The 70,616-nt window shown below is 49.2% G+C and overlaps 2 protein-coding genes and 2 pseudogenes across 4 annotated transcripts in view; 2 read left to right on the top strand and 2 right to left on the bottom strand.

Annotated features, from left to right (window-relative positions):
* Positions 1 to 22,993: 22,993 nt before the first annotated feature.
* On the bottom strand, positions 22,994 to 23,112 carry LOC128117243 (uncharacterized; annotated as a pseudogene).
* Positions 23,113 to 27,601: 4,489 nt separating this feature from the next.
* Positions 27,602 to 28,219, top strand: LOC128116296 (U11/U12 small nuclear ribonucleoprotein 25 kDa protein-like; annotated as a pseudogene).
* Positions 28,220 to 33,268: 5,049 nt separating this feature from the next.
* On the top strand, positions 33,269 to 48,461 carry LOC128116778 (DNA dC->dU-editing enzyme APOBEC-3-like). The gene is made up of 8 exons (XM_052748367.1): positions 33,269 to 33,461; positions 36,263 to 36,419; positions 37,566 to 37,842; positions 37,982 to 38,096; positions 45,827 to 45,992; positions 46,857 to 47,115; positions 47,369 to 47,481; positions 47,841 to 48,461. Exons 1-8 carry the CDS (start codon positions 33,376 to 33,378, stop codon positions 47,904 to 47,906), a joined length of 1,239 nt encoding a protein of 412 aa, XP_052604327.1. The 5' UTR covers positions 33,269 to 33,375; the 3' UTR covers positions 47,907 to 48,461.
* A 14,737-nt stretch (positions 48,462 to 63,198) lies between these two features.
* Positions 63,199 to 70,616, bottom strand: part of Cbx7 (chromobox 7) — a 19,252-nt gene continuing 11,834 nt past the window's right edge. The window contains exons 4-6 of one of the 3 annotated variants that reach the window (XM_052748369.1): positions 68,892 to 68,958; positions 66,202 to 66,556; positions 63,199 to 65,939 (exon numbers count right to left, since the gene is read on the bottom strand). In XM_052748369.1, coding sequence (XP_052604329.1) covers positions 65,785 to 65,939; positions 66,202 to 66,556; positions 68,892 to 68,958 — 577 coding nt within the window. In that variant the 3' untranslated portion in view covers positions 63,199 to 65,784. Of the gene's footprint in view, positions 65,943 to 66,201; positions 66,557 to 68,891; positions 68,959 to 70,616 lie in introns of all 3 variants that reach the window. The other 2 variants (XM_052748370.1, XM_052748368.1) reach the window with 2 other exon arrangements.

Consider the following 70,616-nt stretch of genomic DNA (forward strand, 5'->3'; position numbering starts at 1 on the left):
CCACCGTTGGTGTGGTTGCTCCAGGGCTTGCATGCATGAGTCCCGGGACTGAGCCCCAGTGCTTCAAAACTGGACATGGTGGGGCAGGCCTGCAATTCCAGGGCTGGGAAGATAAAGGTCAAAAGATCCAGGACTTAACATCAACAACATCTTTAGCTGCACAGAGAATTGGAGGCTAACCTGGGCTACCTGAGAGTCCAGGTCAGTGACTCAACTACATGGTTGAAAATTAGACCTGGAGAGGCTGGAGAGATGGCTCCGTGGTTTAGATCACATGTTACTTCCACAGAGGACCCAGGTTCGATTTTCAGCACCTACATGGAAGCTCACAACCATCCTTAACTCCTGTTCCAGAGAGTCTACTACCCTCTCCTTACCTCTGTGGACACCAGGCACACACATGCTACACATGTATGCAGATGAAACATTCATACATGTACAATAAAATAAGTAAATCTCTTAAAAAATGGAACAATGAAATAATATATATATATTATAATATTATATATATAACATATATTATATATATTATTTCAGTAAGTCAAGTTCTCTCTCGCCCAGTTTGTGTGTGTGTGTCTGTCTGTCTGTCTGTGTCTGTATGTGTGTGAACGTGCATGTTCTCTTGTGCATTTGTGTGCAGATGCATGTGCGTGTGTGCCTGTGGAGGCCCCATGTTGACTTTGGGTGTCTTTCCTGGTCACTCTTCACTTTATTTCAGATGCAAGGACTCTTGCTGAATCCAGAGCTTGAGCTGGACAACTTGAGCTGGACGGCTGGGCTGTCTAGGATCCAGTTTGTCTGTTGGATGCTATCTCTAACTCCTGGGTATTGGGATTACAGAGAGCCGCCATGCCCACTTGGCTTTTATGTGGGTGCTGGGAGTCCAAACTTTGGGCCTCAGGCTTGCAGCCCCAAGCATGTTATAACCACTGAGCTATCTCCCCAGTTCTCTTAAATCTTTTTTTTTTTTTTTTTGATTTTTCGAGACAGGGTTTCTCTGTGTAGCTTTGCGCCTTTCCTGGAACTCCCTTATAGAGACCAGGCTGGCCTCGAACTCAGAGAGATCCGCCTGCCTCTGCCTCCCGAGTGCTGGGATTAAAGGCGGGCGCCACCACCGCCCGGCTCTCTTAAATCTTACAAGGATGTGAAGTAGGAAATAGGCCTTAAAGTAAAAGTTGTTGTGGGCTGGAGGAATGGTTCAGTGGTTAGAGAACTCACTGCTCTTTGCAGAGGACCAACCTTTGCTTCCCACCATCCACACTGGGACACACAACTGTCCTTAACTCTAGTCCCCGGGGATCCAGTGCCCTGCTCTGGCTCCTCATACACCAGCCACACATGTAATGTACATACATACATGCAGGCAAAACACAATTACACATAAAATAAAAACAAATACATCTTTTTAAAAGTAAAAACTTGTTGCTGGGTGGTGGTGGCGGCGGCGGCGGCGGCGGCGGCGGCGGTGGCGGCGGCGCACGCCTTTAATCCCAGCATTCGGGAGGCAGAGGTAGGCAGATTTCTATGAGTTTGAGGCCAGCCAGGGCTACACAGAGAAATCTTGTCTCAAAAAAACAAAAAACAAACGAACAAACAATCAGAGGACAAGTAAAAGTTGTTGATGCTGTAGTGCTTTAGTGTCCTGTGTTTCTGCACCTAATTCAACTCTTTGGGAGGGGGAAGAGGTGTAGAACATACCCACTAAACAGGCTGGTCATTTTGCACAATGGTGGAGACCTCCTGAAGCAGCCGAGCAGCACAGGGGGGCCAGGATGGAAGGGCCTGCTTATGAACACCTACACAAACACTGTGTTCTCATGTGGAAGCCTCTGACTGCAGGCCACAGTCAGGAATCTGCATCGCTCCTCAGTCCATTCTTCCCTCCGTCCATGAAAATGTGGTGACTTTTACACAACATTGACTGGAGTTTGCACTTTAATACCTCATAAAGTAGCAACATATGGGGCTGGGCATGGGGGTGCACACTTTTAATCCTAGCACTCTTCTGGAGGCAGAGGCAGGTGGATCTCTGTGAGTTTGAGCCTGGTCTAAAGAACAAATTCCAGGACAGCCAGGACTATGTAGAGAGACCCAGTCTCAAATAAATGTACATATGTACATATATATGTTTTCTTTTCTCAATTTCTTTTTTTTTTGGTTTTTCGAGACAGGGTTTCTCTGTGTAGCTTTTCGCCTTTCCTGGAACTCGCTTTGGAGACCAGGCTGGCCTCGAACTCACAGAGATCCGCCTGGCTCTGCTTCCCGAGTGCTGGGATCAAAGGCGTGCGCCACCACCGCCCGGCTCTTTTCTCAATTTCTTTATCATCCATCTATTCATCCAACTATTCATCTTTCTATCCACTCAGCCACTGTCTGTCTGTCTGTCTATCGTTTCTCTCCTGTCAATAAATACAGCTCTCCATTGTTCTTTGGCAGCCACAGAATAGCTCCCTGGATAAGCTGCCCTAGTCCATCTCAGAATAGACGGATAGATAGACAGATAGATGGTGGAGTTATAGCTTGGCTCTTGATGAGAAACAATGGTTTGTTAGCGCTGAGGCACTTAATACACGAAGAGCGTTTGGAACTGAGCCTGGCACACTGTATCTCCATTGTATTTTCTGAGGCAGGGTCTCTCACTGATCCCAGAGCTGAGCTCAACACATGGGCTGTTAATAGTAAGGAAATTCAAAGCTCTTTAGACATATTATAAGTCTATTACTCTAGAGAACCCTGGTGGTACACCCTGTTTTCAGAACTGGATCAGAGGGACAAAGCTACTGGTCTGTGGCATGTTCCACCCTCTGGTATGACACAACAGACACACAGACACAGACACAGACACACACACACACACACACACACACACCATGAGCTCATGGATGATAAAGCAGCAACCCATGAATGAGTTCAGGTATGACCCAGCAGTGCCCTGTGAGTTCAGCCAATTCCTTTGTCTTCCCTAAAGAAATGGAGAAGCAGCCCCAGGCGTGAGGCTTGAGAAAAACACAGAAGTATGAGTCTCCCTTCCCTGCAACTTCTAGAACATTCACCCAACTAACTGCAGATGTCATGTTCTTTTCAATTACAGCAGGAATGTTAGAAAAGCTGAGCATTTTTCTCACCAAAGCCATCTCCTGTCTTGTCAAAAGGTTGGACTGAATCTACAGGAGGATTACTGCAAGTTCAAATTTGAGGCAACATGGGGTATACAGTGAGAACTTGACTCTAGAAACCAAAGCAGAATAAAACAAAAGGTTGGACTGAGCAACAACAATAAAACAAGAACAAAGGAAAACGCCACAGTATTTCTTACAACTTCAGGAGAAATTAGCAACAAAAAGAATATAGCCCGGTGATGGTGGCGCATGCCTTTAATCCCAGCACTCGGGAGGCAGAGGCAGGTGGATCTCTGGGAGTTCGAGGCCAGCCTGGTCTACAGAGCGAGATCCAGGACAGGCACCAAAACTATACAGAGAAACCCTGTCTCGAAAAACAACAACAACAACAACAAAAGAATATATATAAACCAGGTGATGGTGATGCATGCCTTTAATCCCAGCACTTGGAAGGTAGAGGCAGGCAGATCTCTGTGAGTTCAAGGCCAGCCTCGTCTACAAAGTGAGTTGCAGGACAGCCAGGGCTACACAGAGAAACCCTGTCTCCAAAAAACAAAAAACAAAAATAAAAACAAAAGAATATATATATAATATTATAGATATACACATACTATATACTCTTTAAATACTTCATGAATTGAAAAAAGAAAGAGCCAGGTGGTGATTGCTCACGTCCTTAATCCCAACACTTGGGAGACAGAGGCAGGCAGATCTCTGTGAGTTCAGGCCAGCCTGGTCTACAGAGTGAGTTCCAGGACAGCCAGGACTACACTAAGAAACCCTGTCTCAATAATAGTAATAATAATAATAATAATAAATTTAAAACAGGGTCTCTCGTTTGCTCTGGAGCTTCACAGGCAGGCTGTCCTGGCTGTCCAGGATCTATCTGTCTCATCACCAGGTCCAGGATTACAAACATGGCCGTCACACCCAGCCCTTCCAGAGGCGTCTAAGGATGAACTCGGGCCTCTTTCGTGCACAGCAAGCCCTTTGCCAACCTTGCTATCTCCCCTGCCCAGGAAGCCACACATTTAACAGGAGAGGTGGGACAGAGAGCAGCTGGGCAAACGCAAGGAACACAGGAAAGAAGAAACGAAGACAAAAGCAGAAATAAGTGGCAAACAGGCGTAGAACCGACGACCAAACTAAGCCAAACGCCAATGTTTGTAAAACACGAATCAGAACTGGCAGGGCCAGTTAGTGAACAAGGCCACTTCCTGGGAATTAAATGTCATCGTCGGGGGAAGGGAATGAAAAGAGCCCCATATAGGAGAATGTGAGCAGCCTTAGGCCAGTGACGTGAACGGTTAAGTCAAATGCACACATCTACACGTAAGGAAATCGGGCTCTGCAGGAAAAATCTAAAAGTAAACGAAATTTAAAGGTGTGGTGGCGCACGCCTTCAGTCCCAGCACCCGGGAGGCAGAGTTAGGTGGATCTCTGTGTTCGAGGCCAGTCTGGTCTACAGAGCGAGATCCAGGACAGACATCAAAACTACACAGAGAAACCCTATCTCGAAAAACCAAAAACCAACCAAACAAACAAACAAAATCTTCATACCAAAAAACATTAGAATCAAAACTTATTTTTTTCCAACTTCAGGGAAGTTTGACATTGGTCCCGTCTGATTTTATGGGATATGTTTAACAGGAGCCTGGTGTTCTAGCTTAGAATTTTTATATCTTCCTAGTGAAACTCTTTGAAAAGACACTGTAACTTACCTTTATTTATTCTTATTTTACATATACGAGTGTTTGCCTGCACATAGGTCTGTACGTCTTATGCAGGCCTGCTGTCCACAAAGGCCAGAAGAGGACATCCGGTCCCGTGGAGCTGGAGTTGCCGAAGGCTGTGAGCCACTATGTTGGCTGCTGAGAACCTAGCCAGAGTACTCTGAAAGAGCAACCAGTCCCCTTAACTGCTGAGTCACCTCTCTAGCACCTGGTCCCCCAGCTCACTTTAATATTTTATCTTTATCGTGTGTGTGTGTGTGTGTGTGTGTGTGTGTGTGTGTGTGTGTGTGTGTGTGTGTCCCTGCAGGCACTCTCTGTCCGTTCTCACCTTCCACCTCACTGATGCAGTCTCTCATTTTTGGGAGCTGTGCCCCTGCTCCAGGTGAGTCTCCCGTCCCATCTCATCACAGGAGTGCTGGGATTCCAGATGCACACAAACCACATCGACTTTTTTACATGGAACGGAAATCAAGTTCTCATGTAGTCCAAGCTGGCCTGGAACTCACTAGGTAGCCAAGAATGGCCTTCAGTTTCTGATCCTCCTGGGTAACACCAAGATCATAGGTGTTATGCCACCACACCTGGATTTTTGCTGCTGGGGTTTGAACCCAGGGCCTTCTGCATGCTAGGCAAGCACTCTACCAACTGAGCTGCATCCCCAGCCTTATTAATTTATTTACTGGGACGGGGTCTTGCTATCTCACCTCACGCTGGCCTCAAACTCCCACCTCTGCTTCCTAAGTAGCTGAGCCTCCAGACCTATGCCGCAGAGACTGGCTGGGCATTGGTCAAATACTGAATTTTGTCAGACATTTTCCACAGGGAATGCCGCGGCCTGTGGTTTCCCCTGTCTGCTCACGTGATGAATTGTACCCACCTGCTCTTATGCCAACACCACACTGCTTAACCAGGGTGCTCGTGGCAGCTTTGCCGTACATTTTGAGATTGGAAACGGTGCAGCCTTCACATTTGTTCTTTGGCTCTCATGTATGTAGCCCAGGCTAGCCTCAACCTTTATATGGAGCCCAAAAATGACCTTAAATTCCTGATTCTCTGGCCTCAACTTCTAAGTGCTGGGGTTACAAGTGTGCACCATTGTACCCAGTTTGGGTGATGCTGGAGATAGAACCTGGGGTCTGGTGTGTGCTAGACAGATGCCCTGCCTACTGAGCCACATTCCCAGCCCTTCAGTATGTTGCAGCTAGTTGGAGCTTCTTGGTGTTTCACAATGATGTGGTGACAGACTTTTCTATGGCCCATTAATTTTCATGAAGTTTGTTCTGATAGAGACTACATTGAATTTGTAGCTCGCTCCGAGGTATGTTGCCATGTCAACAATATTAAATATTCCAACCCATGAGCACAGGGGTTTTTTTTCAACCCTTTAATTTATTTCAGTAATGCCTCATAATTTCCAGTATGCAAATATTTCATCTCCTTCCTCAAATTTATTCCAGGTTTTTAAAACATATGCTGTTGTAGATGGACTTGTTTTTCTTTTTCTTTTTTTTTTTCCCCCGAGACAGGATTTCTCTGTGTAGCCTTGGCTGTCCTGAAACTAGCTCTATAGACAGGCTGGCCTCGAACTCACAGATTGTCTGCCTCTGCCTCTGCCTCCAGAGTGCTGGGATTAAAGGCATGCACCACCATGCTAGGCTTCTTTTTGAGTATTTATTTATTTGATCTAACGTGTGTGTGTGTGTGTGTGTGTGCCCGAGTGTCCGTGGAGTGTACGTGTGCAGGAGCCCGTGGAGGTGAGAAGAGACATCGGGTCACCTGGAACTGAGCGAACACACGGTTCTGAGCCACCACAAGTCCCCTCTGCAACGACAGTTAGTGCTCGTAACCACTGAATTATCTCTCCAGCCCCCGGGATCATTCCTTAATTTCGTTTTCAGATTGTTCCTTGCTGATAAGTCAAAACATAGCTAATTTTTGTATATCACTATTTTCCCCCCTGAGACAGTGTAGTTTTGGTGCCTGTCCTGGATCTCGCTCTGTAAACCAGGCTGGCCTCGAACTCACAGAGATCTGCCTGACTCTGCCTCCCGAGTGCTGGGATTAAAGGCCTGCACCACCATCACCCAGCTCTCTTAAGAAAGAATTTGTCTCTGCTTTTTTTTTTAATGGTATCAGGGTGTTGAACCCAGGGCTCATACCTGCTGGACAAACACTCTACCAGTGAGCTACATTCATCCTCAGTTCCTCCTGTTTCTTCTTAAACCAGTTTTAGCGATCAGTGTTTCTAGAGCTTAGTCCAGTTCCCCTACAACACCTAACTGTCTGGTCTGTTGTGCAATGATTCCCATTATTCCCACCCTTCCTGCTCTGTCAGGGCGGCGGTGCCCACTTCATTACTGATTTACTTATTTGCCTTTTCCCTTTCCTTCATCAGCCTAGAGGAAGGTTTGCCAGATTTCTTGATTTTTTTCAAAGAACTAACTTAACTCTGTAGCCGCCCTCTCTGTGTTTCCACCCTGCAATCACTGCACATTTATTCTTTGCTGGTATAATTGTCGTCCAGCCAACTATAGATGCGGCGTGCTCTTCTCCTTGTTATTCCTCAGGAGACGAAGTCAGCTTAGTAACTTGACATCTTTCTTTCTCTTTTTCTTTTTTCTTTCTTTCTTTTTTATAAATTTTATTTATTTATTTATTTATTCATTTATTTTTGGTTTTTCAAGTCGGAGTTTCCTGGATCTTATTCTGTAGACCAGGCTGGCCTCGAACTCACAGCGATCTACCTGCCTCTGCCTCCTGAGTGCTGGGATTAAAGGCATGTGCCACCACACCGAGTTGAGGTCTTTCTCTTTAGATACAGGCATTTACAAGGCTGGAGAGATGGCCCAGCAGTTAAGAGTGCTGACTGTTTTTACAGAGGATCAGAATTTGGCTCTCAGCCCCCACGTGGCAGCTCACAACCTTCTGTAACTCCAGTTCCAAGAGATCTGAGTCCTTCTTCTGGCCTATGTGAGCCCTGCACACACATGGTGCACACGCATACACGCAGGTAAGCACACATATGAAATAAAAACAAATCTTTAATACAGGCACATAATTACTTTTCTATTGCTGTGATCAAGTATCATGACAAAGCCACTTACAGAGGAAGAATGTATTTGAGCTGTGGCTTCAGAGGGAGAAGAGTCTGTTATGGCAAGGAAGCCTGGTGGCAGGCAGCAGACATGGTGACGAGGGCAGGAAGCCAAGAACTCACATCTTCCAACGCAGAGACAGTAAACCAAACTGGGGATGAGGCTTTTTCCCCTCAGAGTCACCCCCAGTGACACACGTCCTCCTGCAAGGCCACACCTCCTATGCCTCCCCAAACAGTACCACCAACTGGAGCCCCATTTTCAAATATCTGAGCCTATGGGAGACATTCTGGGTCAAAATAGAACAGGCATCTGTGACTACACAGTTTCGTCCAAGAATTCCTTTTTCTGCTAGATCCTTTTCGTTTTAAGGATCAGTTCGGAAGTTTAATCATTTCTTATTTACTTTGATTGTCTTCTCTGTGTATGGACTCACAACTACATCTCGGCTTTTCTTTTCTTTTTTCATAAAGGTGCTCTCTGGGGGACTGCTTTGACTAGGCAATGTGTTCATATAATTGTTTTCCTTTATAAAAATTGTTTAGATAGGGGCTGGAGCGATGGCCCTGTGGTTAAGAGCACTGGCTGTGTTGTGTCTGCGTCTCGAGACCCCCAAGCAAGACCACCACAGAGCCAATATCTGATGCAAAACACACAGGGGGTTATTGATAACAAGCAAGCCCAGGCTTGGTCCGCGTCCAACACACTGGCTAGCCAGGTGAAGGAGGACGGTCCTGAGCTCTCAGCCAGAGGGGTTTTTAAAGGGAAAAACAGCAAGCAGGGTGGTACAAGCCCTGGCATCATATGCTTGGTGAGGGTGTGTAACCTTTTAATTTACTGGTTGGGGGTTACAGTTATCATTTTGGGGCAGTCCTGGACAAGTCCCAGACTTTGTCCTTAAGCTGCCATGGGGGCTGGCTGGCCTTGCACATACTGACTGTGGGGGATGACTCAGTGGCCCAGGCTCTGTACTTGAGCTGCCATGGGGGCTGGCTGGCCTAGTACATTCACATTGACCCATGCATGTAGCTCTAAGTTGGTGAGAGGTCCCAGACAGTAAACAACTGGCTGAACCTTGAGCAGTCAGGGTATGTGCAGAAAGGGAGCTACTGCAAGGACTATGTCTTTTGTTCATGGCCGTGCCAGAAACTGCTTGCTCAAGTCTCAGGAAACTGAAATTGAGGCCTGATCTCTGAGACAAGACTGAGCAGCCTGTTATGGCATCTGAGAAGTCCTGAGTTCAAGTCTCAGCAATCACATGGTGACTCACAACCATCTATAATAGGATTCAATTGCCCTCTTTCTGGTGTGCAGGTGTATGTGCAAACAAAGTGCTCATACATAAAATACATAAACAAATAAACCTTTAAATTGTTTAGATATTGAAGTTATTTTATGTGTATGAATATTTTACCTGCATGTATGTCTGCATACCACATGCATGCTTGGTGTCTGCAGAGGCCAGAAGAGGTCATCAGATCCCTAGAACTGGGATTACAGACAGCTGTGAGCTGCCATGTGGTGCTGGGAACCAAGCTCTGGTCTTCTGCAAAAACAGTGAGTAGCCACTGAGCTAGCGCTTCAGGCTCTACCTTATTTTTTTTTTAAGACAGATTCTCATCATATAGCCCAGGTTGGCCTAGAACACTCCATCTTTCTGCCTCAGCTTTCTGAGTACTGAGATTACAGGTGTGTGTCACCAAGCTCAGACACAATCGAGATCCACAGACCGCAAACTATATCCCCCCTCCCCCTCCTCCCCCCTCCTCCCTCCTCTTCCCTTGCTGCAAGCCACAAAAACATACAAAGTAGGATTTCAGCTGATTATGACAAAGCTAATACCTGGAAGAGGCCAAGGTCCTTCCAGAGGTCAAGCTGAGGTTCAAGGAGCCTTGGTGATATTTGGCTTTTGATTATCAGCTGTTTTCTACTATGAGTTTCTTGTGTGCTGTTGCAGCTTTTCCATCATTTATTGGGCACCATTTCCCCTCCACTAATGGAATATTTAGATTATCTTCTGTGCTAACAGCTGTGCACAGCCAGAACCCCACCAGTTCAAGCCTCCCTGTAATTATTGTCATTGGCAGCATCTGGCCAGGTCCATCCCCAGATGGAGGAAAGTACCTTATCAGAGATACCTCTGTACTCTCTAAGAACAGACTAAAGTGTCCAGACTACCTGTTTGAGAAAGCCTGGCGGATGTGCTAATTAAGCTTAACTTCCCTCTTTCCCAGATCTTACCTCTAGTTCCAGATCTCCCTTTAACTATCACCAAAGGCATCTAGCTGTACACAGGTTGCCTAGCAACCGAGCACACTTTCCCCCACCCTGCAGAAAAAAGGCAGATAGCTTGGACAGATAGGAGCCACAGGAAAAAAGACAGTTTTATTTTCTCCCATTGACCTAGCAACTTATAGATTCTTATTATTTTCTACCAATCACGTTTAAGACTTTAGTGGATCACATAAGATCCCTCTTCTTAGATATTACCCGAATTTAGCCTTTAGCTAATTCATTAGTCGCTTCCCTTTTGAGCTGCAAATGATAATTAACAATTACTGGGCCTCTATGTGATTCTTATCACCCCTCCGTTTGACCCTGGAAGCCTAGTGGTCACTGCCTGAGGAAAATTCCTACCTACCTTTATGGCCCTGTAGAATTCAAGACCTTGCTCAACCAGGGGATTGCTATTGCTTGAGTTTATAACTGGACTCCTGAGAGACGTGGAGAACTTAGAGATGGAGAACAGAGAGAGATAAGGAGGATTTTGACCCGAGAGTACGTGTGGACGAGATGGAAGATGAGGAAGAGTCACATGTGGAAGTCCTAGCTGGGTAAGAACAAGATGAAAAGGACCTAGATGAGGCAGAATTAAGACGAGAGAATTAAGATAGAACTTAGAGGGAGCAGTAGATAAATATAGAGAGAAATCAGGCAAGAAAGGAGCTAGGCACGAGAACAGAACTGAAGCTGTATAAAGGATGTTATGCCAGAAGAATTAAAGCAAGTGGACTATAGAGCTCGGTGTGCTGAGATCCTATTTCCCGACAATAGTCCTCGCCCATTAGTAGTTCTCTCTCCTGAGCCCCTGGGATGTATAATATTAAGGCTGGTCCCTCTAATATTATCCAAGCCTCCCCTCCTCTTCTTTGATTCTGCGTAAGTCTCCTCTTATTAAACCTACACTTCATAGGCTCACCGTCCTCTGATGGTCGTTAGTTAGATCATGGTTTCATGGGGTCTGCAAAACACTGGCTCTCTATCTTTTTTGGCATTTATTAACTAATGCATCTTAGTCCAAAAGGGGCATCCTTGCCTGACTTTGTGTTCTCTGTCCTGATCCCAGCAGTCTGTGATAACCTCTCTTTTCTGTCTAGCTCGGAACAGCCTTAGTGAATCTTTAATACTATTGGTGAGATGGAGTCTCTCTATGTGGCCCAGACTAGCCTTGAACCCCTGGACTCAAAAGATCCTCTTGCCTCAGCCTCCCGAGTCAGAACTACAAACGTGCACACTATGGCCAGCAGTGTGAATCCTTCATAATTTTTTCCCATTCATTCTAGACCCACAGATTGTCCCTTGCGCACACATTGTCAGCGGCCACTCAGTTTCTTCTTCGACATTTGTTTTTGTTGTTGTTTTGAGACTGGGTCGTACAGAGCCCAGGCTGGGGTCAGACTTTCTATGTAGCAGAGGGTGGCCTTGAACTCTGACCCCTCACCTCCCACTCTGACCCCTTGCCTCCTACTCTGGAACCCAGAGCACAGGGTCTGCCTTTGTTCACCACCAAGCTCGGCCTCCCTGTGACTCTAAAGGTCTAGATTTAGTCTCAAATCTTCTGCCTTCTTGTCATTCTTCCCAATTCATTGTTTCCATTTGTTTGTTTGGGTGAAACAATGAGTCTATTGGAATTCTTACAGGTGAGGGGTTATGGACAGGAGCGGGAGGACTCAGGTTCACCTGCATCATTGAAAGTCCCTCCAGCATGAGTGATGGATGACTCACACAACGCGGCAGCCTAGGAGCTCTCTGCAAGGTGCAAGGCCTAAAGCAAGGCTACTTGACTGGTTTTAAAAGTCATACATTCAGCCGGGCGGTGGTGGCGCATGCCTTTAATCCCAGCACTCGGGAGGCAGAGCCAGGCGGATCTCTGTGAGTTCGAGGCCAGCCTGGACTACCAAGTGAGTTCCAGGAAAGGCGCAAAGCTACACAGAGAAACCCTGTTCTCGAAAAAACCAAAAAAAAAAAAAAAAAAAAAAAAAAAAAAAAAAAAAAAAGTCATACATTCATAAGCTATTTAAGTCCCAGAATTGCCTCTGGGACATAATAACATAATAGCCAAATATTCTTCCTCCCCTTTTTTTGGTTTTTTAACTTTAAGAATTCAAATATTTAATCAAATACTTTATTTTATTGAGACAAGGATCTCTCTGTTGCCTGGCTGTCCTAGAAATCAATATAGTGACCAGGCTGGTCTCAAACTCATAAAGATCTGCCTGCCTCTGCCTCCTGAGTGCTGGGATTAAAGGTGTATGTCATTATGCCCAGCCTAACCAAATAGTTTAAATTGTAAAATTGAATTTGTGGGGTCTGAAGAGACAGCTCAGTGGTTAAGAGCACTTACTACTTTGGCAGAAAACCACCAGGTTTGGCTCCCAATACTCATATCTAGTGGCTCATGCCTGCCTTTAACTCTAGTTCCAGGGGATCTGATGCCCTCTTCTGTGCTGGTAGCCATGTCAGGAACAGCAGGTAGCAATTGACTTCAGGAGATCAGCCCACCAGAATCTAAGGCACTAACTGATGAGTGAATCTCAGATAGGCCAGGCCCCAAGGGCTTCAGCTCCAGAATGTCACCAGGTTTCGGTGTGCATCATAGCTAAAACAAAGCTTTAAACAATTTGACTTCATGTAAGGAGAAAACAAAGAATTGGATGGCTAGTTAAGATAATTGGACAGGACTCTAAAATCTGAAAAGTGAAAACTAGTAACCTATTTTTCTGGTAATTATAAAAACTACTACCTCCGTAAATGGTTATGGCTCAAATGCCCCTGACTATGAGAAGTCTAAAAGATAAATGTTTAACTGTATGTGGGTTCTTGGAGATAATTTGTTTTTCTCCCGCAATACGTAAAATGTTTAATCATGTAAGGGGTATGAAAAACATGTTGGTGGTTTTTTTTTTTATCTGTATTCATTGTAGTCATTCACTTAAAAAACAAAATGTAACCACCTTGTAACTTCTATATTGCTTGAAAAATTCTGCTGGGGTACATAAGCTGTAAGGGAAAATATAAAAGAAGACAGATGGAAAACACCAGGAGAGATGGAGAAGGAAAGATGCAAAAGGAAGACATCAGGAAGTAGGGTAGCAGTCATCAGGAAAGCAGGGGAAGAAGGGAAACACCAGGGTGGAGAACAGACCCAGAAAGAACAGAGTGGAACAAGGACAGAAAGAATAATAAAATAAAGACACTTCTGTCCCTCAGAAAAGAGGTCTGTGTGTTTTTCTCTCCAACTCTGCGTCTCATTCTCAGTCTCTCTGGCCTGTAGAAGGGGCACCTGCACACACATGGTGCTGTTGCAGAATATTTAACTATCCAAAGATGTGTTGCATTTGTTTATGTAAAGATGTGTTGCTCTTTTACCTAAGGCACCTGATTGGTCTAATAAAAAGCTGAATGGGGGCTGGAGAGATGGCTCAGAGTTTAAGAGCACCAGCTGCTCTTCCAGAGGTCCTGAGTTCAATTCCCAACAATCACATGGTGGCTCACAACCATCTGTAATGTGATCTGGTGCCCTCTTCTGGTATGCAGACAGAACACTGTGTACATAATAAAGAAATAAATATTTTAAAAAAAAAGCTGAATGACCAGCAGAAAGGGAGGAGGCATAGGTGGGACTTTCAGGCAGAGAAAGTAAGAGGAGGAATTTAGGCTTGGGGAAGAAAGAAAAACAGACGCCAAGGGCCAACCAGACAGACATTGGATAAAGCAGGAAATAGGACACACAGAATGAAAGAAAGGTAAAAAAAAAAAAAAAAAAAAAAAAGCCCCAAGACAAAATGTAGACAAATAGAAACAGGTTAAATTAAGTTAAAAGCTATTAGAACAAGTCGAAGCTAAGGCTGAGCATTCATAATTAATAATAAGTCTCTGTGTCTTTATTTGGGAGCTGGTTGATGGCCCAAAGAAAATGCCAGCTACATGGTGCATATAAACTTCTGCAGCCACACACCTGAACACTAAGAAATAAACAATTTTTTTTTAAAGAGCTAGCCAGACGCCGGGCGGTGGTGGCGCACGCCTTTAATCCCAGCACTCGGGAGGCAGAGGCAGGCGGATCTCTGTGGGTTCGAGGCCAGCCTGGTCTACAGAGCAAGATTCAGGAAAGGCGCAAAGCTACACAGAGAAACCCTGTCTTGAAAAAACCAAAAAAATAAATAAATAAATAAAAATAAAGAGCTAGCCAGAGCTGGGCAATGGTGGAGCACACCTTTATTTATTTATTTATTTATTTATTTATACAGTGTTCTGCCTGCATGTATCCCTGCAGGCCCAAAGAGGGAGCCAGATCTCATTACAGATGGTTTTCAGCCACCATGTGGTTGCTGGGAATTGAACTCAGGACCTTTGGAAGAACAGCCAGTGCTCTTAACCTCTGAGCCATCTCTCCAGCCCCGAATCTTCTTATTAAAGAAATGAGTTCACCAGGAGGTGGTGGTGCATGCCTTTAATCCCAGCACTCGGGAGGCAGAGCCAGGTGGATCTCTGTGAGTTCCAGGCCAGCCTGGCCTACAGAGGGAGATCCAGGACAGGCACCAAAACTATACAGAGAAACCATGTCTCGGAAAAAAAAAAAAAAAAAGAAATGAGTTCATGGACTGGAGCGATGGATCAGTGATTCTGAGCATGTACGGCTCTTTACAAAGGATCTGAATTTGGTTGCCAGCGGGCAGGTTGGGTAGTTTATAACCACCTATAACTCCAACTTCAGGGAGGTCCAACACTGTTGGCCCCATGGATACCTGGTTTTTCAAGACAGGGTTTCTCTGTGTAGTTTTGTTGCCTGTTCTAGATCTCACTCTGTAGACCAGCTTGGCCTCGAACTCACAGAGATCCTCCTGACTCTGCCTCCTGAGTGCTGGCAGCCCGGCTCCTCCTGGGAACTCTTGCATTGGATTGTCATTGACTGGTTTTAGGAGACTTGTTGTAGGGAAACTGTGTGACTTGGCTAAAATTGCTTGTAGGTAAATCTCTCCAATCCCTTTATATCCTTAGAACTCCGACCTCTACTTGGGGTTAGAATGGAGTGTGTTTCTGGATATTTCAGGTTCTTAGCCCCCCTTCCTGCCCAGAGCAGAGGGTGAGGGAGGGTTGAACAGTGTAACAAGTCAAGCTCTGGTGAACATCAACTTGGGTCTCCAGGAGTCAAGCCTGTGGAGGCAGGGCCTCTGCCTAAGACTGGCTTGTCGATAGAGGCAGAAAGCCCCCTGGGCTGTTAGAACACGCCACCTGCTGAGAGGCAGCATCTGTTCATGGTCCTGAGAGGAGCTGGGGGTCTCTGGACCCATCATTCCCCCTTCCACTAGGGCAGGGGACTCATCCAGAATTAAGAAGTCAGGCATGCAGGGAGTGAGGTAGAGGGTGAACAAAAAAGCAGACTATATCCTTGAGAAAACTGCTCGGGCCTTTCTTGGAAGAAGAAGATGGGGCTTGGGCTGGAGAGATGGCTCAGCAGTTAAGAGCACTGGCTGCTCTCCCAGAAGTCCTGAGTTCAATTCCCAGCAACCACGTGCTCACAACCATCTGTAATGGGATCTGGTGCCCTCTTCTGGTGTCCTGGAGACGGGTCCCTCATATACATTAAATAAGTAAATAAATATTTAGAGATAGGAGGAGGAGGAGGAGGAGGAGGAGGAGGAGGAGGAGGAGGATGGGGCTTTTCTTTTGGCCTCCATTTACAAAATTTTACAGTTGCCAAGGCCTCGGAGGATTTGGAAAGTTCTTGGTTCCACCACACAATTCCCCTTTTTTGTAGGTTAATAGAAGCCATGGAGAGGGATGGAGACCCAGGACCTCAATACATGGGTGTCAGGGCCCTGTGAGATTTCTTTAGTGCCCTACCAGTGTATACACATGGGTTCAGTGAGTGCTAGCTGCCAGTGTATACACAGGGGTTTCAATGAATGTTAGCTGTGTGGACAAGATATTGTTGTAAGGACAAAGACCCTAAGTCCTCAGAAAAAGGTTTAGCTTTGCTCCTGCCTGTGGAGAGGGTGGGAAAACTGGCCAGCATGGTCCACTATGTCTCAAGAATTTGCTTTATTTAATCCTTATGGAAGATTTATCACAGATTTCTCAATCAAGAATCAGGTTCAGTGAGGTCTGGAGAGATGGCTCGAGGGTTAAGAGCACTGGCTGCTCCTGCAGAGGACCAGGGTTCAGTTCTCAGCACCCACACGGTGGCTCATAACTGTCTGTAATTCTAGTTCCAAGGGATCCAATACCCTCCTTCCAGACTCTGTGGACAAGAGAACCAGGTCCAAGCCAGGAGTAGAGTGCACGCCTGTTACCCCAGCACTTCGGGGATGGAGGCAAGAGATCAGGAGTTCACGGTGACCTGTGGTTCCACAAGTTTGAAGCTAGCCTGAGATACACGGCCCCTGTTTCAAAGAAGGAAGGAAGATAGGAAGGAAGGAAGGAAGGAAGGAAGGAAGGAAGGAAGGAAGGAAGGAAGGGAGGAAGGGAGGAAGGGAGGAAGGAGGAAGGGAGGGAGGGAGGAAGGGAGAGAGGAAGGAAAGAAGGAAGGGAGGGAGGGAGGGAGGGGGTTTATGGACATGAACCAGTGAGTGAGACCCCGTTGCTGTTTGGTGTGTCGGAGGCTCCAACCCAGGTCTTGCTCATCTCTGAGGTCACAAAGTCATCATTGCCTCCCTACATCTCACTGGATACTTGCTTTCTGTGACAGAGGAAAGTGGACCTGGGCCTGACAAATGTCTTGGTCCGTGTCTGGAAGTCAAAATGTCAGAAAGAGGGTCACACAGGCAGGATCTATTTTTAACTGGGGTGTGGAGCCGCAAGCTCGAGGGCCGGGGTCAGGGAGAGGGAAGAGGGTGGGCTCGAACCCCAGCAGGGCCCGGGGCTCTTCTTTGTCTCAGGGCCTCATTCATGGTCAGGTTTCAGGCAGCAAATGTAATGAATGGCTTCCAACAACAGAAGTCATTAGGGAAGCCAATAAAGACGTGACAGATCTGGTGAGAAGAGGAAATGGCTCAGGTGTAGTGTTAGGAGGCCAAGGGCAGGCAGCTTCCTTCAGGTCATGGATGAATCAGCCTGGCAGCAACCCAGCCTTCGATTGGGATCAGAGGTGCAGCCAGCGTAACACTCAGAGGGTGCCTTCAAAGGATGTGTGCTAATTAAAGCATTTACTGAGCCAACATCCCTTGGTTTAATCACATGGCTCTCCACGCTGGTGGGCAATGCATGTTCCTGTGCTGAATGGCGCGGGGTGGCGCCGCCACCCCCACACAAGCTGCACCAGATTCCTTCTTGAGGAGATGCTCAGGGGTTGGCGGCACTGATCCTCTTAGTTCAACAGGGGGGGCACCTAGAAGGTCACTGAACCCTGAGGTTCAGGACAGTCTGGGGCAGGAACAGAGGCCCTCTGCAAGCAGAGAAAATTGACTGAGGGGCAGATAGACTGAAAGAATTGAAGAGAGAGAAGTTGATGCAGAGATGGGTAGACAGAGACGCTCCTCCGTGAAAACCTCCCGGGGAAACCCCTGTGGGTGCTGGACAACCAACTGGTGCAGGGGTCAGTCAGAATGACCTTCAGCTGACCCCTGGAGAGTCAGCACTTACAGCTGGAAGCTCACTGAGCTGTGCAAGACACAGGACGGACAGGAGACAGTAATTTGCAGGATCGCTTAAATGCTTGCATCTTGGAAAAACATGCATCTGCACAGGGTGCCTGATTGGCAGGAGGGCTTTGAAACTTCCCCTCCCTTGGCACAGCGCTTTGCCACCAACCGTTTCTTGGGCATTTCATTCACACACAGGTCATCCATTGTAGTTTTTTTTTTTTTTTTTAATCACACTTATTTATTTTGTTTTGTTCTGTTTTATTGACACAGGGTTTCTCTGTGTAGCTCTGGCTGTCCTGGAACTCACTCTGTAGACCAGGCTGGCCTTGAACTCACCGAGATCTGTCTGTCTCTGCCTCCCAGGTGCTGGGATTAAAGGCATGCGGCACCACCCATCCTTATTTATTTATTTTGTATGCACATGGGGAGTGTGTAATCGGAGGGCAGAGGACAGCTTGTGACAGTCAGTAGCCTCCTTCAGTTGTGTGTCTCAGAGATCAAAGAAAGCTCATCAGATTTAGTGGCAATTTAATTTTACCTGCTGAACCATCTTGTAGTTTTCTTTTATAATTTTTAACTCTCCTAGATTCTTTTTTTATTAATGATTTATTTATTTTTATTTTATGTGCACGGGTATTTTGCCTGCACGTATGTGTGCATGTATGAGGGTGTCAGATCCCCTGAATCTGGAATTACAGACAGGTATGAGTTGCCACGTGGGTGCTGGGAATTGAGCTCAGATCCTCTGAAAGAGCCGCCAGTGCTCTTAACTACTGAGCCATCTCCAGCCCCCGTGGTTTTCTTAAAAGAGTAGAATTAAGCCAGGCATGGTGGTGCACGCCTATAATTCCAGCACTTGGGAAATGGAGGCAAGAGGATCAAAATTTCAAGGACATCCTTGGCTATGTAGTGAGTTCAAGGCTGGCCTGAGCTACATGAAACATTGCCTCCCACCCACCACTAAAGTAGAATTTCAGTAATGATTTTTTTTTTTTTTTTTGGTTTTTCGAGACAGGTTTTCTCTGTGCAGCTTTGCGCCTTTCCTGGGACTCACTTGGTAGCCCAGGCTGGCCTCGAACTCACAGAGATCCGCCTGGCTCTGCCTCCCGAGTGCTGGGATGAAAGGTGTGTGCCACCGCCCGGCCTCAGTAATGATTCTTAATGAAAAGATGAGGGGCTGGTTGTGGTGGTGTACACCGTAATTCCCAGCATTTGAAAAGCAGAGGCATGTGGATCTTCATGAGTTTGAGGCTAGCCTGGTATACAGAACAAGTTACATGCCCATCAGAGCTATACAAGTGAGACCCTGTGTGTCCCCAAACAAAAGATGAAAGAGATCAGGTACAGTGACAGACACCTGTAATCCCAGCACTCAGGAAGCTGAGGGAGAAGGATCATAAGTTCAAGTCCAGCCTGGACTACACAAAGGGACTGTCAAAAGAAAAAAGAGAAGGAAGGAAGGAAGGAGGGAAAAAGTAAAGCATCACATTAAAAAAAAAACCAACAACAACTGAATGTATATGTGAGGAGTGATGTGCACATGAATGAGTGCAGTGCCCACAGAGGCCAGAAGAGGGCATCAGAACTCCTGGGACTGGAGTTACAGGTGGTTGTTGATGAACCAGCCTGGCACCATCTTGAGCTTGAAAGCCATCTTATAGCAAAGTTAAACTAGCTTTGTTCCTATTTATGATTAAATTACTGTTTTTCAAGGATTAAGCTATGCCCCTTAACTACAAATGATTCTGTACTGCCTGTTTCAGGAAATGACAACCATTCCTCCTTTTCAGGAGGTTGTTATGACCATCTTGCAATCATGCCTTTGTTTTAGGAGGTTTTTATGACTAACTTGTTATGCTTATGATCTAATCCACTTATTTGTCTACCAAACCTCCCATTCGGAAACCCCTACTCCTGAGCTAGAAAACCCTTATCTTCCCCATATCCAGGGCCACTCTCTAAAACCTGCACTAGGAGAGGTGGCCATCGGACCGATTTTGTTCTGCTGTGCACAATAAAAAAAAGTTTGCTTCAGGGGCTGGAGAAATGTTTCAGAGGTTAAGAGCATTGGCTGCTATTCCAGAGGTCCTGAGTTCAATTCCCAGCAACCACATGGTGGCTCACAACCATCTACAATAAGATCTGGTGCCTTCTTCTGGCATGCAGGCATACATGCAGACAGAACACTGCATAAGCAATAAATAACTCTTAAAAAAAAAAAAGTTTGCTCCAGTTTGGTCATTTGGATTGGTGATCTTTTGTTTTGTTGTTGTTGTTTTGTTTTGTTTTGAGACAGGGTTTCTCTGTGTAGCTTTGTGCCTTTTTTTGGAACTCACTCTGTAGACCAGGCTGGCCTCGAACTCACAGAGATCTGCCTGGCTCTGCCTCCTGAGTGCTGGGATTAAAGGCGTGCACCACCACTGCCTGGTCGATTGGTGGTCTTTTACTCCTGTCTGGTGCGCTTAACATTGTGAGCTGATTGCTGTGGATGCTGGGAACCGAACTGAGGGTCTCTGTAAATGTAATATGTGCTCTTAACCACTGAGTCATCTTTCCAGCCCCTAAAACATCATTCTAAACATGAATAATTGCTTCATACCCATAAAGCTTCCCTCCCTCCCTTGGACAAGAGTGAGTACTAGTGAACTTCACTCTCAGCTACACTGTGACTGGGTCACAAGTGGGCACATGACCTATACCGGTCCAGTCAATCTCAAACTCGTGTCCTTTCCCCCTGGGAATTCTGGGATGCAGCTTCTCTTCCTTGTCTGGATGGTGTGGGAGGGCTTGTCGCCGCCACCGCCGCAACTGGTTTTCCTCCTGCAAGAAGCTGGTCTGAAAAGAGGCCAACACAAAGAGGACAGAGCTGGAGCCAAGGCACCTGCCGCTGGCAGGAGCCAGAGCTCTGACATCACAGAGGCCTCCCTTAGTTCCACTTATCATTGGGTCCCCTCAGAAGTGGGTCCCTGTCACCCCTGACTGAACACACACTGACCTGCCCCTACCTGCTTTTCTACACAGCGGCTGAAGAACGCGGTAAGCTTTAGACACTCTCCATTTTTTTTTAAATGATTGCTTGTTTCCTTTGACCAGAATCAAGGTCCAGAGATGTCACTGGTGACCATTAACTCTTTTCTGTGAATATGGCCATGAGAGGACCATAGGCCTTTGTTCCTAGAATGGAACTCTTCCTCCTTCCTGCTCATGGCTGCTTCCACGCTGGCTCAGATCCCAAGGCACCATTTCTGGCCTGTGACTCACGAAGTAAATCGCCTATAAGTGAAAAACCTCTTATCATAACTTTGGCAGGAAAAACAAGATGGCAAGCCAGGCAACGTTCTTCATGCTGGAGCCTCCGTGTGCCAAGGGCTGCTCTGCACACTGCGCATGAGCATCGTTGTCAGTTTGCTCAAAAGCTGCGTGCACTCGCTTGTGTGCGCAACTGTTTCCTATTCTGTGCGCTCCCAGCAGGACGCGGAGCAGCGTTCAACAGCCCCACCTGATCACAGAGCCCTGCCAGTCTTGGCAGCTGGTTGGCAAACATCTTGGTGAGGACATGACTGTGTTTGCCAAGAGGACAGTGGTACCAAGGGATGGAGGACTCTCTCCTGTCACCTTGCACCTCTAGGGACAAGATAAGTTGACTCGTGTTTTTGAGACAAGGTCTCTTGTAGCCCAGGCTGGATTGGAACTTGCTATGTATTCAAGGATAACCTTGAACTTTTCTTTTCTTTCTTTCTTTCTTTTTTTCTTTTTTTCTTTTTGAGACATGATTTCTCTGTGTAACACTGTGGCTGTCCTGGAACTTGCCCTGTAGACCAGGCTGGCCTCGAACTCACAGAGATCTGCCTGACTCTACCTCCCCAGGGCCAGGCTTACAGGTGTGCATCACCACACTTGTTTTGTTTACAACCAAATTGGTGTCTTTGTTCCTTTGGGAACACTTGGCCTCAGCCGCCAGAGGGAGAGTCTACAGTGGATTCAGATTCATTCTCTGCCCCAGCCACAGCTTCCAATTCTACCATAGGAAACATCAACACCTTCTCATCAGAGTCAATGAGAGCAGAGCTCTCTGAAGGCAGGAGAGCACAATCCTGCCCCTCCTCCCTGGGCCCCAAAGCCCTAGTTTTGTAGGGATTCTGCCTCCCCACCCCCATTGGCCATGTATCTCATGATACTGGCTCCTAAGGCCACTAGGTGAGGGATGGGTGCAGGTTGAAGGTGGGGGTTGGTAGTAGGGGTGGAGCCTATCGGAGATGGTGACCCAGAGGAGCTAGCGTGAAGCCCACTGGCTTTGGCCCCACTGGAGGAGACCACAGGATGGTGCATTCCGGCCACTGCTTTGCCATCGTTCACCCTCAGGTTAGAGCAGAGCAGAGCGTTCATCTCCTGGCCAGCATCCTCTTTTACGGGGGTGGTACCACCCATGATATCAAGTGCAGGCTTCGACATAGTTGGCGTTTCAGAGCTTTGGCAGGAGTCCAGTAAACCGGTGGACATCGGCGCTGCCAGCTGGAGCTGTTAATGGAGTCGGGCAGCTGCTGTGCCTCCCTCTCCACCGTAGTTTAATTCAGTGCTAGGACTCAAGCCCTGGCTTCCTGCACGCTAGGCAAGGCACTAATAACTGGGCCACATCCCCGGAGAGACTAACCAGTCTTGTATTAAAAAGCATAAGCCAGGCCAGGCATTGCTTCCTGGTGCATGCTTTAACCCCAGCACTTGGGAGGCAGAGGCAGTTGGAGAGCTGTGAGTTCAAGGCCAGCCTGGTCTATAGAACAAGTTCCAAGAGAGCCAGGCCTACACAGAGAAACCCTATCTCAAAAAAAAAAAAAAAAAAAAAAAAAAAAAAAAAAAAAAAAGGCATTATTTTCACGTTTATTCTGAGGTAATGGGTTGGTTATTTTTTAATATGTGTGTGTGTGTGTGTGTGTGTGTGTGTGTGTATCTATGTGTCTGTGTGTGTAGAAGGCAGAGGTCAAATGTGGGTGTTGGTTCTCTGCTGTCTCCTACGTTTTTCTTGAGACAGAATCTCTCACAAGCCAGGAACTTCACCACAAAGAGCAAGCTGGCTGTCCCCCATGCTTCTAGGGCCCTAATTCCCATCTTACCATCACTGGGATTATCACCCCTGGATTTTTTTTTCTTTCTTTTCTTTTCTTTTTCTTGCTTTTTTATTTAAATGCCTACAACACCTGATATTGCCAGGCAGTCTCCCATCCAAGTACTAACCAGGCCCGACCCTGTTTAGCTTCTGAGATCAGACGAGATCAGTCATGTTCAGGGTGGTATGGCCATAGACCACCCCTGGATTTTTATGTGGGTTCTGGGGAGCTGATCTTAGATCTACAGGCTTGCAAGCCAAGCTCTTTACCAGCTAATCTTCTCCACAGCCCTTAAGTAGAAAATGTATTCAAGCCAAGTAGTGGTGGCGCACGCCTTTAATCCCAGCATTTGGGAGGCAAAGGCAGGCAGATAGATCTCTGTGAGTTCAAGGCCAGCCTGGTCTACAAAGCGAGTTCCAGAGAAACCTTGTCTTGAAAATTTTTTTTTTTTAATGTTTTCATGGCTTCAGACTGTGCCTCAAGTCACGTATTCACACCTAGGGGAGAATGGATTGGTGGTCCAGCAAATGAGATGTTCCGCTAGCCCTCTTTGAACTTACAATGCTGATTCATGGCTGCGTATACAAAAGCATTACCTAAGGATCTGCGTGTCTTAGAACATGCATTTCCAATTTTGTGCTCACTCTGGAGGACTGTTTGCTCATTATGCTTACAGAGCCCTTCTGGGCCTGTATGCTGCCATTTTCTCATTAGTCGTTTTTATTTTGTTATATGTTTGTTATATGTGTCTGCATGCACCCATATGCATAGAGAGAGATCAAGGCGCTTGTGGAAATCCGTTTTCTTCAATCACATCAGTACGGAAGACTGAGCGCTGATCCATTGCCTTGGTGGCAAGCACCTTTATCTGTTGAGCCCTCTCCCTGACCCTTAGGCTGAGGGTTTCATTATTACTTTTAAAGAACCTCTGGTAACACTGATTCACTTCTGTTAAGTCAGAGATACAATGTAACATAATGGCAACCAAGCACTCTCAAAAACAGAACAGGAGCAGTGTCCTGAAAGCAGTTCTCCGCCAATTAGAATCTTTCTCATTCCTTTCTAGGCAAGGTACCTCCTCTAAGTGGGAGCTTTCAAGATTTTTATTTTGCACAGTGGCTGACAACTTTAATCCCAGCACTGGGTGGGAGGGAGCGAAGCCGGGCAGATCTCTGTGAGTTCAAGACCGAGCAGAGCTACATAGTAAGATTTTTTTTTTTTAATTTCTTAAGTTCTATGACATGCTTGAGTGCCTGAGTGAAGAGAAGTAGAGGCAGATGTAAAAGCAACCAAGTCTTTGGGGGAAAAAAATCTTACTGGATTTCTAGACCGTGAATTCTGTTTTCTAGTTTCTTTCCCTCCATTGGTATTTTGTGAGACAGGATCTCACTGTTAACCCTGGCTGACCTGGAACTCACTATGTGGGTTGTCTTCAACTCACAGACCCCCTAGTGCCCAGATTAAAGGCGCGTGCCACCTGGCCGGCCCCTTTTCCCTCCATTCTTAACTAAAGATTTTCATCGGCTAGGAGGTAACTGGTGGTAGCTGACGGCAAACGGTCTTGTGCCTGAGCTAGGACCCTGATGCTAACTTCTACCAGGATGTGTCTTTAGGGTCAGGATGTGAAGGTAACCTGGACAAGGACGCACAGCAGCTGTTTCCTCCCTTTTCCCTGCCTTATTTATTAGCGCAGACATTCAGAGAAATTGACTGCACCTGGTGGCAGAGAGCCGCGCCAGCTCAGGACTGCTTGCAGGAACCCCTCCTCCCCCTCTTTTAACAAAGTACAGGATGAAAAAAAAAAAAAAAAAAAAACAAAGTACAGGATGGAGTCAGATTTTCCATCTTTGAGGTTCGCCGTGGACATGTGACTCATTTTGGCCAATGCGATGTGAGCATAGGTGACGTCACTTCCATGCAGACGCTTTAAGAGCCAGAGCAATCAGCATCCCTAGGTGTTGCTGGCTCACTGACAGCAGATGCAGGATGGAACTCACCGCCCCGCCCCAGGGATACTTAGCATAAGTAGAAAAGGGATTCCTAGAGTCAAACCCCTGAGATCTAGGGGTGCTCGGTTTCTTACAGCGTGACCTAACCTCTGCTGGCCCAAAAGAAAAAACCCCAGGTCCAGAACAGGACGCGAGTGCCAAGCTCCCTCCCTGACAGCCTGCGCCTGCATTCTCGCATCCCAAACCCAGGTCCTTCCAATCCTTCCCGCGCGGGATCTCGGCGCTCCCCTTTCTCAAGCCAGCCTTGCGTTTGCTCCTTACCAACCACGCACTGGATATTAAGAATATTTTCGGTATTGGTTTAGATTCGTAGGTTGCAAAACTACTCAATCTCAGTCTTTTAACACCAGAGACATCGCTGGCCAAATGATCTAAGTAGTTTAAAATGCCAAAGACTCAGGTGCTGTTGAGAGCTCTGCACAGCGAGCGCCGCGCCAAGTCTGCACCACCCGGGCCAAGGATTGTCGCGCGTTTGAAGGTGGTGGCTGGGAACGCGGCGCCCTGGGCCCGGGCGCCCCCTGCAGGCGGCGGCTGAAGAAGCAGCGGCGGCGGCGGCAGGAGGACCCGCCCCGGCGTCTCTGCCCCAGACTGCGCAGTTGCAGGGAGAAAGGAGCAGCCGCATCCTCAGCTGCGCTATCCTAGGAGCGGGAGTGGACCCATCAGCGGAACCAAAGGAAAATCAGGGGGGTGGCCTGTGGGCCGAGTAGAGCAGACCACGCAAACCTACAATCTCGAGGGTATTTCCAGTGGATGAGCTGTGGAATGGGAGGGAGAAACAGGTCCCACGCATCCCACGCGTCTTGCAGAGAATGAGCTAGCGAGCTAGGTTGTTTCCCGGGAATGCATCCCAGAACCCCCACATGGCAAGGCGGATACTATTCCGGCCAAGAGAAGCGACTGTGAGCGCTGTGGTCAGCGACGGAATGACTCTGAAAGCTGAAATCCTTGTAGAACAATTAATAATTAGATAAAATTATAGATGATCGATGAATGATCAATAGTTGATTATAGATAGGCGATAACTAGATGATAGATTAGTGATGTATATATAGATGAATGGATGGTAAATGATAGATAATAAGTATAGACAGATGACATATAAATGATAAATCAATGTATAGCTGCTGGGTAGATATTTCCATGTGCTTCTGTGCAAAGTGGCACACAGCTGGAATTCCAGTTCGAGGCTGAGGCAGGAGGATCTCGAATTCAAAATCAGCCTGAGCTACATGTTGAGACCCTGCTAAAAACATCACAGCAAAAACCATTGGATTGTTTCATGTGCTCAGCTGTACCCATCTCTTCACCATGTCACTGCGTGTGTGTGTGTGTGTGTGTGTGTGTGTGTGTGTGTGTGTGTGTGTGTGTGTCCTATCCACAATACCCACCCTACTGGACATTACTCTGTGGAGGTTTTTGTTTTGTATTAGTGGCAACTTCTAAAAGTCAGATCTGCTTACCTAACCTGTCATTTATTCCACAGCCTGAACCCATGGCAAAGTGGCTGAGGATGTGGCTCAATTGGTAGAACACTTGCCTAGTGTGCAAGAGGCCCTGGGTTTGATTCCCCAGCACCATATAAACTGAGTGTAGTTAACTTATCTTCGTGAACTCATGAGACTGTGGGCTAGAGATGAAATGGACCCCCTCCTCTGTGGCTGCCTTGCTGTGTCACGGAATCTATTCAGAGAACTAGTTCAAGTTTGAGTAAAAGGCTGACACCCACGGAGCAGCCGTTGGCACGTCTGGACTCATGTAAACAGGCATTACCACGAGGGATAAGTTGGTGATAGGTGTAGGCCCTGACATTTGGTGGGTTACACAGCTCCGCGATTCTGTTCTATTGTATAAGTGACTAAGGCACCTGATTGGCCAAATAAAAAGCTGAACCTGTAGCTGACTTTGAATTTAAGATCCTCCTGCCTCGGGTGTGTGCCACCTTGCACAGGAGCATATAGAAGAATCTGCCCAGCATCTATATATTTATTGGTCTAATAAAAAGCTGAATAGCTAGGCCATAGAGGGATAGGTGGGGCTGGTGGGCAGAGAGAATAAGTGGGAGGGGGAATCTAGGCTCCAAGAATGAGAGAGAAAGAGAGGAGGGAGAAAGAGAGGGCGACACCCGGGGCCAGGGAGGCAGGCAGCCACCAGCCAGCCAGCCAAGGAAGAGGCAGGAAAAGAGAGACACACAGAAGGAAAGAAAGGTAAAAAGCCCCGAGGCAAAATGTAGATGAAGAGAAACAGGTTTAATTTATAAGAGCTAATGGGACATGCATAAGATAAGGCTGAGCATTCATAACTAATAATAAGTCTCTGTGTCACGATTTGGGAGCTGGCTGGCCCAAAGATAGCCTGCTACACGAGAGCATTAGAACTCTTTCAGGGCTGGCTGTGAGGCCCAGCAGACTTGTAAGTTTATAGCTAAATATGAAGAATGCTTGGCCCACACATGCTGAGTATTATAGAAGTATTCACTGTTGCCAAAAGTAAAGGTGCATGCCTAAGTACCAGCACTTGGGAGGTGGAAGCAAGAGGATCAAGAGTTTGAAGCCAGCCTGGGCTACAGAGTGAGTTCCAGGACAGCCAGGGCTACACAGAGAAACCCAGTCTCTTAAAAAAAAAAAAAAAAAAAAAAAAAAAAAAAAACAAAGAAGATGTAAGTCTGAGGATGCTGAGGATGGATTTGTTCCAAGAAGGTCTCACCATGGTGGTGCAAGACCTGCTGCTCTGCGACCTTCCAGTCCAGGTCACTTTAGAAGAGGTCAGCTCTCAGATCGCACTGGAATATGGCCACGCAATGGGAGTCCCAGTGTGCAGGATGGATGGAGAGGTAATGCCTGTGGTCGTCGTACAATGCCACGGCCCTGGGCATTGTAGAAAGCTATCCAGAGATACATGCAGCTCAAGCAGGAGCAGGAAGGAGGCATTCAGCACATCAGCTGATCGTACGTGTGGCAGATGTACCATCTGACCTCGGCTGGGGAGAAGCTCACAGAGGACAGGAAGAAGCTCAGAGATGATGGCATCCGGAATCGAGATGAAATTTCCTTTACCGTGAAGCTCAGGCAAAAGTGACCCCCAGACCAAGTGATCTAATCTTTCCCAGCAAAAATGGCTCCCTCCCCTTGTCCTCACAGGTGTTGAGGTAGCTGCATCCCTGGGTTGCCCGGATGGAGCTGTCAGCGAGAGCCCTGGAACCCTCGGAACATGGAAGGTTCCTCTGTCCCTCGCTTTTCCTGTGAACTCAGCCTGAAGATCCTACATGATTGTGGGGCTGGCCCACAGAATAAACCTGTTTGCTTTGTATCTGGAAAAAATATAAATAAAAAAAAATAAATAAAACTCAGTTCCAGCCTCAGCTTCTATTTGCCATTAAAAAACAAAAATGGGCTGAGTGGTGGTGGTACACACCTTTAATCGTAGCACTCAGGAGACAGAGACAGGAGGATCTCTGGGTTTGAGACGAGCCTGATCTACAGAGTGAGTACTAGGACAGCCAGGACTACACAGAGAAACCCTGTCTCCAAAAAGCAAAAAAACGGGAGGGGTGTGTGTGTAAGTGTGGTAGCACACACCTTTAACCCCAGCTGTGGGTTAGAAGAGGCAGATGGATCTCTGAGTTTTAGAGCAGCCAGGGCTGCATAGTGAGAGACCCTGCCTCAAAAACAAGCCAAAGAAGCAAGGCAGGAAAGAAAGGAAATTAGAGACTCTGAGGATATTGAAGTAAGCCCATCACAGACTGCTGGCAGGTTCTGTGTCAACTTGACATAAGCTAGAGTTACCTGAGAGGAGGGAACCGCAACTGAGAGACTGCCTCCATAAGATACAGATGAAGGGCATTTTCTTAATTAATGATTGACGGGGGATGGCCCAGGCCACTGTGGGTGGTGCCTTTTCTGCATTCTGTAAGAAAGCAGGGTGAGTAAACCAGGAGTAAGCCAGTAAGCAGCACCCCTCCATGGCCTCTGCATCAGCTCCTGCCTCCAGGTTCCTGCCCTGTTTGAGTTCCTGTCCTGGCTTCCTTTAGTGATCAACAGTGATGTGGAAGCATAAGCTGATGAACCCTTTCCTCCTCAAGTTGCTTTGGTCATGGTGTTTCGTCACAGCAACAGTAACCCTAACTAGGACACACAGAGACACAAGTGGGGTGTGATTCTGAGGAACTTGCCTGGCTCCATTTGGAGGGCAGGAGCCATTATGCTGTATTGTTAAAAATAAGTTTCTGCCGGGCGGCGGTGGCACACACCTTTAATCCCAGCACTCGGGAGGCAGAGGCAGGCAGATCTCTGTGAGTTCGAAGCCAGCCTGGTCTCCAAAGCGAGTTCCAGGAAAGGCGCAAAGCTACACAGAGAAACCCTGTCTCGAAAAACCAAAAAAAAAAAAAAAAAAAGTTGTAAATTCCTGGAATGTACGTACCATCATCCAGGACTTAATCTCAAATTGTAAAAAATTCTTTTTCTTATATCACCCCTGAGCGCCCCCCCCTTAAAGGACCTACTCCCTCTGTTCGGGTCACAGAGCACATCCCAGCCTGCCTGTGACCCTAACTAGTTAGAAGTTCTGGTACCCCAGGGTGATGGAATAAAGTTGCTTGTGCTCATACAAGGTTGGCAGTCTCATCTTCAATATTTGCACAATTCCCAGACCCAACACACATGATGTTTTTTGGAGATTTTTTTTTCTGTATTTCCTTATTACCCAATCTTCTCTCTTCTGTAAAACAGCTTTGCAACTACTCCTAATTTTACTCCTTAAAAGGGGCCCAAGACATGGATTCAGGCTGCTCTCTTTAACCCGACTTAGGAGGCAGTCACTGGCCACCCCAATAAAAATCAAGCTCACTTCAAATTTGGCTGAAATTGAGGTAGTGGTTTTATTCTTGCTGGGGAATTAACAATTCCATTTTACAAGTGCAGATCCCAGAGACAGAAGGGAGAAAGCTGGTATGGGAGGGGAGGGGAGAGCTGGACGTGGTGGCATTTCAGCTTTACAGGGTTGAAAGAGTCAAGGAGGTGAAACTATTTGTGCAGATTATTAGTATATTTAATACAAAGCTAGAGAGGGCAGAGAGGTATCTGCATACACTTTCACTGTCACTCACCATGGGAATGAACAGGGACACCACAGCACAGCCGTGCACAGTGCTACATGCCTGTGATCACAGTCCTCAAAAGGCTCTCAGAGGAATCTTCAGTTCAAGTTCAGCCTGATTTACCTAGTAAGAGTGTGTCTCAAAAAACGAAGCAAGCCGGGCAGTGGTGGCACACACCTTTAATCCCAGATTTGGGAGGCAGAGGCAGGTGGATCTCTGTGAGTTTAAGGCCAGCCTGGTCTACAGAGTGAGTCCCAGGACAACCAGGGCTACACAGAGAAACCCTGTCTTGAAAAACAAAGAACAAAACAAAACAAACAAAAAAAGCAAAACAAAACAACTACATAATACCACTTTAAATTCACTGGGTGGTTAAAATGAAAATGGATGATACAACCAGATGATGGGAAGGATATGGAGAAGATGGACTACTCACACAGTGGCAAGGAGAATACAAAATGGTATAGCTCTTGTAGAGTTAGTAATTTCTTATTAAACTAAACACACAGGTGCTAAGAAGATGACCCTGTCAAAAACTTCCAATTTTCTAGGACTTTCACTAGAACCCCCAGTAACAGGGAAAGGAGATGCACTAAACCCCTCATGCAGCTCAGCAGTTTCTGGTTTTGTTTGTTTGTTTGTTTGTTTGTTTTCAAGACAGGGTTTCTCTGTGTAGCTTTTTGGATCCTGGCCCGGAACTTGCTCTATAGCGCAGGCTGGCCTCGAACTCACAGAGATCTGCCTGCCTCTGCCTCCCGAGTGCTGTGATTAAAGGCATGTGCCACCACCGCCTGGCTTCAGTTTCCAGTTTTACCAATAGATTGTAACTCCATCAAAGTTCATCTCTTGAGCCATCCTCTCTCTCATCAGAAGACAGAGGACAGGCTGCAGAGTGACTGTTCTTGCAGAAGGCCCAGGTTCAAGTCCCAGCACCCCCCTGCCAGCTCACAACCACTGTAACTCCAGTTCCTAGGAATCAGCCCTAGTTTGGACTCCTTATACCAGGCACACACACATACACATACCATACAAATAAATATAATAAAGAGGGACTGAAGAAGCCGAGTGGTGGTGGTGGTGGTGGTGGTGGTGGTGGTGGTGGTGGTGGTGGTGGTGGCGGCGGCGGCGGCGGCGGCGGCGGCGGCGGCGGCGGCGGCGGCGCACGCCTTTAATCCCAGCACTCTGGAGGCAGAGCCAGGCGGATCTCTGTGAGTTCGAGGCCAGCCTGGGCTACCAAGTGAGTCCCAGGAAAGGCACAAAGCTACACAGAGAAACCCTGTCTCGAAAAAAAAAAAAAAAAAAAAGAAAAGAGGGACTGAAGAGATGGCTCAGTGGTTAAGAGCACTGACTGCTCTTCTAGAGGACCGGAGTTCAATTCCCAGTACCCACATGGAAACTTACAACTTAACTGTAACTCCAGGATCCAACACCCTCATACAGACATACATCCAGGCAAAACACCAATGCACACCAAATAAAAATAAATAAATTTAAAACACACACACACACACACACACACACACACACACACACATATATATATATATAAAATGAAGAAATAAATGTAGTGTCAGTGGTGATATCATTTTTTTTGGCTCAGTTTTCTTAACAATTTGGGTACCCAATAAGTTCCTTAAATAAACCACATGTTATCTTGGCAGTAACCCTATAAAGTAGGAATTTTTTTTTTTTTTTTTTTTTTTTTGGAGGGAGGGAGGTTCAAGACAGGGTTTCTTTGCGTAGCCCTGGCTGTCCTGGAACTCACTCTGTAAACTCACTCTGGCTGTCTCTGGATCCACTCAGCCCTGGCTGTCTCTGGAACTCACAGAGATCCACCTGCCTCTGCTTCCCCAGAGCTGGAATTAAAGGCGTGCGCCGCCGCCACCACCACCAGGTTGGCTTTTTTTTTTTTTTTTTTTTTTTTTTTTTTTTTTTTTTTGGTTTTTCGAGACAGGGTTTCTCTGTGTAGCTTTGCGCCTCTCCTGGAACTCACTTGGTAGCCCAGGCTGGCCTCGAACTCACAGAGATCCGCCTGCCTCTGCCTCCCGAGTGCTGGGATTAAAGGCGTGCGCCACCACCGCCCAGTTGGCTTTTTTTTTTAAACGCCCATTTATAGATGAGGAAATACTAGACTCGGGGTGTTAAATAAATCACCAAAGACCATACAGTAATAAGGGGACAGAGTTCATTCCTTGGCTGCAAAGACGGAATTTTTACCACTGTGTCTTTGGACTCCTCGGAATCTGGGTTTGGTGCATTTTCTGGGTCTCCTTTTTGTTATATTTTCTTTTTAAATGTGTCTAGTTCTGAATGAAGTATTATTTCCCATTAATGTTGTTATATTGTGTCCATTTGTTTTCCATGGCAATAGAAAAACCTCCGCACACACCTCATCCCCACCAAGTTCAACCAGTTAATCCCCTTTGCACAGAGGTAGGACAGACTTCCGCCAGGTGGGGGCGCTGTGACACATTCTCACTCCAGGACAGCAAGCGACTGAGCCCAGAGCCTCTGTAGAGAGCAAGGATTCACCAGCACAGACATGTATCCAAGGACGCGTCAGATTATTTGACGCCACGTGCATTCATTCCTCCAAAGAACTCTGGATGAACTTCAATAACCAGAAGTTCGTGCTTCTGGTTCTTGGTCCACACTGCCACCTTTGAGAGCCAGGTCTGTGGGGAAAGCAAGCTCGTCCACCTTTGAGCATCTGTCTCCCTCATCTGCAGGGACAAACAGGAAATGAGCTTGGATCACGGACTCTAATGCCAGCTCGTCCACCGGCAGCTGGTCCTGAGCCATCAATGACCCATCTGAGCTTGGGCTGGCTCTACACCTTGGGCAGCTGGGAAATTAGAGATGAAAGATGCCAAAATCCAAGTCCACAACTAGAAACCCAAAGCTAGACTGTCCCCTCCCCTGAGTCGAGGGGAGAGAGCCCAGGAGTCCCCACCCAGAATCCACGCCTCCTTCACACCTGAAGAGTCAGGGTTCAGCTGGCAGCTACCGCTCCAAGTTCTGGCACAGCCTGGAATGAGCCGGTGGGATGGAGAAGCCTGAGGCTACCCTAGAGGCGTGTCCTGCCCCTCACCGCCTCGGCGCCGGCCTCCCACCGCCAACAGTTAGTTTCTCTTTCTCTTTGCGATCCCCTCGGGCCATTGTACCCAGGAGCAGGTCTCTGCCAATCGAGGGGGACAGATGGTAGGAGGGAAGGTAGGCAGGAGCCTGCTGGGCTCGATCGCCCAGAGCCCTCCCATTCCGGGAGCTGAAGCAGGAAGAGGGTGGGGCCTGCACTCACATGGCCCAGGAGGTCACTCGCATTTCTGGGGTCTCCCAAAACCGGGGCCTATACACAGGAAATGCAATCCCAGCGCCTGGGGCCCAGAGCTGGGATGGGACCAACCTGCCCGGGATGCCGCCGTCGCAGACCCTACTCACCAATCAGGTACCGCTGGCCCCGCTACTCCAAGATTTCCCCTGCAGTCTCTTCCTGGGGGCCCCCATTGTGCTATGTGCTGGGCCTCTCCTCCAGGTCCCCAACCCTGCGACTCCTCTCTCTCTCTCCATGATCCTCGGTAGCCCGCACTCCCTTCGAGGGTCCCGCGGTTGCCTCGTAGCTGCTTTTACACTGGCCCCCTGGCACTCCTCTCCATATCTCCCATATTTCTTCCTCTTAAAACTCCTCCTCAGGCGGGGGCTGCTCGCCCGTGGGTCTTTCCGCTGATCCTGGGCTGGGCTGTGCGTCAGAATTTAAAGACAAGTCCATGGAAGCGAACTTTGGAGCACTTTCGATGGATGTTCTAGGCTCTCCATGCTGTTCCCACCCAACCTCGGGAGAAGAGGGGGCCACTCTGATGTGAATCACCTTTCCCGAAGTAGCCCCCCCGGGAAAGAAAGCGTGAAAAGAGAAGTCCCTCGACACACCCACTTCCTGGATGGCCACTGTGACCCCTCACAACCACACCATTCAGATAACCTTTGAGAAAAAGAAAAAGAGTAGGGGGCGGGCGGGGTTGGCACTGGGGAGATTGGCTCTTCAGTTAGGAACGGTTTCTGCTTCCACAGAGGACCCAAGTTCAATTCCCACAACCAATTGCATCTCCAACTTCAGACCTCCAGGCATCCCAACATGCACATATTCTCTCTCTCTCTCTCTCTCTCTCTCTCTCACGCACACACACACACACACACACACACACACACACACACACACACGTACACATATCCAATGTCAAGAGATATAGGCAGCCCGGCGGTGGTGGCGCACGCCTTTTATCCCAGCACTCGGGAGGCAGAGCCAGGTGGATCTCTGTAAGTTTGAGGCCAGCCTGAGCTACAGAGTGAGTTCCAGAGCTACACAGAGAAAACGTTTCAAAAAACCTAAATAAATAAATAAATAGAGACATAAGCGTGTGTGTGTGTGTGCGCGTGTATATGTATATATGTATACATATGAATATGGAAGTTATACCCCCAAACTGCCTACTCCCACAGGTGACACTGTCACTGATTTCTATTCCCTCTCCTGGTGCTTTTGAGCTTGATTAAAAAATTCCTTGGACGGCTCATGTGTAAGTAGAAGGCAGGCCCAGTTAGTGCCAAGAAAGTGGAGGAGTAAGAGTGGTCAGCAGCCGGAGACCACGGGCCCTCCTGCACCCCAAGCAGCCATGGGTAGGGGGTGGGGGGATGCAGGCTTTCAAGGCTAGTTCTTTTACCTGCTGAACCATCTTCCTGGCCCATAGTGGGGTTTTTTCCCCCGTCTTTAGAACATTCACCTTCTCCTGAGTGACTTGATTCTATCTAGTGGTGGATAGACCTGTACAGAGCAACTGTCAGGAGGGGCCTCTGCAAGGCCTCTCAAGAAAAGCATGTCTGAATCTTCAACAGACAGGCCTTGCCAGCCACCGCTCTTTCCAGGCTTAGAGCTCCCGAAGCCAGGTATAGACACTTATCTGTTAATAGCCTTGGCCCATGGGTGGCCTTGAAACCAGGCCTGGGTGTCACCTCTCCTCCCTGTGACAGAGATAAGACTCTTCTTCTGACCAGGGGTTGATTGAAGGCTGGGTCTTCCGGCCTTTTGTTCTCCAGGCTGCTGACTGAGGGAGGGGGTCCAGGCTGATTCCCTCCACCAACACTTAACCATTGTCCTAACAACATCGGAGATCAACTGGTCTACCAGGGACCCAGTTCTTTCCCACCAAGCTCTATGATAGGGGATCTCTGCCTCCTGGTTTTGGGTTGTTACTGTGTTGTGGGATTTGGTGGTGGTGGTGGTGGTGGTGGTAGTAGTTTGGCTGCTTTTGTTTTTTTCAGACAGGATTTTGCTATGAAGCCTTGGCTAGCCTTGAACTCACTATATAGATCAAGCAGGACTCAATTTTGTAATAATCTCCCCCTGTTCCTGCTCCCCAAAGGCTATAGTTACAGGCTTGGGCTTACCCTGTCTATTAAATGGGAACATTTCCTGCAGGGTCATGGAAGGATTTTTATGAGTTCAGACCCAAGAAATGCTGAGACAGTAGATTGTCTATGTGAAGGTAGGAATTTCTCTGACAAGATCTCTCTCTCTCTCTCTCTCTCTCTCTCTCTGTGTGTGTGTGTGTGTGTGTGTGTGTGTGTGTGTGTGTGTGTGTGTGGTTGTACTCATGTGCTGACATCTGGAAGCCAGAGGTTGATGTCCAGTGTCTTCCTCAGTTGCACTCCGCCTTATTTCTTTGAGTTAGGACCTTTCAGTGAAACAAGCTTGTGGATTCCAGTTGGCTGGCCAAAGAGCTCCTGGGATCCTCCTGTCTCTGCTACCCTAGCTCTGGGGTTATAGATGCACACCCCTGTGCCTGGCTTTTACATCTGCTCTGAGAACTGGGAGTTGGGTATAAGCACTTTATTACTGAGTCATAGCTAGAGTACCATTTCCTTGATTTCTAAAACCTCCGTACTCTATAGAGGTGTTAAGTCAGGAAGGGGCTGGGGTGAGATGCTAACCGTTATTACTCAGGCTTGGAAGCGTTCTGTGCCGCCCATGTTCTCAGGTAGGGGCTCCACTGGAAGGGCAGGCACTGGGACACGGGTCGGACAGGAAGGACTACTCTGACAACAGCATTCCCTCCCCTTTCCCCCATCTCCCCGCTTTCGGGAACTGTCAAAGGTTGACATGAGGCGGTGTCTCAGGACTCCAGGGGCCTTGTTCTGCTTGGAGTCCCTCCAGGGCACATGCTGCAGCTTCTGTTTTCTCCCTTGTGCCTGTAGAAACCCGATAAAGCTGTTGTATCAAAGAACCTTCTACTTCCACTTTGAGAACCTACGCTATGCCAACAGCCGAAACAACACCTTCTTGTGCTACGAAGTGCATAGGATGGAGTGCGGTGAACTCGCCCCCCTTTACCAGGGGGTCTTCAGAAAAGAGGTATTAGGGTTGGAGGTGTAGCTCAGTTGGTAGAGAGTTTACCTGATGTGCATGGAGTCCTGGGTTTGATCCGTGGCGGCCCAGAAAACCCAGGCACAGTGGCTCATACCTGTAATCCTAGCTCTCAGGAAGGCTGGCAGTGCAAGATCATCCTGGGTTATGTAGAGTCCGGGGCCCGCCTGGGTGATGTGAGATCTTATCCAAACAAACAAATCAATAAATACCAAGGGGCACCAGAGGCATGGAGAAGACCAGAGTTTGGATCCCGGGCATCCATGTAAAAGCCGGGTGGGCACAGAGGGCAGCTACAATCCTAACCTATGGGAGGCAGAGCCAGGGAAGTGCCAGGGCAAGCTGGCTCACTGGGCTAGCTGAAGCATCGAGCTCTGGGTACAGTGGGGGACCCTGCTTCAATGTGGAGAGTAAACGAGAAAAACATCCAGTATCAAGTTCTAGCCTCCACATACACATGCTCCAGCACACGTGTGTTCCCACACACGGGAACACACACACACACACACACACACACACACACACACACACACACAATCTAAATAAATAGATTGCTCAGGCTCTCCTTAGCCCATTGAGAATATAGAATGATTAATGTGGCTGGGCATGGTGGTGCACACCTTTAATCCCAGCATTGAGGAGGCAGAGGCAGGAGGATCTCTGAGTTCAAGGCCAGCCTGGTCTACAGAGCCAGCTCCAGGACAGCCAGGGCTACACAGAAAAGCACTGTCTTGAAAAACCAATAAAATACATGTTTAGAGGAAACAAAATGACGTGTGTTGCGTACATGCTGTAAATGTTAACTCGGATGAGCCACATTTCAAGACTCGGTAGCTACCCACGGCCAGCTAAGGGAACATCTTAGCCTGTGCCCTCCCTGGCAGATACCGCAGATGATAACTAGCCGCCCGGTGGACCTGGCTACAGCAGGGCTCAGAATGCTACTGAGAGATGCCAGGGAGGTGCAGAACGGATGTGGGGTTAGTAGCTAAACCTGGAATGGTGAGGGATGCAAAATTAACAAAGGAGGCTGGTGAGGGGTGGAGACACAGAACCAGTCCAGTGCCAGAATCCCGCCTCCACACGCAGCCTGCTCCCCCCCCCCCCCATCATGGGTTCCCCTTTCTTTCCCAGGATGACATCCATGCTGAAGAGTGCTTCCTCTACTGGTTCCACGCCCAATTACTGGAAGTGTTGCCCCCTAGTAAAGAGTACAAGATCACCTGGTATGTGTCCTGGAGCCCCTGTGGCAGCTGTGCGGAGCAGGTGGCCAGGTTCCTGGCCACCCACCGCAACCTGAGCCTGGCCATCTTCAGCTCCCGCCTCTACTATTTTTGGGACCCCCACTACCAGCACAAGCTCCACAGGCTGATTCAGGCAGGAGCCCAGATAGCTGCCATGGACTTCCCAGGTGAGGGGTGGGCGTCAGGGCTGCAGGAGGGCCTGTGGGCGTGCCGCACAGTGAAGGGGGAGCGGCCGGGGTGCCAGCCTTGAGGGACTGTGGAGAGCTCTGCTGGCCCCTGACCGCCTTCTCTCCTCTTCTGTCTCAGAATTTAAAAAGTGTTGGGACGCGTTTGTGGACAATGGCGGCAAGTCGTTCAGGCCTTGGAAGAAACTTAAAATCAATTTTAGGTTCCAGGATTCCAAGCTTTGGGATATTCTCAGGTGAGGGACTTTCTTTTTTTTTTTTATTCGAGACAGGGTTTCTCTGTGTAACTTTGCGCCTTTCCTGGGACTCACTTGGTAGCCCAGGCTGGCCTCGAACTCACAGAGATCCGCCTGGCTCTGCCTCCCGAGTGCTGGGATGAAAGGCATGTGCCACCACCACCCGGCGAGGGGCTTTCTTATGCCGGGCCACCTCCCCTCTTCTCCCTCCTCCCAGACCTCCTCTTTCTCTGGGGCATCTTTACCCACAAGGCTCTTCCCACCCCGTAGCCTGGTGTCTCCGATCACGACACCGTGATTGAATCCTCTTGCTAAACGGAAACGAACTGGTGTATGTGTGGGCATGGAGGTTGTAAGGTAGAGACTCCAACAAGGCAGCCTGGAGGAGGTGAAGAGATGCTCAGCAGTTAAGAGCATTGGCTGCTCTTCCAGAGGACCTGGGTTCAGTTCCCAGCACCCACGTGGCTGCTCAGAACTGGACATAACTCTAGCCCACGGGAATCCAGAACCCTCGCACAGGCACACATGCAGGCAAAACACCACGGCACGTAGAAAATAATTTTTTTTAAAATAAAAGACAGCCGCTGGGCAGTGGTGGCACACGTCTTTAATCCCAGCACTCGTGAGGTAGAGGCAGGCGAATCTCTGTGAGTTCGAGGCCATACTGGTCTACAGATCAAGTTCTAGGACAGCCAGGGCTACACAGAGAAACGCTGTCTTTATTTTTATTTATTTATTTATTTTTTGGTTTTTCGAGACAGGGTTTCTCTGTGTAGCTTTGCGCCTCTCCTGGAACTCACTTGGTAGCCCAGGCTGGCCTGGGACTCACAGAGGTCCGCCTGGCTCTGCCTCCCGAGTGCTGGGATTAATGGTGTGCGCCACCACCGCCCGGCGAAACCCTGTCTTAAAAAAAAAAAAAATGCAGCCTGAGTGTTAAGAGGAAGGAAGAGGCTGTCAGATTCCCAGCGGCCAGGATGTCACCCACCAGATGCTAAGCCAGCCCGCTGTGCCCTCTCCAGGTCCCAGAGGCTGGCGGGCAGTTTTTTTCTGAGGCTCTCCCCTGGCTTGTAGATGGTCCCTTCTTGTTGAGTCTCTGTGTGCTGTGGTCCTAGCATCCCTCTGTCCAAATTCCCTCTTCCCTCTCTAAGGCTCGGATTAGGACCCATCTAAATGGTTCCATTCTGAGTCCTAAGGCTTAGGGCCTTGAACTTGGGCTCCTTACCATAAGAGACTTCTTTGTGGATGGAGAGCCCAGAGTTGTCAGGGCCCAGGAGAATCCCTGACCAAGCCCTGACACCTTCTTCCATTTAGACCTTGCGACACCCTGGACCCCTCCTCATTGTCCCCTCACCCTGTCAAATATCTGTCTGATGTCTCCCAGAGATGACGTTCTGGGGGGATGCAGGTGAGCCATGGGGACTGGACAGAAAGGAATGGTGGAGTATATACTTACGTAAGAGTCGGGGAGGGGGGTTGAGGAACAAGGCGGGGAAGAGTAGAGGCTGGTAAGACGGTTCAGTAAAGGTCCTTGTCATACAGCCTTGCCACATGAGCTTGATCCCTGGAACCCCCAGAAAGGAGGAAGGGGAGAACCAACTCTACTGAGTTGCCCTCTGACCTCCAGACTTAGGCCATGGCAGATACACACCTATGTCATACACACACACATGCACACACACATATTATAATAATAATAATAATACAAGGAATAAATACTGGTTTGTTTGTTTTTTAAGGGTAGATACTGTCTAAGAGGGACAACCAGGGGATGCACCTCTGGCCCTGGGCAGGATGGGAAGTGAGACCAGGAGGCAGGTGTTTCGGGGAAGCTCAGGGGAGCATGCTGACAGGCTGGCCAGGGATAATCGCCTTTGACATCCCCTGCCATTTCATAACACCATGAGAAGCAAGGCCTCAGCTTGACCCAGATGACTCCAGGCATGCAGACACAGGGGCAGGGATACTATGAGGTCACCATGTGGTGGCCAGAGTCCCATCTTCCTCTGGGCTGTTGGTATGTCATTTGAGGGCAGCAGCAGCCAGGGTCCTCTGGCTGGGTCAGCATGTCTGCCTTCCAAATCTCCCCTAAGGGAAGAGGTACAGAGGGGCCCTGATGTGGCCCCAAGCTCCATGATCCCAGTCACCAACATTGTCCCTCATGAGCAAGACTGCCTCTTGTGTTGGGAGGTACTTAGGCCTGTCCTTGAGACCCACCCCCGCGTGTCCAGTAGCTGCCAGAGCCTGGCATGGCTCCTCAGGCAGCATACACCACCTCTTCCCCTGGCTCACAGACTTGGTGTATTCTGTCCCTCACGGTGCCTCTCAAGGCTGGAGACGTGGGAATATTCCCTAGGGAGAAGCCAGGGTTCCACCTTTTGATGTGAGACACACCTCAGCCCTCTAACTCGGATATACAGATGTGACCTCTTCCTGAAAGGACCCAGCTCATTCTGTAATCTTCCTCAGACGCTGGCTCCAGGATGTTAGGATAGATGGGGGAGGAGGGGCTCTCTAAACTCTTGCCGGAGTCTCTGTTAATGTCGGATTGGAGCCAGGGCGGGATGGAGGCTGAGCGTAGGGAGGAGGTACCGGAGGAGGACTGTGGGGAGAGAGAAGGCCTGCTGGGGGCTCTAGTTCTTGTGAGAGCCAGGCCCTGAGGTGACAGCTTTCACAGAGTGTTCTTTGTATTTTCTAATCTGAGGCTCCTTGGTTGAGACTTGCCAAAGCAGGCCGACAGCTTCAGGAATGTGCACTTGAAGTCCATGTCCTTGTATCTTAGACCTGGCAGGCCGTGGGGGAGTCACCTCTTCCCCACCCCCTTACTCCTGCTACTTAGAACAATGAAGGCCACAGAAGCAGCAGCTGGAGCGGGAGGGAACCCAGCCAAGCAGACCTGGCCAGCACTCCAGCCATGTCCTTCATCGCTGTGTGGCTTCTAGAGACAGTCTCTGCCTCTCTGTGTGCTTGAGACCTCTTCTGAGATGACAGAGCCATGAACCTCCCCCCCACGCCACCCCTACCCCACTGTGCCCCCCTTCCTGTACTGTTGGTGTAGCAGATAGGGCAGAGGTACTACCTTCTCCAGGGCTATAGATGAAATCCTGTGCCCTGACCCACACCAAGTGCCAGGTAGGGGTGAGTGAAGAGGACTCCCATCTGCCTTTCCCCCTTCCCAATCCACCTGTGCCTCCGCCTCCCTTTCTGGCATTTACTTCCTCTTTCCTTTGGGGTCCTTGCTCAGACTGCATGGGGAGGCCCGTCTCCACCCCAGGCTCTGCTTTGCCAAGTCACAGGACAATAGGAAGGAGAGTGAGCCTGAGACTGCCAGCCTGACTGCCCTGGGCCCTCCAGTTCCCGGGTAGAGCCTGTAGATCACTATCAGGGTCTTCTAGGCAGAGCCTACTTAATAAAATGTCCCAGTCCCCACATAGTGCACATAGCATAGCATCCCCAGATGCTAACATGCTACATGGGGATGGCAGACACACACAGAGTCACATAAATAAAAATGAAATTAAAAAAAATTTAGAAGGACCTGCCTAATGCTTGGTGTAGTGGCACAGATCTTTTTGTTTGTTTTGTGTGTTTTTTTTTTTTTTTTTTTTTTTTTTCTGAGACAGGGTTTCTCTGTGTAGCTCTGGCTGTCCTGGAACTCACTCTGTAGACCAGGCTAGCCTTGAACTCAGATTCACCTGCTTCTGCCTCCCAAGTGCTGGGATTAAAAGCCTACCCCCACCCCGCCCCCTTCTGTGGCACAGACCTTTATTCCTAGCACCAATAAGTGGATCTCTATGAGCTCAAGGCTAACCTGCTCTACATGGTGAACTTTAGGTCAGCCAGAGCTACACAGTAAGACTCTGTTTAAAAACAAAAGATCTGCCTGGTGGGCACAGGCAGGATGGGCATAAGTAGATTATGAGTCCTTTTGAGGAGAAAGCATAAATCCTTGAGTAGTTCACTGTTGGAATAGGGCTGCCTGTGTATCACCATCAGCACTTTGGATGTTGTAAGACCCATCCTTCCTTGGGTTCTGGCTGACCTTTTTGCCCCTTTACCATCATCCTTGGTTTAGGTTCAGAAGCTTCAGCTATGGAATACACTGAAGGATAGTTCCAGCAGGCTGTTTAGGTGCTGCTAATACACAAAGTTCCTGTGTGTTACTGCTCCGATTGTCTTCTGGATATTGTGTGTGCACTCATGCATGCATGTGCCCACACCCACACTTCTGGGGGAGGGCTACAGAGTTACCTCTGCTGGAGCACGATTGGACAAAATAAGGAAAGCTTGAGGACTGCTCAGGGGTTAAAAGCACCAACTGCTCTTGCAGAGGAACCCCGCACTCACATCAGGTAGCTCATAATTGCCGGTAACTCCAGTTTCAGGAGATCTGACACCCTCTTCTGGCCTCTTAGGGCACCAGCATACATGTGCCCATACCCATCTCCCCCCACCCAGCCCCTACAGAATTAAGATGAAAACTAAAATCTTTTTTTTTTTTTTTAGCACTGGCTATCCTAGAACACACTCTGTAGACCAGGCTGGCCTCAAACTCACAGAGCTCTCCTTGCTTCTGCCTCCAGAGTGCTGGGATTAAAGGCATGTGCCACCACTGCCTGGCTTACAATCTTTTTGAAAAGAAAGAAAAGTTTCATCGATCTTGGACAATGAACTCAACTTAGTCAGGAGGAAAGGGCATGCAGAGGGGCCGAGAACCTGTCTACGATGACCTGTGCTTGCAGTTTTGACATAGAAGGCATGTGCTCCGCCCGGAGAACATGGGGTTGCTTTCTCCTGAAGAACCAGGCAGGGTGAGGATGCAGGCTGGGCCCAGACCACTTGGGCCTCTTCACAGTATTTCTCAGAGTCTGAGCTAGGAATGGACACCTCAGGACTGTTCTTTATCCCCCCCTCCCCCCCATATCTGCAGTCTTGGGAATGAGGCCTGGGATCTGAGGGTGGGACGCTGCTGCTAGATGTAACCTTTGTCCACTTGCTTCCGTTTTTCCTTTTGAGAGGTAGGTTGGATGAGTTAAGGCTCAGAGAATCTCACCAAACTTTACATGTGGTGAGGTATTTGGTTTGGTTTTGGTTTTTCAAGATGGGGTTTCTCTGTGTAACAGCCCTGGCTGTCCTAAAACTCACTTTGTAGACCAGGCTGGCTTCGAACTCACAGAGATCCACCTGCCTCTGCCTCTTGAGTGCTGGGATTAAAGGTGTGCTCCACCACGCCCCTGCTCACATGGTGAGGTTCTGTTTGTTTGTTTTTTAGATCTAATTCTTTTCATTTCATGCATATGAATGTTTTGCACTTATGTAAGTACACCCGCAGGCATGGCCTGTAGAGCGCAGAGGAGGGATCAGATACCTTGGAACTAGAGTTACAGAAGGCTACGAGCCACCATGTGGGTGCTGGGAACCAAACCTGGGTCCTTTGCAAGAGCAGCCAGTGCTCTTAACCACTGAGTCACCAGGAGCCCTTCAGATGGCCCTATTGCCCCAACATGTGAGATTTTGTAGATTTGAATTTTGACAGAGATGCCAGAAAATGAGATCCCTGAACACTTGGAAAAGACAGGGGTGAGGGAGATGGCTCATGAGGTCTGATTATTTGCTTTGTAAGCATGAAGACCAGAGTTCAAATCCCAGTACCCGTGTAAAAAAAAAGGTTGGGAAAGCTGAATGTGTTTATAACCCAGTGTTGAGTGTCAAAGATGGCCAGGTCCCGGGAGCTCACTAGACTAAATGAGGAGCTCCCAGTTCAGTGAGAGGCTCCCTGTCTGTCTCAAGGCAATAAGGTAGGGGGTGACAGATAAAGATACCCAGTGTCCTGCTCTGGCCTCCACATGGGCGCACATGGGTGTATATGTCCACATGCATGTACACCAAACATACCACACGTGTACACAGAAAAAGAGAAGATAGCCAGGCTGTGGTGGTGCATACCTTTAATCATCCCAGCACTCACAAGGCAGAGGCAGGTGGATCTTTGTGAGTTTGAGGCCAGCCTGGTCTACAGAGGGAGTCCAGGCCAGCCAGGGCTGTTACATAGAGAAACCCTGTCTCAAAAAACCAAAGAGAGAGAGAGAGAGAGAGAGAAAGAAAGAAAGAAAATGCACAATACTATACGGGGCCAAGGCTCCTGATCTGGGAGCTCACACTTTGGCCTGTGACGTTACACAGGAAGTTAAATGCTTTTAGAGTCTGAAGTCAGATTTGTTCCACTTGAAAAGAAAGCATCCTAGTAGTAAGTAAGAAAGGACAGGGCTGGCTGTCCCGTGATGGGACTATGGGCACTCACAAAGCATCCCCTTGGAAGGTAAAGCAGTGTCTTAATAGAGAGGGCTCCAGGCACAGGGCAGTCAGCACTCCTGGGAAGAAAGCAGAGCCTTACCAATCAATGGAAGATGGAGTTTCCAGCAGAGATCACAGGATTTGGGGCTCACTGCAGAGACCCGTGAGGAAAGGCAGGCAAGAAAGGAAAGCCAGAGTTAAGAGGATTCACTCCAGACAAGCTGCCCCTGACATCGTGCCATACTCTGAAGTCAGGAATTGAGAGAGAAGAAAGAGAAGCAAGTTTTGCTGTGTGTCACAGCCACAGAGATGGGAGAGAGGGACAGAGAGAGGGAGAGGAAAAAATTCCACACAACACACATGTTCACCCAGGATGAGCTGGGCCTCCTGTATTTCAACCAGGAAGTGAGACAAGACAGGAAACAGTCCCTTCTCCCATCTAGGCTAAGCGGTTGAGCCACCTTGTCCCAGGCCTTCAGGTCCCATCAAAGAGTCACTTTGGCCAGGAACCATCAGGTGTCCTTGGGTTCCAGAGCAGAGAGACGGTCCCAGAAGAATCCATGTCTTCGCTCCAGGGGCAGTGATGGAGCCCAGACACCTTCAGGTTCCATTGGGGAGCAGCCTTGGCTAGAGACATCACTTGTTTATGACCACACATGCCACTCACCAAGGGCTGCCAGTGAAGGGAAACAGAAGAGCAGTGAGGAGGCCTTGTAGGGATGGTGGAGACAGGTTGATGATGCAGACGTCAGAAGTAGAGGAGGGTCGGTCATTAGATCATCGGGCAGGGCAGTAGGAAGTGTGCTGATGTGTTCTATGGGGCTGCTTCTATGTGGGGAGTTTCTACGTCAGTCAGACAGTGATGTCACGTAGCCCCATCAATTCAAGTTTGGACTTAGAGCCAGCAAGAGTCAAAAAAATGTCTGGAGTCAGGCAGTGGTGGCACACGCCTTTAATCCCAGCACTCAGGAGGCAGAGGTAGGTGGATCTCTGTGAGTTTGAGGCCAGCCTGGTCTATAGAGAAAGTTCCAGAATAGCCAAGGCTACCCAGAGAAACCCTGTCTCAAAAAAACAAAAACAAACACAAAAATATGTCTCGGGCTGGCAAGATGTCTGAGTAGATAAACGTGCTGCCAACCTGATGAGCCACGCGGTAGAAGGAAGGGTCCAGCTCCTGCAAGCTGACCTCTGACTGCCACATGGGCTATGGCATTTAGTCGTGCATAATTGCACACACTCAGAATTAATAAATAGATAAATAAATGTGAAGCATTTTCTAAAATGGTTCAGCATGCCCATCATTCCTAAATGGCATCCACAGGGAGTGTGGCGCCAATGCGCAGGGTGGGAGGGAGACCATGCTCCGAGGCACCTGCACCTTCCCCTCCTTGGCCCAGAGGTCACATTTTCACACCTTCATTGGTTGGTTTCTTGTACAGAAACCCGGTGAATCTGCTGAGAGAAGACATATTCAACTTGCAGTTTAACAACGGGCAGTGGGTTGAGCCCGTCCAGCATCGCTTCTACCAAAGGACGACCTATCTGTGCTACCAGCTGGAGCAGTACGATGACCAAGAGCCGCTCAAAGGCTGCCTGCAAAACAAGGTGCCAGATAGGTTCTCAGAGCCAGATGGAGAGGCAGCCAGGGACTCCCCCTCTCCAGTACACCGTGCACACTGTGAGGGTCCCAATGTTCACTTCCATTTTTTTTTTTTTTAAACTCACACACTATGGCTTAGTCCTTCTTGCTGGCCCTGGATCTTTCGAGGTTATTCCCTTTCATAGCAAAGTCTTCCCGCCATTCATGATGCACTCAATGTTAGATAACCCTCCCAGCTCAGCTTTTTTACTGCCTTGGAGAAACAATGGACTGCACCCAGTGGCCTCTTTACTGCTGTCTCCCAGGCTGCATCCTGATTAAAACATCTTTGAAAAACGCTTGCTGGGCGTAGTGGTGCACGCCTTTAATTCCAGCGCTGGGGAGGCAGAGGCAAGTGGATCTCTGTGAGTTCAAGGCCAGTCTGATCTACATAGTATGAGTTTTAGGACAGTCAGGACTACACTGAGAGACCCTGTCTTGGGGGAAGAAGAAGAAGAAGAAGAAGAAGAAGAAGAAGAAGAAGAAGAAGAAGAAGAAGAAGAAGAAGAAGAAGAAGAAGAAGAAAAGAAAAACTCTTGAGTCAGCATCCTAAAGTGAGGCTACAGCACTGGGGACCATCTCAAAAGCACCATCTGTTTACTGACCCCTTTTCTCTGGGCACCTCTGGGATCCCCGTCCAATTTAGAAAAGGCTGTGGTGCTTTGGGAATGCAGAGTTAGGGAGTGAGTGCAGAAAGGAGAGTCCTCTGCTAGGCAAGACATTAGGAAATTCACAAGCTAGAGCCCCTGGTCTCCAAGCTCACCCCCAATCTCATGATGTCTGGCTTCTGCCTTCCAACTCTTTCTTCTCTCTGCCTGGACTCCCCTCAGAAAGGTAAACATGCAGAAATCCTCTTCATTGATGAGATGCGTTCCTTGGAGCTGGGCCAAGTGCGAATCACCTGCTACCTCACATGGAGCCCCTGCCCGAACTGTGCCCAGAAACTGGCTGCGTTCAAAAGGGATCACCCAGACCTGGTTCTGCGCGTCTACACCTCCCGCCTGTACTTCCACTGGAGGAGGAAGTACCAAGAGGGGCTGTGTTCTCTGTGGCAATCAGGGATCCAGGTGGACGTCATGGACCTCCCGCGTAAGAAGGGACCACAGCCACCGGTGGGCAAGGGTTTCTCAGTTCCAAGAGGACTAGCGATGGCCAGGAGGCTGGGGGAGAAGCTGGGCAGGAAGGAAGGGTGCTGACCCTGCTGAGGGCAAAGATGTGCTTCCACCCGGAAGGGCAGATTCTATGCGGAGAGTAATATCCTGGGAGGAGAAGGCGGGAGAAGGAAGAAGGAAGGCCTCTGCACGGCCTGGGACCTCACTGGCTACCCGTTTTTCCATCTCAGAATTTATTGACTGCTGGACAAACTTTGTGAACCCCCAAAGGCCATTCCAGCCATGGAATCAACTGGAGAAAAACAGCAGGTGCATACAAAGACGGCTCCGGAGGATCAAGGAGGTGAGATCGCCCTGCTGCAGGCCCCGCCTCCTAGTGTAGACCCCGCCCTCCTGCTTCAGGCCCCTCCTGCAGACACCGCCTCCCGTTTCAGGCTCCACCCCCTCCTGCCGCTGGGCTTCCTGCAGGCCCCGCCCCTCCCTCCCTGGGCTGGGCTTTGGAGCCCCCCTACTGTTCACCCTCCCCACTGCCCTCCCTCCTAGACTTACTTTGTTTTCTCCCACCAGAGCCTCCTAGTCCTGCCTTCTCTCCCTCAGGCACTCTCCTCACCTCTCCGCCCCTGTTCTTTCCTTGAACATCCCTATTTCCAATTTCCTCCCTTCCTCGGGCTCATTCGCACACCCTAATTGCTCTCTCCACAGTCCTGGGGCCTGCAAGGTTTGTTGAATGACTTTGGAAATCTACAGCTTGGACCCCCGTTGCCCTGAGTGGCAAGAAGAGATTCAAGACAGTCTCAAGCATGTCCTTTGGCATCCGCCCCGATGCCGGGTCTAGAAGACCTCGCTCTCCTATTTCTTTTCTCTTTTATTTTGTTTTGTTGTTGTTGTTTTGTTTCTGTTTTGTTACTTGATGCAGAGTCTCACTGTGTAGCTTGCTACTCTGGAACTCGCTACTAGACTAGGCTGGCCTGAAAGTCATAGAGATCCACCTGCCTCTGTCTTCTGAGTGCTGGGATTAAGGAATGCGCCACCATTCCGGACCTTCCCTTCCTTTCTTTTATTCTCATTTTATCTTTTTTTTTTTTTTTCATTAATAGGTGCTTAATTTTGTAATTGAAAAATTTAAGTTGGGCTGGGCATGGTGGCTCACACCTTTAACCCAGTACTTGGGAAGCAGGGGCAGGAGGATCTCCAAGAGTTCGAGGCCAGCCTGGTCTATAGAGAGAGTTCCAGGATAGCCAGGACTGCACAGAGAAACCTTGTCTTGAAATAAATAAATAAATAAAAAAGAAGGGAAAAGAAAAAAGAAAATTAAGAAATTAAGTTGGGCGTGATGGGTCATGTCTGTAATCCAGCACTTGAGAGGCTGAGGGCAGGAAGATTGCCACAAGTTTGAGGTCAGCCTGGGGTACACAGTGAGATCCTGTCTCAAAAAAAATAAAAAATCAAGAGAGCAGACAGTTGGGGTTTATTTGTTTGTTTGTTTGTCTATTTTGAGACATGCTTTAAGCCTCCTGAGTGCTGGCATTAAAGGTGTGCGCCAGTACTGCGCGGCTATAACAAAGAGTTTAAAATCCAAAAACCCGAGTTCCTCTCTAAGAAGGTGAACAACAGGCCCCTCACCAATCATGGTGGGAATGACAAGAAAGGGGAGCCAGAGAAACGGCTACAGGCAAGCAAGCTTGCTGCTCTTGAAGACTGGAGTTCAGATCCCAGCAGCTAACCCAGCTCTTAATTCCAGCTCCAGGGTATCTGATGCCCTTTCCTGGACAGCCCCCCCCCCCACCTGTGGGCACCGCCCCTATATATATATGCCTGTATATATGTGTGTGTGTGTATATATATATATATATATATATATATATATATATATATATATATGCCTGTATGTGTGTGTGTGTGTGTGTGTGTGTGTGTGTGTGTGTATATATATATATATATATATATATATGCCTGTATATATACATAGATTAAAGAGGAAAAGAAAGAGACGTTTGTGGGCAAATTCCCTGTGGAGTGTAGAAGAGTTGGATTAGGTTGTTTTCACTGTGTTCTGTCCCTTCCAAATCTCTATTATGTGCCTAAATTATCAAGACTAAGGCAGGCTTGCTGCTATACCCCAGCAGTCCTATGTACCGCAGAGGCTGAGGCAGAAGGATCTCAATCCAGTTCAAGGCCAGCCTGGAAACCTTAGGAAGACGTGTCTGCAGCCAGGAAACGAAGGGAAGCTGGCGCTTCCCAGCTTCCTGTTTCCCTCTTCCTCCGTACAGGACCCCCACCCCTGGGAAGCTGTCTCCCCCATCAGGGTGAGTCCTCTCTCTTCAAACCTTTCTGGGGGTCTGGGAGACATTCAGAGGGTAAGGTGCTTGCTGTACACCAAGAGGACCTGAGTTTGGTCCTCTGCGCCCATGTAAAAGGCTAGGTGTGACGTGACTTGCTTAGGGCCCGGTGCTGGTGGGGTGGAGTGGGAGGCTCAGGGATAGGATGATCCCCAGAGCTCGCTCACTGGCCAGTCACTTTAGCTACAATGGTGAGCCCTGGGTTCGGTGAAAGGTTCTTTTTCATTAATTAGTTGCCAGGCATAATGGTACATGTCTTCAACCCCAGCTTCCTACCCACAGAAGTAGACGGATCTCTGGAGTTCCAGGCCAGCCTTGTCTGTATAGGGAGTCCAGGCCAGCCTGTCTCAAAAACAAACTAACTAAATGAATAAGATGGAATACAATAGAGGAAGACAGCTGACGTTGACTTCATGTGTACCCCCTACACACACACACACACACACACACACACACACACCCCACAAGGAAATGACATAGACCTCTCTGGAAACACTGTTAAAGAAAGACATATCCAAATCCAGTCAGGCTGACAGGGTTAACCATCTTTTAAAAGTCTTCTTGTCAATTTAACAGCTAAATATGTCACTAGAACATTCCATCATGATCCTCAAAGGCTTATGGCCATTTCATTACACAAAACACATTTAGTTCATTTGTGAGGTACCCCGAATCTTTTCTTTTTCATGTGTCTGGATGTGTGCCTGTGCACCATGTGCCCCTGATGCACACAGAGGCTAGAAGAAGGATTTGGAGCCCCTGAGGTTGGATTTACAGATGGGTGAGAGCCACTCTGTGGGTGCTGGGAATGGAACCTGGGTCCTCTGGAGGAGTAGTCAGTGGTCCTAACCACTGAGCAACCTTCCCAGTCCTGGTGCCTAAAATCTTAACAGTTCCCACATAATTAAAAATCCCAAAGTCTCTTCTGAGACTCAAGGCAATTGCTTAACAGTCAGCTTCTGTAAAGGAAACACACACACACACACACACACACATACACAAAGTCACACACTTCTAGTACACCACAGCATGGAATAAACACCCTCATTCCAAAAGAGCGGAATGGGCATGGCCAGGAAAGTTTCGCCAAAGCAAGACCGAAAAAAACCCACCAAGGCAAACACCAAAGCCTACAGCTCTGCCATCTGCAGTATACAGAACGTCTTTTGACAGCTCCACCCGAGGCCTGCCTCCTTTTGTGGACAGCCCATGCTCTCCTGGCATCTACAAAACATTGGGGGCTCTCCATTGCGACCCAGCCTTCTCCACAGCTTCACAAAGTGACTCAGCACAGCTTCCTCACGGGTAATCCAGTCCTGACACTGCCATACCTAGAGCTTTCTGGAATCTTGGTGTAAGCCTCGGTGGACCTGTAATAAGTGACGTTTTGCAAAAACCAGTACCATGTGGGTGACAGTTCCAAGTCTCTGCTCCTCGGTTCAACCTCTTTCGAAAGCCCTTCCATTCACACTGCCCAGCAGTGTTGTCTCCTAGGTGACTCCAAATCCAGTCCCGTTAGCCATGAAGATTAGCAGCACAGGTCCCATAGTAGTGGTTGGAAACAAAAATCTTGGCAAGGCACTGTTCAGGGTTCTAGGCTGAAGCCACAAGCAGCAATTTCAGCTAGTTAACCGCCAAGAGAACCAAAAGATGTTGAGGGTCAGTTTGATTAAGCACTTGAAGACGCTGGGTGGCCCACTGAGTCCCTAAGAAAGATGTGAGAACTGGACTGAGGAACTTGGAAGGACCCCAAGACTAGTGTTCAGCCGGGGATGACAGCATGGCTATTGTGCAGGACGTTCCGCCCACACCAGCTGTCTGGACACTGGATGCTGACACAGAACCTCCGCCCCCGGTCACCTCCACTAGGAACAGAATGAAGGAAGGAAAAGTGAGGAGGAAGGAGGTTACAATGAGGAGCACAGCACAAGAAGAAAGGGAAACCAGGCATATCACACTAAACGTAAAGAGCATAAATCGTTTCACACTGTTTACAAGAAACACCTTTTTTCCCCCTTCTTTTTTTAAGTAACAGAGGTTGAAAGTAAGGGGGCAAACACCGCGACCAGACGTAACTATGAAAGAAGTCATTTGTTTTGGCTGATGATTCTAGAAGGGGATTCATAATGACAGGAAGGGTCAGCAGCCAACAGCTGAAGCAGGAAGCTGAGAGATCACGGTTCCATCTGCACCCAGGAAGCCTAGCTGGATGTGGGAGGAGGCTGTAATCACTTAAACCCAACCCCCCGGTGACAAACTTCCTTCATCAGCACTCCACCTCCTAGCCTGGTGGTGATCCCAGCACTCGGAAGGAGGAGGCAGACCGATCTCTGAGTTCGAGGCCAGCCTAGTCTACAGAGCGAGTTCCAGGACAGCCAGGGCTACATAGAGAAACCCTGTCTCAAAAAACAAAAACAACAAAAAATTCCATCTCTTAAAGGTTCTAAAACCTCCCCACCTGGACACCAAGCATTCAAATATCTGAGTCCATGGGAGGCATTTCTCATTCAAACCACCACCACAGGCAAATAAAAAGATGGAAGCAAGTCTGTAGGGCAGGAGTGGCTGGTGGCACACGCCTTTAGTCTTAGCACTCGGGAGGCAGATGCAGGTACATCTCTGTGAGTTCAAGCCCAGCCTGGTCTACATAATGAGTTCCAGGCCAGCTGAGGCTATCTAGTGAGACCATGCCTAAAACAAACAACAACAATAAAAAACCGACCTCTCCTGGAGCTGGAGTTATAGGCAGTTGTGAGCTGCCTAAAGAGCGTGCTAGAAACAAACCCCAAATCCTCTGCAAGAACAGCAAATGCTCCTAACCGCTGACTCATCTCTGCAGTCCTCAGAGACAACTTTTGTGGGGTTGGTTTTCCCCTTCTGCTCTCGTGTGGGCCCCAGGAATTGAAGTCGGGTAGTCAGGCTGTTGGTGTGCAAGTGCCTCTGCCTGCTGACGTCTCATCAAGTCCAGGGGAGCAATATGAACAAGGCGGGGTTCGAGGCATGTGACAGGTTAAAAAGGGACTTAATGTCATGACACAGAGGAACAATTGAAGAATATGACATACTATATTTAGACTTTTCCTTGCACCAGAAGAAGGTCGGGGCTTCAGAGATGGCTCTGTGGTTAAGAGTGTTTGCTGCCCTTCCAAAGGACCTGAGTTCGGTTCTTGGTGCCCACATGGTGCCGCTCACAGCTACCTGTGGCTCCAGACCCACAAAGGGGTCTAGTGTCCTCCACAGGCATCCGTACACACGTGGCACGCGTTGACATCGACATGTACATACACACGAAGAAAAATAAAGTAAATCTTTAAAAACTAGCCGTCAAGAGGGGGAGAGAGATGGCTCAGACACAAGTCTGCTGCTTTTGTAGAGGATGCAAATCCATTTCCTAGCGTCCACATCTGGTAGCTCACAACCATACCTAACTCCTGCTCCAGGGGCTCTGACGCCTCTGGCCTCCATGGGAACTTATAATCATGTGCACACACACACACACACACACACACACACACACACACACACTTACACATTCTTGAAAAAAAATTTTTTTTTCTTTAAATAGCAGTCATATACATGAAGGAAAAAACTACTTGAAACCCCAGATTTGGCTGGAGTGGTAATGTTGGTAGCTCAAGGTGGCCATGCTTGGTCTAATCGAGTAGCCCTCCCCCTTTGTCAACACCTTTGTTTCTCCCAAAGCTAAGGGTGTCTGCGCGACTCAACTGTAATCTGTCAGTGTAAGAAAATATCTACTGGGAGGGCATTTAGATTTGACAGACAGACAGACAGACTTTGAGCCTATTTGGTTAGATGAGCTCTAAACCATTTGTGTGGGTGTACTGGTGAATTGTTGCATGCTGTTTGAATTCATTCAGAGTCTGGCTCTGAAGGTGGGGTTGCTTCCCCCCACCTACTTCAGATGCAAGCATGTTTACACCAAGTGTCCCCCGAGACCCCTTGTCTAGGGATGGGCTGGCCCCATAACCATGAGAGGGAGGAGAGAACCATAAAACAGCCCAAGAGTTAAAACAGCGTCCTAAGGAACAGCTAGAAGAGCTGGAAGGTGCAGGCACCTGACTTTAATCCCAGCACTCGGATCTCTGAGTTCGAGGCCAGCCTGGTCTACAGATCGAGTTCCAGGACAGCCAGGACTACACAGAGAAAACTGGGCTCGAAAAACAAAAGCAAACAACATCAACAACAGCTAGCAGGTCAGCCGTCTCCCACGATAGGAAAGTGCTCTGAGTGCGAAGAGACTGGAGGTTCAGCCTCAGAGGCGGCGGGAACCCCAGCTCACCGCCTCTGCCTCTCCAGTTGGTTTCTGCTGGGTGATGCGAGCACCTTATTGAATGATGTTGTCTCTATTTGTTGCTATTTGTTCTTTTATTTGAAAGCCTTACCCGAGGGGACACTCGGCTCTGCCCAGGACTCCATGGGGGAAACACAGCTGTCTGCCTTAATGGGGCTTCCCCAGCTGGCTTTTGCTGGACGTTTATAAGCCCCATTTGATGATGTTTTGTTATGGCTGTTTCTTCTTTTACTTTGCCTTGTGGCTTACCAAATAAACTTACTCATTAAACCACAACTGTGGCTATTGGAGATCATTCTCGGGACCACACAGAACCGTGGGGAAACACATACATAAAGCAGAGAGGTAATAAGCCTGGAAAAAGAGACTTGACATGCACACATAATGCAAGGAGGCAATTTCCCACAATATACAAAGAGTACCTAAAAATCAAACAACATATGGGGGGGGGGCACCTGAGATACCATCCCTCCCCAGGAATGATTAGCAAAAAAGTGACCATGTACAAACCCGTAAGCAGCCCTCACCATACCCAAGCAGCACTGTCATGTTGGACTTGACCTTTTCTATCTCTGAAATTGTGGGAGGTAGATGTGTTTAAAACATCAGTGTGTGGTGAGCAGCCTGGACCGGGACACCCACAGTCACCTTCAACTCAGAATGAAACTTGCACCTGCAAAAGGTTTCAGTTGCTGACTCTGACACTGATGTGTCTCTCTCACTTCCTACCAAGGCTAGGGCCTCCTCAGATGCCAAGTGGGGCTATTTGGCCTCTGAAAAGACCCAGAAGGGCTGGGAGTCCTCCTTCTGGGTACCCCAGCTAATGAAGAACTGGAGTGATAGAGTATGGGCAACTAGCTCCTGAATGCTGGACTTCAGACGGACACTTTTTTTGTTTTGGTTTTTGAGACGGGGTTTCTCTGTGTAGCTCTGATTGTCCTGGAACTCTCTGCAGACCAGTGTGGGATCCCACAGAGGCTTCCTACTGAGAATTTACTCAGGGTCAGAGAATCTGAGCTTGCTTTACCCAGCAGGGCTGCATAATGGGATGATTTGACCACAGGCGTGGTTACCAGGTGTTTGGAAGGGTCTACACTTGGCTGTACGGTGTGCTGGTATGCTTTGATCTTGCAAGGGGGAGGTCTTTTGCCTCTCCCCTTGGCATATTATAAAAATCCCTTTTCAATAAAGGATGAGGCTGTTGGGTATTGACACAGGCCCTCCTGAAGCTATCCTGTGTTTCTGTCTTTCTTCTCATTGTCTAGGTCTCTCTATCTATCATTTCTTAATTCTTCTCCTCCACCTAAGAACCCTTCAAAAGGTGGGAGCTGGACTCCCACAGACCAGGCTGGCATTGAACTCAGAGACCCACTTGCCTCTGCCTCCTGAGTGCTGGGATTAAAGGCATGTGCCACTACCACCTGATCTAATGTTTTGGGGACACAGAGGTCTTTGTACTCACAGAGAAGCATTAAGGAAAACCAAGAATGTTAAATTCACAGGCGCCTTTTCTCATTGGAGGAGATAAAATACCTGTTTTCCCACTCAGAAAGCTAGGAGTGTGCTGAGGGATGTCTTTCTGTACACTGTGAATATATGTTGTTCCCATTGGTTAATAAATAAGCTGTTTTGGCCTATGGCAAGGCAGCTTAGAGGCAGGCGGGAAATCCAAGGAGAGAGAAAGGCAGAGTCTGGAGAGAGACCCAGTCTACCATCCAAGGAACAACATGCCAACAGACCGGTAAGCCACAGAACATTTGGCAAAACATAGATGAATAGAAATGGGTTAATTTAAGATATAAGAGCTAGCTAGCAAGAGGCCTGCCATGGACCATATAGTTCGTAAATAATATTGAGCCTCTGAGTGATTATTTTGTAAGTGGCTGTGGAACCTCAGGGCTGGGTGGGGCTGGAGAAACCTTCAGACTACAGGAGTGAGTTTGAGGCCTGCCTGGGCTACAAAGTGAATTCCAGGAAAGGTGCAAAGCTACACAGAGAAACCCTGTCTCGGGTGTAGGGGGTAGGGACAGACTGCAGGAGTGGATTTTGTTAATGACCTGATGACTTTTTTTGCTGTCTGTGGAGGCAAACATCACCCACCTTTGCTGTAGAAGAAAACTTCACCTAAATTCCCGGGAATGATTATTCCAGACTCTTCCCTCCATAGACCATTACCCATCCTTAAGGGAGATGTCACATGTACTTTATGGCCTGCTGACCTCTATGCTATTGGTCAGAGATCACACTAGATTCTAGGCCTTTTAGCTACAGAACCCACCCTCATGGTCACACGCACTCTGTAAAAGAGTCTCTACATAGTCACACTTTAAGCTTTATTGTGCACCGGAAATTGGACTAATTGGATTGATTGTTGCCTGGAAACCTTTGCCCAAATTGTACTGTGTTTTCAATATGCTCACAATGACCCATGTGATGGTGGTGCACACCTTTAATGCCAGCCCTCGGGTGCCAGAGGCAGGCGGATCTCTGTGAGTTCAGGACAGCCTAGTCTACAGGGCGAGATCCAGGACAGCCACAGCAGTTACAGAGAGAACCCCTTGTGGTTGCATTCCCATTGGGCTACACCTGGCCTGGGCTCCAGAGAGTAGCACCTAACTCTACTCTATCTTTTGTCTAGCAGACACCCTTTGTTTCTCTTGTTGCCCTATGTGAATCTTGTCTCAGAGTCTCCCAAGGATACAAAGGCCTATGCAAAACTTGGTTCAGGAAACCTGGAAAATTGTGGTACCTGATGAATCGAGGAATTTGCACTTGGCATTGTATTTTTGGGAGCTCCTTCCAGGTTGTTTTGAACATCTGGAAATCAACTGGCCAAACTGTAAATATAAGGGAAAAAATGCCCTGGGTGAAGGGAAAGTTTTCCAGTCCATAGAGACTGGATCACCTTGCAGCCATGAAAGGCTAAATTCATTCTTAAAGTGCCTCTGAGTTTTCTTTTCACAGATTTGTGTGAACCCACATACCCGTGCCTCCTTGACACTTTGCGACAAACCCTGTCTTGAGAAACTAAACACACACACACACACACACACACACACACACACACACACACACACACACACAGGCTGACAGTGACACTAGACTCCCCGAAATCTGATCCAGGTTGATGGAATCCATCTACACTAGGTTTTCATTCTCATCTCTTCAAGAGGTTCGCTTCCCTGTCTGAACCTGCAGGGACCTCCTCACTGAAGGACGCTATGGTGATATTTTATTTGTACTGAAATGTGATTTTATTTGTATGTTAATAAATAAAGTTGGCCGGGCGGTGGTGGCGCACGCCTTTCATCCCAGCACTCGGGAGGCAGAGCCAGGCGGATCTCTGTGAGTTCGAGGCCAGCCTGGGCTACCAAGTGAGTTCCAGGAAAAGGCGCAAAGCTACACAGAGAAACCCTGTCTCGAAAAACCAAAAAATTAATAAATAAATAAATAAATAAAGTTGCCCGGGGGTCAGAGCTAATAGCAAGCCATTGCAGAAGCTGGGCGGTGGTGGCACACGCCTTTAATCTCAGCACTTGATAGGCAGAGCTAGGTAGATCTCTGTGTGTTCAAGGATACATACCAACCATAGAAGACCTGGAGGTCTGTACAGAAAGGCAGTGACGAGGCAGTCATGTGGTTGGGTTTACAACCAATGAGAAGGCAGAACAGAAAGTCTTTATAAAGACAGACGCACAGGAAGTAGGTCTTTTTCAGAGAGGTAGGACCACCGCGATAGTGAAGGGTAAGGTTTTTAGCTCTTAGCTATTGCTCTGACCTCTTGGCTTTCATCTCTGTATTGGCTCTGTGTTTCTTATTTAATAAGACGGTTGGTTACTTCTACAGGACGCTTTTAAGAGGGTTTTCCCCCCACCCCCTAGTCAAGGTTTTATGCGACTTAGACTAGCTTCAAACTCACTACACACTGAGGATGTTCGTGAACTTCAAATCTTCCTGCCTCTACCTTCCTGGCACCTAGGATCACAGGTGGGCACCACTGTGCCAAGTTTTATGTGGTGCTGGGGTTCAAACCCAGGGCTCTGTGCATGCTAGGCAAACACTCTACCAACTGAGCTACATCCCCAGTCTTTTTTTTTGTCCTCAAAACTCCAGGCAGAACCAAGCCCACCATCAACGACTGAGTGTTTGCTTCACATGCATGAAACCTTAGTTTCCACGCTCAGCCCCACAAACGGTAGCAGGGACTCAGTCGTCAACAAAGGCCGTGCCGTGAGAACCAGAGGCCTTTCTCATTCACTTGGTTGCTTGGGAAAATGAGGTTTTCACATCATCTCTTTCTTTGGTATTTTTTCTAGGGTGTGTTCAGCCCTGAAGGAGACGGAGGGAAGCTTGAGCACACAGCTTCTCCAAGCACGGAGCTCCCGCTCTGGCAGCGAAGGCCCAGCAGATTCCTTACAGGGCCTGAGAGCCTGTGGGGAAGAGGCTCTGTCTTAGTGTTCTTTCTATTACCGTGATAAACAGCATGACCAAAAGCAACTTGGGAGGAAAGGGCTTGTTTGGTTTACACATCCTGATCACAGTACCTCAAAAAGGGAAGTCAAGGCAGGAACCTGGGGGCAGGAACAGAAGCCGAGCCCATAGAGGGGTGCTGCTTACTGGCTTGGTCCCCATAGCTTGCTCGGTGTGCCTTTTCTTTTCTTTTTTCTTTTTTGTTTTGTTTTTTTGTTTGTTTGTTTTTATTTTTGCTTTTTCAAGACAGGATTTCTCTGTGTAGTTTTGGTGCCTGTCCTGGATCTCACTCTGTAGACCAGCCTGGCCTCGAACTCACAGAGATCTGCCTGGCTCTGCCTCCCGAGTGCTGGGATTAAAGGCATGCGCCACCACCGCCCGGCTCAGTCTGCTTTCTTATATGCCCCAGCACCACCTGCCTAGTGTGGCACTGCCCACAGTGGGCTGGACCCTCTCACATCAATCATGAATCAAGAAAAGACCTCAAAGGCTTGCCCACAGGTCAATCTGATGGAGGCATTTCCTCAGTGGAGGTCCCTTCCTTCCAGATGACTGTAGCTTGTGTCAAGTTGACAAAAACCAACCAGCATTGGGTGCCACACACATACCCCCACCTCCCCACCCACCACCCCCCTCGTTGTTAGCTCAGACCACACTTACAAGTAGACTCCCTCACAACGATGCAGTAGCTGGAGTGTCAAAAGAACATAAGAACATGGCTACCCAGCAAGCACCTGTGGAACAGAGGCCTGCCACCTACAGGATGTCACAGGCTGGCCAGGACACCTGGTACCAGGGCCACCACAGTGATGAGCATGCTCCGGAAGTGTGGGTGTGAAGACATCGTCCACCTTCCCCTCCCTTCTGCACCTGGGAGAGCTGATGAGAGTGTGCAGGTGTGGGGTGACCCCCTTTTTAGTTGAGCTCTGGCTACCTAGCTCACAAACATCCTCACCACAGCGAACACCCAGGCTGATCTCCCCTGCTGGTCCTCTCAGGCCATTTGGGGCCTGCTTGGGAGGTCTGCCTTGAGCTCTTTGGACTCCCTCTCCCTCTGCAGGGGGGCTATCAGCCTGGGAGTCTCTGTAAAGGAGCTGAGATCTCCAGGTGGTGGGATGCTGAGATCTCCAGGTGGTGGGATGCTGAGTCGACTTAATGTAAACAGTGTCAGCCCGGACACTGTTAGTGTCCTCCTCCGTCCCTCCTTTTCAATTCCTGCATTTCTTTTTTTCTTTTATTTTTTTGGTGAGAGTCTCACATAGCCCAGGCTGGCCTCAAAATTGCTACATAGCCAAGGATGACCTTGAGCTCCTTGACCCTCCTGCCTCCGAGTATGCAGGCTCTGCAGGTACGGGCCACCACGCCCATCTTTTTGTTTGGGTTTTGTAACCCTGGCTGCCTGGTATTCCCTATGTAGACCAAGTTAGCTTCAAACTCATAAACAGCTGCTTGCCTCTATTGTCAGAGTGCTGGGAAAGTACTTTAAAAAAAAAAGATTTTATTTAATTTTATGTGCATTGGTGTTTTGTCCATATTCACGTCTGTGTGAGGGTGTCTGATCCCCTGGAACTGTAGTTACAGACAATTGTGAGCTGCCATGTGGTTGCTGGGAATTGATCCCGGGTCCTCTGGAAGAGCAGCCAGTGCTCTTAACTGCTGAGCCATCCCTCCAGCCCCTGGAAAGTACTCTTGTTTTTTTTGTTTTTTTTTTCCGAGACAGGGTTTCTCTGTGTAGCTTTGGAGCTTGTCCTGGAATTCGACCAGGCTGGCCTCCATCTCACAGAGATTCGCCTGCCTCTGCCTCCCGAGTGCTGGGGTTAAAGGCGTGCGCCACCACCGCCCGACTGGAAAGTGCTCTTAAAGGCATGTAGTACCATGTCTGACCCCTACTTGGATTTTTATTTATTTATTTATTTACTTATTTATTTATTTACTTATTTGTAAAAGAGGGACTCACTATGTAGACCCAGCCTATATACAGGCTAGGCTCAAATTCACAATCCCCCTGCTTCAGCCTCCCCAACACGGAGACTGCAGGTGTACATAAAGTACGGCTTGAGACCAGCAAGGAGAACAAGCACCACAGAGGACTCTCAGGAAAGTCTCCCACAAGAGTGGGAGATTCATTCCCCCTCCATCTGTTGACAGTGGATGACGGCCAACTTCAGTCCTCACCCCAGCATCTGCCCAGTGGCACAGTCCCTGGAGCAGGTGAGATGGGCAGCGGAGGCTACCTGAGGGTTCAGTGTCCGTCAGAGTCGGGAACTGGCGGTGGGTCCCTCATGATGCTGAGCCTCCCGGAGGCCACTTGCCAGTGTAATGGCTAGTTGGTCATCATGGGACTCCTGACCCTTTAGAGCAACAGTTCTCAACCGGTGGGTCGTGACCCCTCTGGGGGTCACATATCAGATAGCCTGCACATCAGGTATTTCCATTACAATTCATAACCGTCCCAAAATTATGAAGTAGCAATGAAAATAGTTTTATGGTTGAGGATCACCACAACATGAGGCACTGTCTGAAAAGGTCACAGCATGGGGAAGGTGAGAACCACTGCTCTAGAGTCATTTACATCTGCTTAACACCTAGTCAGACTGCACATCACCTAGGTCCTTGCTGCCACCTATGGGTGACAAAACACGGGACTTACCATAGGGGCTTTCAGTAGCAGCAGCCTCCTAGTTGGAGGGAAGGGGATGCTGCCATGTGAGCATGGTCATCAGACCCGCTGCCCTGCCCCATGTGACACTATCCAGGGTAGCCGGCTGGTGGGGACAATGAATTATACAGCCCAGAGAGGGGTGTCTGTGTGGGTGGCACCTCTGTAAGACCCAGTACACATGCCCAGTGAACGCTGCCATGTCCAGGAAATGGCAAGGACCGGAAGCTAAGTACGTCCTTTCTTGGACTTGTCGAATCTGCTCCTCCTGTGGAAAGGATCAGAGGTCCTGTTGCCAGGGGAGCAGTGCGGGGCGCGCTTCAGAAGCTGCCAGTGGGTCAACGAGAAACAAGCTAACACAGCGCTTACTCGAGGCTGCCACTGGTCCTGAGGTTACTGCTTCACATGCAGGAGAGAGAGGGGAGCTTGCTGGAACCTGGAGCTGTCCCTAGGCAGTCTTACTGTTCCCATCCCTAGTGGAGACTAAGACAGTATAGGAAGCAAGGCCTGGTTGATGAAGGGAAGGTAACTGGTCCCCTCCGATGAAACAATTACCCAGTGTTCCAATTGGAAACTCAGGCACGATCTTGGTGTGTATGCACACACATGCCTCACCCCACATTCAATCAGGGCTGAGTGTGACAATTCTCTGGCCTCCCTACATCTTCAGCATAAGCATCTCTCCTATACTGGTCCCCTCCTGGTCCCCTCAGACGAATGCACTGACCAGTGAGTATGCCAGTGGAGGGGGGCGAAGCAGGAGATGGATACTGTTCACTGCAACCTTGGGGCCAATATGAAGGGCCTCCAAGGACCAATGGCCATCCTACCAAGAAGTTCTTCCAAAAAAATAAAATAAAATAAAATAAAAAGCCAGGCAGTGGTGGTGCACGCCTTTAATCCCAGGCAGAGGAGGCAGGCAGATCTCTGTGAGTTCGAGGCCAGTCTGGTCTACAGAGTAAGATCCAGGACAGGCTCCAAAACTACACAGAGAAACCCTGTCTCGAAAAACAAAACAAAGCCAAAACAAAAACAAACAAAAAGTTCTTGAGTCTCTTTTGTTGTGTTTTCATAGGCCACCTCTTCGGAGAGTCCCAAAGAGTGTGAGCTTACCGTGGGGTTGAGCTAGGTAGAACAGGAGTAGACACCACACCTCCAGTGGCTTTCTTGACATCCCCTCTGACCTTGGCTGTGGATGCTATGTGGAAGGCCCCTTTGCAGGTCAAATGACAGCAGATGTCACTTTCTAGTCCAGGTTCAATACCAGGTTCAAGGCGGGTGGTTAGGGAGGTGGACACAAGCACATGTAAGGCCAGCCACCCAGTAAGAGGCTTCCCTCCCACCCCATTCTCGGGACTGGGCAATGCAGTGTACATCTCAGACAGTCTTATTTCACAACTGACCCTAGTGACCACAGTGGTGGCTGTCCATTCTTCCATTCATTCAAACCTCTCACTTTGCTCCCGAGTCACCCCCAAAACACTTTTCTCACAGAACATCCTGGTCTCAGGCTCAGCTTTGGGGATAACTCAGAACACTCCTAAATCTACTTCTTTTCCCTGTCTCCTTACAGATGGGGTCCAAACAATTACCCAATGTTCCAATTGGAAGCTCAGGCATGATCTTGGTGTGTATGCACACACATGCCCCACCTCACATTCAATCAGTGCTGAGTGTGACAATTCTCCTGCCTCCCTACACCCCCAGCATAAGCACCTCTCCTATACAATATCCCTTATTGTGGCCACTGCTATCCTCTACCCAGACAACTGCATCAGTCTGACCTTCCTCCAGGTTCCTGTCCAGCTCCACCCCGCAAGCCAGTGAGGAACCGAAGCACAGGTGTACTCAGACTCACCCACCAAGCTTTGTGCACTGCCTGCCTGCCTGTCTAGGGCTGTCAGGGGTGCAGAGCCTGTGTGAACATGAGCTAGCTTCACAGTAGACCTGGGTTCTCTAACCTGGGACTGCAGAGCCCCAGGCTGTTGACTCCAAGTTCTAGAACAAGATACTCTGGGGGGAAACGCAGAACAAAGCCCACAGAAGCAGGCCCAGTCCCTGATGACACTGCAGGGGCCCTACCCACTGACACACTAGTCTCATTTCTGTCCCCAGCTGATTTCCACTGGTGGTCTAGAAGGTTCGGAAGATTGAATGATTTGTCCCAGATCACAAACTATAGTTGGGAGACCTGGAGAAAAAACCTAGGCTGTAGTCTTGGGGTGGGGAGTTGGTTGTCACACAGCTATGACACCATCAAAAGAAATAATCAGACACAGGAATTTTTAAATCATTTTAATGTATTTTTAATAATTTTTGCCTCATCTACCAGACAAATCATCTAAATAAATAGATGCTATACAGTCTCTTACCCATCAGTACAAAAATAAAACTGCACTCTGCACCTGCTGATTCTCCCCAGCACACATCCCCCAGGGGAAGGCCTGTGCCCCATCCCAATCCCTCCCAATACATTCATGTAGTCTGAACAAAGCTCGGAGCTCATTCTGTGCAAAGGAAGCGGTCTTGTGCTGAGACCTGGCGGCCAGGTCTGGTCCGCCACTTAAAGCAAAAAACTATACCACCTCACTGACACTGAGCTCCTTCCCCAGTGGGCAGGAGGTGGGAGGAACTTGGCAATGAGATCACCATCTTACCAGATGATAACCACACAGCCCGAATGGGCTCAGCTGTGGCACTTCAAGTGCCCACACCAGAGGCTGAGGCACATCTTCACCCCAACCTCTACATTCAAATGGGTGGGGCCAAGGGAAAGATAGGCAGGCGGCCACCACGCCTCACTCTGAGTACTGGCCTTGTAGGGGGTTAGTGTGTGTAGGGGGTACTGTCCACTTGGGTAGCTTCAGGCTGGGAGAAGCCTGTGTAGCCACTCAAAGCTTGCAGTCATTCTCCCTAGGGAACCAGTCCACAGCAGTCCAGAGCCACACGGCTGCCCTGAGGGATCCCAGCCTAGGCCACAATCTCCCCAGGCTGGTGGGTTTCATAAAGGGCCACATGGGAGAAAAGGACACTGCTTGCTGCTGAAGACAGAAGACAGCTGCCCGGAAAGGCCTCTTCTCCCCACTGGAGCCTCCTGGTCCAAGATGCACAGGCATTTAGTCTCATGCCCCTAGGGATGGGGAGCATGCCCCCCACAGGATGCTGTCCCCCAGTATTGTGGGGGAGCAAACCCAGCTGCAAAGAAAAGCTTTCGCCACCCACCCTCACCTTCTCTGAGCTGGGGTTCCTCCTGACTCTCCTTTCCCTAGCCCACCCTGACATTCTCTAGATTCAGGTTCCAGGACAGAGGTGAAGCAGGTCACCCATAGGAGACTGCCCCCAATGGAAGCACTGAGTTAACCCTGGACAACTAAGAACTGAGGAGGAGGAGGGGGGAGACCAGGGACTTGAGAAATTTGAGGACAGAATCCCAGACAGACACAGGGTACAGGCTCTTTGGTTCGGGAATGGGAGAGTCTAGGAGTGAGTGGTCCCGCCCTTGCTCACGCAAACTCTGTTGGCCTCCTAAAAACACAGCAGAACTGGGGGCTGCTGGGACCCAGCCACACAGGTTCCTATGGTGGCAGGGGCGAGAGAGCAATGCAATGACCAGGGAGTTGCCCCTCCTCGGGGAGGAGAGTGTCAGCCTCTAGGACACCTGTGCAAAGCAGTGAACTGCTCCTCACAGGAGCACAGCCCTGTGTGCAGCCCGACTCACCATGTACCACGGTTCAATCCCCACAAGGTGTGAGGGGTCATCCCTAGCAGTGCCATTCAGGTTGGGTGGGGAGGGAACACAGAAGACAAGGACTGCCCTGAGAAAGTGGGGGATACTCCCTCCCTGACTGCCCACACCCACTGGCATCCATGGATGCCCAGATCAGCTGAGCCGCAGGAAAGGGTAGAGAAGGGGGGGGGGGGGGGAGGCTGGAAGGGCTGAAAAGTCACCTGAGTCAGAAAGAACATGAACTCCTGTGGGAGGAAGGAAGGGCCAAGTGTCTACAATCCTGTGCGGAAGCATCTGCAGCTGGCACACCTGGAGCCTGGTTCTATCTGTGGTTGGGAGATCAGATGCCATCATCAGGCCCAGGGTGGGCCCAAGCTGTCTGATCCTGTCGCACAGACAGATCCTGTCCCATGTCATATGTGCAAGGTAGAGTGACGGTGCCGTGGCAAGCTCCTTTGTGCTGTGAATTAGGCCATGTTCACCTGATCAGTTTCTAAAGGTGTGCAAGGTCCATGTGGACAGGTCTATAAACATGGGGCAGGTGTGAACACACACACAGGCAGTGTGTACACACTGGGGTGGCTGGATGTGTTCATGGGCATCTCTACACAGGCCAGTGATGAGGGGACAGCACATTCAGAGGAGGCTTGGTAGGCAACCTCTTCTCTGGTCTAGTCCACACCCTTTGTCCTGATCCTGCCCCTGGTGGCCAAAGCCAGCCTCCATGCCCCACCACAAAGCTGGAGTGGAAAGTTCATAGTAAAGACCCAAGCCAAGGAACAGAGAGGGGACACCACCAGAAAGCTGGGGTGACTGCCAAGGCAAGGTCTGGACCTCCTGGGCTCCTCCGACTCCTAGGATCAGCCTCTGTAAGATAATGACAGAGACATACTGGGCAGGGGAGCCCATCCCCATCTGCCCTGGAGATGAGAACCAGACAACACTGGCCTTCCCTCCCTGTCCCAGAGGCCCCTTTGTAAACAACCCTCATGGGGCAAGGGCAGGGTGGTGGGGTCTTCCCCATGCTTCTGCTTTTTTTTCTTAAATAAAGTATTTGTCGTGCTCCCAGCCCCTCCTGTCTCTGGAATTCCTCACCCAAGCCCCAAGGAACACAGTTTAAGAAGAAGGGAAGCCGCTGTTCACAGCTTCCCACTGCGGTCTCGGAAGAAGCCCTCGGCAGCCTGAGCCTCACGGAAGGTGACGGTGACGGAGTTGGCGGTGATGTCAGTCACGGTCACTTCACTTGAGGGGAGCGTGGGTGTCCAGGGAGGGGGCCCATTGGCCAGGTCTGCTTCTGCTGCAGTCATGGGACATGGGACAAAGACACAGATGAGGCACAGGTTGGCACAAAGTGGTCAATTAGCAGTGATGGTAGCATGCAGCCCATCCCCCAATGGATGCTTAGGAGGCTGCACATGCACCTGCCCGGCTAGATAGGATGGGCAGGGGTCAGGCCCAAATCAGTCCTCACTGTTCCACAGCTGCATGGTCTCCAGCCCCACTGGACAAAGGTCAGGGGCCTTTCAGGGTTTGAGGTCTCAGGATGACCGTCTTACCCTCCTCCTCAGGGGGCTGCTCCACAGGCTCCCAGTCGCTGGCGGCCTGCAGGACATCTGGGGCTGGTGGCTCCTGCAGGGAGAGCTCCCGTCGATGGCTGTGACTCTCCAGGTGGGACCCGCTGCGTGGCGGGAACTTCTTGCGTGAGAGCCGCAGGTACTTGTGGGCCTTGCGCGGCTTGCGGAGTGGGAAGGGCAGGGTGGGCACCAAGGGGCCCTTGTCCACCAGCTCAGCTGCCCCCGCCTTGACCACCCCCTCGGGGCTCCCGCTGCCGAGTGGGCACGTCAGAGAGAAGCAGAGCTCCTCCTTGCCCTTGGCTTTGTGGGAGCTCCGCAGGTCCATGCTGTACAGCCGCTGCAGGGGCAAGCAGGGGCAAGCCAGGGCGCGGGTCAGCCCGCCTCCCACTGCGGCTCCTCTGCTCGTCCTGTAACTCCCCAGGGGACCCAGGTCTCTTCTGTTCCACCTGCACCGCTGTCCAGGGGCCCACACCAGCCCAGCCCCACACCCGCTGAGTCCAGTCACCCCTCTTGGCCACAGCATGGGCCTTGTCTCCCCAGGGCCGAGGGTCAGGGCTGTAGGGCTTATTCCTTTGACCCACAGCAGGGCAGCACACTAGTGTACTGAAAACTGACCCACGGGGGTAGGGGCACAGCTCAGTGGGGCACAGCGCTTGCCCACCACATGCACGGCCCTGGATTTGATAGCAAGTGCTATTCAAAGTCAAAAAACAAAACCAAAAAAACTCGATTTCTGAAGTAGACACGTTGAGGAGGCTTTTTGCCTTTTAGAGAGGAGTCTGCCTCCCAAGGAGCCTTGAAAGCTGAAACAGGCTCTTCAGGGGGACGGCAGAGGCTAAGTCCAGCCTGCAGAAACAGCGCCCCACCTGCTCTTTGCAGGCAACTGCCCTGGGCCCTCTCTAGGGGCTGGGTCTCTGCTGCCAACTCACCCTCAGTGAAGCAGAGCAGGATGGCGCACACACACACCTAAGGGCTGGAACTCTAGAATGGGGAGTCTGTCCTCCCAACTTGGGGTAAAATTTGCACAGCTCAAAAAAAAAAAAAATTCTAGATCAAGACCAAAGAAAACCCCATATTACTCTGGGACTGGGACAGCATCTTCTGCCATATGCCACCAGAGGCCAAGGTTCCCAGGAAAAGCGCCATCAAATGGGGCTATGAGGTCACCAACCCTCAAGGTGGAGGAAGCGGTGACACCCGCCAGCCCCACACTCCACCCTGCCTGTTCACCGTTGTGCACATATGGGATGGTCACTGGCAGGGTGAGAGGGCTGCCCGAGGACCTCAAGGCTTGCCCTGAAGCCAGCCCTCAGGAGACTTCAGGGTTTCACAAGCCATCTCAGGGCAAGATCCTTTGGTCTTTGTGACCTCACCCTGCCACCTCCAGTCAGAGCTGGATTCTACCCCGCTGTGTGACCCCAGGCAAAGCCCCAAGCCTGGCTGAGCCTTCAGGACTGCATCAAAGGGAGACAGAGACACTAGCCTGTGTCCGTCAGCACTGCCTTCTGGACCTCTGCAGAGTGTGACTCCAGGCAAGGCCACAAACACACTGCAGGGCCTCCCTTGCTCTTTGATCACCTACTTGACTGTGAGGACACCCACACAAGAGGACCCGCCAACCTCCAGCACCTACTTGACTGTGAGGACACCAGCACAAGAGGACCCGCCAACCCCCAGCACCGCTTCACTGGCACATGAACCATCCGGAGAGGATCTGAGGCACTCCACAACCAGCTGAGGCCGCACCACCTTCTGGACCCACAGAGGCCACATGATACAATAACAGTTCCATTTTCAAGTTGCTGTGCTGGGGGAGTTTGTCACACGGCAGTAGATGACTACTACAACTCCCCCGCTTAGATATAGAGAGGGAACGTGTCCACTTATGACGTGTGCTGGGTGCATGTCTAGTAAAGGCCACTTTCCTTCCTAAGGCCAGTTTATGACAGACCCCATAGGTCGTCTCCACCTAAAGGCGAGCCATCCTGTCCACTAAAGAGACCCCGAAGTAATCCAGCACCAGGAGTGGTTAAACACGTACGAGCCAAATGCCCAGATGGGCCTTATGAAATCAAGAACGCATACTTTCATCCACCCCTCACAGGTGAGAACACACTCAGACCTGCCCAGAATCACTGAACCACGTGGCTTCATACTCTTTTGGCTTCTATGCCGAGACTTAAGGCATCCTGAGAATGAGCAGAAACCTCTGTAAGGCAGGACAACACAGGCTTCATGTTCTTCCCATCCAAAGAGAACATGGATCTATAAGTCTGCTGTTCCAAGGTCATGTTCAGAATGCTAAGGGTGTCCGTTTCTTGGATTTTGCAATCCTAGCCTGCCATGTTTCCTCAACACTAAGATCCTCGATTGTTTTGTGTTTAGAGATTTGGAGCAACAAAAAGGCTTACTCACAACATTTCAAGTTCTCAAAGACTGGCTACATGTCTACCCTCAGGCCCGCCGGAGTCCCCAACCCAGGCTGACTTCCCTGGCTCCAGCTCCACATGTGGCCTTTAACCAACCCCTTCTACTGAAATGCACCCACTGAGTGTCAGTTCACTGGGTGGCGCTGGGTAGGGTGAGTAGATGGGCTCCAGGGCCGATGCACATGCAGGTGGGGGCAGGCAGGGTCGGGCAGGGCAAGGGGGAGGCTCAGAGACAGTGGTTACCTGCAGCAGAAGCCGCTTGGGTTTCGGACCTCTCTTCCTATACCCTGATGCTCGGTCTCTCTCCTCCCTGGGAGTACGAAGGAGGCAGAAGAAAAATAAACACTGGTGACATCTAAGTGAAGCATCACCACCATCACCATCACCATCACCATCACCATCACCACCATCACCACCACCACCACCACCACCACCACCACCACCACCACCACCGCCCTGGGTTGGGGACATAGGCCATCCCACACCCTTCCCACTGCTCTCTGGGGCCATAACAGTGGGGTCAGCCTATGACACAACTCGAGATTCCACACAGCAGTGCCAAAGACATGGGGACACTGCATCCTCTTACTCTGTCTCCGTGCCCTCCACTCATTCTCCTGCAGCCCACCACGAAGACCCCAGAGACAACAGACAGGTGGGCCGGGAGCTCGCTCATTCTCCACTATGGCCGGGTGACCTTAGGCCACCTCCTCCTCTGGGCTAGCCATAAACCAGTCTTCCCCAAATGTCGGAAACTGGTCTTCTTGGTGGGAGCTACCACACCCTGCCAGGCAATGATCTCGATTCGAGGAATGGGCACCTGGCCTGGATCCTTCCCACTTTCTTTGCCACAATCTAAGACAGTCCACACACCTGGGCATGGTGGCACATGTCTGTAATTCCAGCACTTGGGAGGTAGAGGCAGGAGGATTGCTACAAGTATAAGGCCAGCCAGGTCTATACAGTGAGTTCCTATATAGGACTATAGAGTGAGACCCTGTCTCAGAAAACCAAGACAGTCCACAAGACTCTCTCAGTGACACAACCCTTTAGACCAGTGCTTCTCAACCTTCTTAACGCTGCAACCCATTAATATAGGTTCTTCGTGTTGTGCTGACCCTCCACAATAAAATTATTTTCATTGCTACTTCACAACTGTAATTTTGTTACTGTTACAAGTCATAATGTAAATATCCGTGTTTTCCTGATGGGCTTAGGTGACTCTGTAAAAGGGTTGTAAAAAGGTTCCCAAAGGGGTCATGACCCACAGGTTGGGAACCACTGTTTTAGACCAAGAAGCAGAGAACAGAGAGAAAGTGTGGGACAGGAACACCATCATAATGAGTTAAGAGCAATGATGAAGGGCTGGAGAAAGGACTCAATAGTTAAGAGCACTGGCTGCTCTTGTAGAAAATTCACATTCGCCGGGTGGTGGTGGTGCACTCCTTTAATCTCAACACTTGGGAGATAGAGGCAGGAGGATCTCAGTGAGTTCGAGGCCAGCCTGGTCTACAGAGAAGAGTTCTAGGACAGACTCCAAAGCTACACAGAGAAACCCTGTCTCAAAAAACCAAAAACAACAACAACAAGTTTTGAGAATTAGACACATTAGCATACACCCTAAGTCCAGAAAGTAGGAGAAGGAAGGTGGTGGATCAGCCACAAGCCTAGGTGGGCCAGGGCTACAGGCGTACGGAGAGCATCTAAAAACAGGCATGGGGTGGGGGACACTGTTGAGATCTCTCAGCTGGCAAACAGCCCACTGCTAAGTCTAACAACCTGAGTGCCCTGGGAGAGAACCAATGCAGTCACTGTTTAACCTTCACACATGCGCTGCGGCACTTGTGTGTGTGTGTGTGTGTGTGTGTGTGTGTGTGTGTGTGTGAATTACACACGTAATTTAAAACAATAGCTGTGCCCCACTCCATGGTCCAGATGGGAGCAATGAAGCCCATGGGAAGGGTGGGA

Source organism: Peromyscus californicus, unplaced genomic scaffold (genome assembly GCF_007827085.1).
Source record: "Peromyscus californicus insignis strain IS unplaced genomic scaffold, ASM782708v3 Scaffold_20__1_contigs__length_68692818, whole genome shotgun sequence".
Classification (NCBI taxonomy): Eukaryota; Metazoa; Chordata; class Mammalia; order Rodentia; family Cricetidae; genus Peromyscus; species Peromyscus californicus.

Excerpts from the sequence above, each read along its gene's own strand:
- LOC128116778 (XM_052748367.1), top strand. The coding sequence starts at position 33,376 with ATGCAATCCCAGCGCCTGGGGCCCAGAGCTGGGATGGGACCAACCTGC. Across the intron at positions 33,462-36,262 it reads AGACCCTACTCACCAATCAG|AAACCCGATAAAGCTGTTGT; the intron begins GTACCGCTGGCC and ends TTGTGCCTGTAG. Across the intron at positions 38,097-45,826 it reads AAGCTTTGGGATATTCTCAG|AAACCCGGTGAATCTGCTGA; the intron begins GTGAGGGACTTT and ends TTTCTTGTACAG.